This window comes from Vulpes vulpes, chromosome 1 (assembly GCF_048418805.1).
Source record: "Vulpes vulpes isolate BD-2025 chromosome 1, VulVul3, whole genome shotgun sequence".
In the NCBI taxonomy this organism is placed as follows: Eukaryota; Metazoa; Chordata; class Mammalia; order Carnivora; family Canidae; genus Vulpes; species Vulpes vulpes.
Genome location: NC_132780.1, coordinates 18,556,055 through 18,628,143, shown reverse-complemented (window position 1 = coordinate 18,628,143; position 72,089 = coordinate 18,556,055). Strand labels below are relative to the sequence as shown.

The 72,089-nt window shown below is 41.7% G+C and overlaps 2 protein-coding genes and 2 pseudogenes across 4 annotated transcripts in view; 3 read left to right on the top strand and 1 right to left on the bottom strand.

Annotated features, from left to right (window-relative positions):
- Positions 1-12,270: 12,270 nt before the first annotated feature.
- On the top strand, positions 12,271-35,605 carry LOC112912593 (uncharacterized). 3 transcript variants are annotated; one of them, XM_072757303.1, is made up of 4 exons: positions 12,271-12,377; positions 16,829-16,955; positions 17,451-17,546; positions 31,955-35,605. In XM_072757303.1, exons 1-4 carry the CDS (start codon positions 12,363-12,365, stop codon positions 34,780-34,782), a joined length of 3,066 nt encoding a protein of 1,021 aa, XP_072613404.1. In that variant the 5' UTR covers positions 12,271-12,362; the 3' UTR covers positions 34,783-35,605. The 3 variants fall into 3 exon arrangements, with proteins under 3 accessions (XP_072613404.1, XP_072613411.1, XP_072613421.1); XM_072757310.1 differs by lacking the exons at positions 12,271-12,377; positions 16,829-16,955; positions 17,451-17,546 and adding an exon at positions 28,798-28,911; XM_072757320.1 differs by lacking the exons at positions 12,271-12,377; positions 16,829-16,955; positions 17,451-17,546 and adding an exon at positions 28,804-28,925.
- On the bottom strand, positions 27,679-28,693 carry LOC112912650 (thioredoxin reductase-like selenoprotein T pseudogene; annotated as a pseudogene).
- A 5,331-nt stretch (positions 35,606-40,936) lies between the features above and the next one.
- Positions 40,937-44,564, top strand: LOC140597768 (non-histone chromosomal protein HMG-14 pseudogene; annotated as a pseudogene).
- Positions 44,565-65,114: 20,550 nt separating this feature from the next.
- LOC140599066 (uncharacterized) overlaps positions 65,115-72,089 on the top strand; it is an 11,802-nt gene continuing 4,827 nt past the window's right edge. Inside the window, exons 1-2 of the mRNA XM_072759242.1 lie at positions 65,115-65,244; positions 66,143-66,238. Coding sequence (XP_072615343.1) covers positions 65,211-65,244; positions 66,143-66,238 — 130 coding nt within the window. The 5' untranslated portion in view covers positions 65,115-65,210. The remainder of the gene's footprint in view (positions 65,245-66,142; positions 66,239-72,089) is intronic.

Sequence of the window (72,089 nt, the reverse complement as noted above, 5' to 3'; positions counted from 1 at the left end):
TCAGCGGTTGAGCCTCTGCCTTTAGCTCAGAGTGTGATCCCGGGTCCAGGAATCGAGTCCCACATCGGGCTCCCTGCAAGGAGCCTGGAGCCTGCTTCCTCCTCTATCAATGTCTCTGCCTCTCTCTCTGGGTCTCTCATGAATAAATAAATAAAATATTTAAAAAAAACAATGCCAGATATAGTACAGAAAACATACTAAGAATGGGATATTGACTGTTCCTGTTCTGGAAGGCTTCTTGTCAACAATAGGCTATTTCCATGGATAAACAGGTATGGTTTAATGTATGGGGGGGGTCAAAAGTGACGAGCAGATTTTCAACGGTGAAAGAGATGACACCCCTAATACCTGCATTGTCCCAAGCTAAAATGTAATTAAGTGTTTGAACATTGGATTTTACTCCATAATAAATACCCTAATTTAGAATCATGTGTGAAATAGACTGATCTTTTGCTTTCTACAGTGAATTCTTTGATTGATTGATTGAAAGATTTTATTTATTTATTCATGAGACACACACAGAGAGAGAGAGAGAGACAGAGACAGAGACACAGGCAGAGGGAGAGGCAGGCTCCATACAAGGAGTTCCACATGGGACTGGATCCCGAGACTCTAGGATCATGCCCCTGGGCCCAAAGCAGGCGCCAAACCGCTGCGCCATCCAGGTATCCCCTCTTATTTATTTTAGAATTCACATTCCCATTACATAGTTTGACAATTATTTACATCTTCAATATTCCATCCTTCAGGAAGGCTTCCTTCTTCTGAAGTGTGTATTAAAAACAAAGGTTTTTCATCATTCATTACATTTCTAGGGTTTCTATCCAGTATGCTTTCTCCTGTATTAAGCAAGAGTTTGTTCCCTGTGAAGACTTTGTCAACAAAAAAAAAAAAAAAAAAAAAAGACTTTGCCAACATTCTTGACATTTGTACAGTATCTCCACAGGATGTATTATCTCATGTCGAATAGTTTTCATTATGAATTAAGTGTTTTGCCACATTCTTTACACTTGTAGGGTTCCTGTCATGAGACACTGATGTTCAGATGTTCAGAAAGTTGTAGCTTCAGAACAAAGCTTAAAGGCTTTGCACATTTTTTTTACATTGGTCAGCCTTCTCACCAGCATGTATTATCATATGACGGAAAGTTTTGAGTGTTGCTTATTTTTTTTTTAAGATTTTATTTATTTATTCAGAGAGACACAGAGAGAGAATGAGAGGCAGAGACACAGGCAGAGGGAGAAGCAGGCTCCATGCAGAGAGCCCGACGTGGGACTCGATCCAGGGTCTCCAGGATCACACCCTGGGCTGCAGGCGGCACCAAACTGCTGCGCCACCGGGGCTGCCCTTGAGTAGTCCTTAAAGGTTTTGCCACAATGTTTACATTTGTAAGATTTCTTCCCATTATGAAATCTCTGCTGTTGACTGAGTTTTGAAGACCAGTTTAAAGGTTTGCCAGAGTTACTACATTTGTAGGTCTTCTCTCCTTGAGGACACAATGATGTAAAATAAGATTTGAGCTTTCATAAAAGACTTTCCCACATGTATTACTGTAGACTAGTTATCTGGAAACTGAGTTTCCTGACCCTTGATTAATGTTTCTCCCCAATATATTCCACTGATAACGTTCTGTCTCGAGTATAAACACGTCAGTGATTATGGAAGATAGAAAGGCTTTAGTGAGACTCTAAGTGTATAACACATAAAGATAAAAAACGTGGGACACCTGGATGGCTCAGCGGTTGAGCACCTGCTTCTGCCCAGGGCGTGATCCTGGGGTCCCGGGATCAAGTACCACATCAGGCTCCCTACATGGAACCTGCTTCTTTCTCTGCCTGTGTCTCTGCCTCTCTCTCTCTCTCTCTGTCTCATGAATAAATGAAATCTTAAAAAAGAAGATAAATAACTTGCTCTAAATTATGTATTATGTGATAACTATTAAACATTCATGTCTGAATAAAGACCACCCCCCCCCCCGCATTTATCTAAATTAAAGACATTGAAAAAGGATTGATTATGTATTGGTGGGAGAATAATGAACCCTCTGAAAAAGACTTCCCAAATCAGTCACATTTAGAATTTTTAAAAAGATCTTACCTATTCATGAGAGACAGACAGAGAGAGGCAGAGACACAGGCAGAGAGAGAAGCAGGCTCCTCACAGGGAGCCCGATGCGGCCCAGGGCCCCGGACCCTGGGATCATGCCCTGAGCCAAAGGAGACGCTCAACCGCTGAGCCACCCAGGCGTCCCACACTTAGAACTTTTAGCTTTCTTTCTCCATGTCTAACTTTCGACATGTCTCAGTGAATGACTGATCCAATCTTATATTTCAAATGGTTTGAATGATTATTTTCAGGATAGACTAGGGGGAGTTTCCAGAATTTGCAAATGTCCTTTCAGAGAACAGGTATGCATGAAAATGGAATTTGGCCCTCGGGTTCAAAGATACCCTTCTGCCAATGTGACTCACGTAAGGTGGGGTTTCCCCCCTAATGTTTTATATCCTTGACCTCTTCTGGTAGTTGAGATTTCATTAAGGGTGATTTTCCTAGTTTGGTTAAATCCATGGAAACATCCTTCCTGCTTTTCCCTCCCCCATCCCTGTTCCAGACATTCATTAATTATAAATACTCAAGGCCACAGCTTTTGGATCTTCCTATATAACAATCTTCTTTGCCTATCTTTGCTAACAAGCCTAGGGTGTTATGGAAAGACACAACTAAAAGATACAAAATAAGTTTTTCCACTTAGTAAGCTCACATCCATGTACATTAAAATGCTAATTTGCAAAATTAATACCTATCATAGGACATCAGCAACTGAGGAATTGGAAGCACTTAGGGCTTTGCTCTTCCATGGAGACAAAAAAGGACCAAATTACCTTTTAGAATGCTCCAGAAGCCAATGAGGATAGCACAGCATCCCCAGGCAAGTACAAATGAAGAAACGCCGTATCAGAGAGACAAAGGAAGTTTTTGACACTTGCTCCTTGCAGCTAGCTGCTCAACCTGTCACTCCATGGCAACATCGTGAGAAAACTCTTACAAAAGAGTGGCCTGTATGTTCAATGATCTGGCTCCATTATAGCTGCCTGAGGAACTTGTTTCTGTCATGCATGACATGGAAAAAAGAGAGAGTGAGAACACCCTCTGGAAGCAGTGTGGTAGCTGCTCGGACAGAAGGCGGGCACTTGTTCAAACAATGGAGAGATAATAGGACTGAAGGGAAAGAGCCAGGAAGATACCATGAGCTATAAAGCAGTAACTGCCCTTTTGTAACGTGTAAATAACAAAAACTCAGACATGACAAATGCCCAGCAGATGTGTGACAGCTGCCAGGATTACTATTATGTGTGTTCTCTACAAAGAAAGTACATAATCCTGGGTCCAGAAGCTGCTTCTCTATTTCTTTTTTTCTTTTTCTTTTTTCTGTTTTCGTAATTCACAAATGTCAACAGAAGATCACATGACACAAAGAAATAGAAAAATGTCAGGCAGCCCGGGTGGCTCAGTGGTTTAGTGCCACCTTCAGCTCTGTGGCCTGATCCTGGAGACCCAGGATCGAGTCCCACGTTGGGCTCCCTGTGTGGAGCCTGCTTCTCCCTTGGCCTGTGTCTCTGCCTCTCTCATGAATAAATACATAAAATCTTTAAAAAAAAAAAAGAAAAAAGAAAAAAGACAAATGTGTTCCAGTCACAGGAACAAAATATATACCCCAAACTGACCCTAGAATAATGAGGAACTATTAATTGGATAACAGAGAATTAACTATCATAAAGATGTACATGGAGAAATGAAGAGAAAACAGATACGTGACTAAATGATCCAGAAAACTGTGTGACCGAAATGTAAACAAAAGAGACAAAGTATAACTATCAACCAACCAGGAATTGGGAGCCGAAGAGTACAATCACTGAACTGAAAAATACACTAAGGAGGGATGCCTGGGTGGCTCCCCGGTTGAGCTTCTGCCTTTCGCTCAGGTCATGATCCTGAGGTCCAGGATCGAGTGGCACATCGGGCTCCCTACAGGGAGCTTGCTTCTACCTCTGCCTGTGTCTCTGCCTCTCTCTGTGTCTCTCATGCATAAATAAATAAATACAATCTTAAAAAAAAATACACTGGGCACCCCAGGTGGCTCAGCGGTTTAGGCCGTCTTCCACCCAGGGCATAATCCTGGGGACCCCGGATCCAGTCCCATGTCTGCCTTCCTGCATGGAGCCTGCTTCTCCCTCTGCCTGTGTCTCTGCCTCTCTCTCTCTCTCGACAAAAAAAAAAAAATAAATCAAATAAATCAAATAAATAAATAAATAAATAAATGCACTAAGGAGTGAGCAACACAGTTGCTCAAGGAGAAGAATGAATCAGGCTCCCAAAGACCCTGTTTTGTTCTCAAGATTTTATTCACTTATACATGAGAGACACAGAGAAAGAGAGAGAGGCAGAGACACAGGCAGGGGGAAAAGCAGGATCCATGCAGGGAGCATGACATGGGACTCGATCCGGGGACTCCAGGATCACACCCCTGGCCACAGGCAGGCGCTAAATCACTGAGCACCCAGGGATCCCCAAGACCCTTTGTTTTAAATCACCAACTAAGAACACCAAAGAAAAATGTGGAAAAGGACATGGTCTGGGTTCCATGGCACCCCAACAAGTGGGATGATATGTACATTAAGGGGACCCCAAAAGGAGAGGAGTGAAAGGGGGCAGAGAGTTTACATGAAGAGCTAAAGGCTTCTACTTCACACATATGTGGAAAGAGGCAAATTCAATAAGCTCAGTAAACTCAAAGTAGGATAAATGTCAAGACAGAAACACAGTGACACATTACAATTAATCGATCAGAGGATGCCTGGGGGGCTTAGCGGTTGAGCGTCTGCCTTTGGCTCAGGACATGATCCCAGGTCCGGGGAAGGAGTCCCACTCTGGGCTCACTGCGAGGAGCCGGCTTCTCCCTCTGCTTATGTCTCTGCTTCTCTCTGTGTGTCTCTCATGAATATATAAATAGAATCTTTAATATATATACATATTCATGTGTATGATCAACTACATGAAGCTGAGTTTTCATTTGTCCAGTGGAAACTGCTTGGTGTGGGTTGGGACTAAAAGGTCAAGAAACTATCCATGAGACATTTTTGGTGAAAAAAATCTTTTTTTAAATGAATGCTCAGGGATATGACCCATGGGCAGAAAAAGCTGCAGTGTGATTTTGAGGAAGCATGGATTATATGCTTTTAAGCTGGGGGGGTGCGCAGTATAGATAAAATAAGTTTCTAAAGGGATTTACATCTGTTCAAGAGGACTTCTAGGATCCTGGGAGTCTGGCTACCATCAAGCTAAGGTTGCTCTTTGCCTCAAGCAAAGCATTAACACTAAGGCAGCTGTGAATTCCCTGAGAAAAGTCAGACTCTGCGTGTCTCAAGTCTTATCAGTGAGCTGCAAATCTCACTATGGACGTTTCATTTTACCTACGTTTCTTTTGCTTTGTTCTCCTAAGAAACTACAAGCAAAGAGAAACTCAGAAGAAAGAAGTTTCCAGGTGAAAAGGGATGGTTTCTGCACATTGCTCAGCAAATCTAAGATCCTTACAAAGAGAAAAGGAAAATAGGATCATTGCAGCAGAGACATCTAGCAGAGCATCAAACCAAAAGAAGTTAACACCAGCTGTAATGAAACGTTCATATCCGTCCCTAAGGAACACTGAAGGACCCATTACTACTGGTGTTGAGGAAGGGACAGGCAGGGCTCACCAAAAATCCCAGAAATGGGGAGCCGTAAGAAAACCACAGATAAGGGAACATAAACAGACCAACTCGTTTGTTTTAAACCACAGAGATGAGATAGCGAAAGGAGAAGTAATCGTGGTGCTATCAGTGGTGATGTCAAGATTCAAGTCCCCGGGTCAGGTGTCTATAAAAGATCAAACATAAAAGCCTTCATTGGCAACCAGTTCGAAACCCCTCTCACTCTAGACAGCTTTCTTTCTGTTCTCACCCTCACTTGGTAAACTATCACTTCACCCTTTTGTGTCCACGAGAGTCATTCTTCCACTCGAGAGTCATTCTTCCACTCGGCAGACAAGAACCCTGCAACAGTGTGTTCTTCATAGTCGCTGCTTTGAGGCAAACAGGCTTGAGCAATGGAATGCAGAAAGAGCCAGTGACCACCTGGCTGAATGCAGACAGGCCCATCAGACAACCCACCCTGAAGTGTCCAGAGGCCTGAACTAGCCAATGGGCTTCTTACAACCAGGTACACTTCCCCAAAAAAGGGAATATTCCATTTGTTGCCATATCTCCTCATCTTCCCCCTTTAACTACAGCCCCCACGCTCTATACCTCTTTGCAGACAGCCTCTCCTCTGTGGTCCTACCTGCAGCTCCCTCCAGCTCCCTCGCTGTCTATTCAATGTGAACTTCTAGCTCCTTTGTTCTGCCTCAGGTGAATTCTCTCACTTCCTGGGCTACCAGCTTCTATCTGATGGTAGCCCTATATTTGGGGGCCCGCATCCAATCAAGAGACACCCCATTTAGGCACCACATTCTTGTGGCCCCTAAAGAGTAAATCAGACTGTAAACTTAATGAATACTCTTCATTTATACAAACTTCAGTTGAGGAGGCCGACAAAAATTAAGGCCATTCCACCTCAAGTTTAGCATTAGCACAAGTACAGCCATCTTAGGCCCCTAGGAAAGAGAGCTGAACTTTACAGGAAAAACCGCAGAATGCCCTCGGCAGAGAATCCCATATCAGATCTTAAGAAACTCCCCCACCCTTTCCCCATATTGGAAAGGAAAACAAAAATTCCTCCACCCCTTCTGAAAATCCCCTAGACCAGCCCATAAAAAACCCAGCTGTAACCCACTTCGGGGTCCAAGCCCCTACTCTGCTGTGTGGAGTATACTTGGATAAGGTCAAGCTTGTAAATAAACCCTCGTGTACTTGCATCCGTGTCGGCTTCTTGGTGGTTTCTCAGATTCGCAGTCTTGGGCCCAACAAAGTCACAGATGGTTTCCATTTCCTGTAATATCTAGTATATTTTAAATATAGTACCTTCTCCATGTTCTAAACAGTAAGACTGGGCCCACGTTTGTTCTCAGAGAATACTCCTTTTTTTTTTTTTTTTTTTTGTATCTTATATCCACTGTGTTTATTCTTTAACTTGGGGGATTCCTGGGTGGCTCAGGAGTTTAGCGCCTGCCTTCAGCACAGGGCGAGATCCTGGTATCCCGGGATCCAGTCCCAAGTCAGGCTCCCTGCATGGAGCCTGCGTCTCCCTCTGCCTGTGTCTCTGCCTCTCTCTCTCTGTGTCTCTCATGAATAAATTCATAAAGTCTAAAGGAAAAAAAAAAGGATTCTTTAACTCAACACCGTCCCCGTGGATCTCTCACAAAGGAATTATTTTCAATACTTGCACGCAGGTCTGTAATTCAAAGTGACAACTGTTGATGGCCTACTGAGAGCCAGATTGGGGAGAAGGGATAAAAGGCTCTGGTTAATAGGGAGAAGTGGTCTAAAGACCTGATCTTGAGTGTCATTTCTGAAAAGGTTTAAAAATTAGGTGCAAACATAAAGCAGAAACATCAGAACTAGAAAAACCAATGTTTGCAATATCTAAATCTGAGGAATTTGGGGAGAAAAGGAGGACATGGCCTCTGACCTGGGATGCAAGGCTCACCTGACAACTGGCCATTTCTTCTGTCACCTCCTCTAGAGCTCTTACTCAGAAGGGATTCCGGGAGGAATCATAGCTGCACCCAGAAAAAAATGCCTTTAAAGCCACCAGCAGAGCCTCTGGTAAGCTGCTCGCCTGGAGGTAGGACTTTAAAATGCAAAGGCCCAACTTCCTCATCCTTTGTGTCAGGAGCTATTCAGAACTGATTTTCTCCCTGGAGACCAATCTTTGAGTTTTTCCTTCTCTGCTTTTCAGGGGGCCTACTCTTCAACAGATGGAGACAGATTCCACTGGAGGCTAGGAAAAGTGTGTTGCATGGAACTGACCCTCCCAGGCTCATGTGCATTTAATTAAAACAACACTGTTGTTTCCACCCTCACTGAGTGACAGAATGGGGGGGTGGGGTGAGGGGGGGGCACTAGATATGATTCTTTTTGAAACTCCACACATGATCCTATTTGGAAGCATTTGGAGAGGCGACCAGGCCCAAAGGAATGACCGTTCCTTTTGGTTGTTATCCAGATTTAAATCCATGTCTTCTCCAGTGATCAGTTTCTGGAATTTACACTTTTTCCCTCTTGCAGCTACGTGGAGGAAAACACCCTTACAAGTGGAGCTTTCCCTTATAAATACAAATGTGTGTTGCAAAAGGCACCTTCTACTGGGTTTCAGAGCTTTTCCTTTGTTTCTTTAAAATAATCCTTAGGGGGAAAAAAAAAAAATAATCCTTAGGTGGGACCCCTGGATGGCTCAAGGGTTAAGCGTCTGCCTTCCCCTCAGGGTGTGATCCTGGAGTCCAGGAAACCAGGCCCGCAGCCCGCATCTCCTGCATTGGGCTCCCTGCATGGAGTCTGCTCCTCCTCCCTCTGCCTTAGTCTCTGTCTCTGTGTGTCTCTTGTGGATAAATTAAATCTTAAAATAAAATAAAATAAAATAAAATAAAATAAAATAAAATAGAATAATCCTTAGGCCAAAGAGACATGTTTTGTGGTGACAAAATGCTCCCCTTCCATAGGAAAGTTTATTTTCATAAGTCCCTGCCAAATAATGGTACAAATTAAATGTACTTTTTAAATTCCCATTGATGGGACAACTGCGTGGCTCACTGGTTGAGCTTCTGCCTTCCACTCAGGGTGTGATCCCTGGGTTCTGGGATCAAGTCCTGCATCAAGCTCCCCATAAGGAGTCTGCTTCTCCCTCTGCCTTTGTCTCTGCCTCTTTCTGTGTCTCTCATGCGTGAATGAAAAAAAGAAAAATCTTTAAAAAATAAGTAAATAAAAAGAAATTCCCATTGATGTAAAGTGTTGGGGTTTGGAGCCAGTAGCCAAGAAAGAATTCTTGAGACGTCTTTAGTGCAGAAAGGTGGTTTTGTTAAAGTACAGGGACAGGACCCATGGGCAGGAAGAGCTGCACTGGGGTTGCAACAGGTGACTGATTATATAGTTTGAAGTTGGGAGAGAAGAAATGGCCCGTTGTCAGGAAAGCCTGGTGTCCTGGGTCAGAGGCCATGTCCTCTTTTTCTCCAGAAATTCCTCACATTTAAAAATTGCAAACACTGATTTTTCTAGTTTTGATGTTTCTGCTTTATGTTCGGGACAGCATGAGCCTCCAAAGCATTTTGGAAAGAAGGCTTCCAGGATGTCGACAGGGCTAGCTTTTTTTTTTAAGATTTTATTTATTCATGAGAGACACAGAGAGAGGGAGACATACAGACAGAGGGAGAAGCAGGCTCCCCACAGGTAGCCCGGTGTGGGACTCAAACCTGGGACTCCAGGATCATGCCCCCAGTCTAAGTCAGAGCCTCAACCGCTGAGCCACCCAGGCGTTCCAGGGGCTAGCTCCTTTGAAGGAAAGGACACTTAGTACTCTTCAATAAATCCTGTCACGAGATACCTCAGATGTATATTGGTGGGCTATATGTCGGAGGAAAATTGCTAACATGTATCTTGGGAGGTAGAGATAAAGGTAGTTTCCAAAGGAATTTGTTTTTTTAATTATTTATTTATTTATTTATTTATGATAGTCACACAGAGAGAGAGAGAGGCAGAGACACAGGCAGAGGGAGAAGCAGGCTCCATGCACCGGGAGCCTGATGTAGGATTCGATCCCGGGTCTCCAGGATCGCGCCCTGGGCCAAAGGCAGGCGCCAAACCGCTGGGCCACCCAGGGATCCCTCCAAAGGAATTTTTATATGTTAAAGTAAACACAAAGGAGACATTTGGGTGGCTCAGTCTGTTAAATGTCTGCCTTGGGCTCACATCATAATCTGAGGGTCCTGAGATCTAGTCTTGGATGGGGGCTTCCTGCTCAGTGGGAAATCTGCTTCTCCCTCTCCCTCTGCTTCTACCCCCAGGTCACTCTCTCTCTCTCTCTCTCTTTCATTATTTATAAATAAAGTCTTTACAAAAATAAAAAATAGACTCATTGGATGGGGGTGGGGAGAAAGGGACAGGAGGAGGGGGTGGTGTTAGAATGATGTTATTGTAGGATTATCTCTTGCCCTAAGCAAAGTGTCAACATCCAGATAGTTGAGCTCCCAGAGGAAGGTCACTCTATTTAGTTCAAAGACTTGTCAACAGGCTGCAGGCAGTAAGGAAATTTAATTTTTTCTTTTGCCTTTGTTTCCCACATCACCATCAGTAGTAAATGAGAATTCTAATTCCTCAATATTTTTATTAAAATTGGGTATTATCTGGGGCAGCCAGGGTGGCTCAGTGGCTTAGCACCGCCTTAAACCCGAGGCATGATCCTGGGGACGCGGGATGGAGTCCCACATCAGGCTCCGGGCATGGAGCCTGCTTCTCCTTCTGCCTGTGTCTCTGCGTCTCTCTTCCCGTCTCTCATGAATAAATAAAAAAATATCTTTTTGTTTAAGATTTTATTTATTTATTCATGAGAGACACACAGAGAGGCAGAGACACAGGCAGAAGGAGAAGCAGGCTCCATGCAAGGATCCCGAGGTGGGTCTCCATCCCAGAACTCCGAGATCACGCCCTGAGCCAAAGACAGAACCTCAACTGCTGAGCCACCCAGGCGTCCCCTGTAAGTCTACTTTAATGTATAAAAATTATTTTATAAGTTTCCTTTATCTCTACACCCCCCAGGATACCTGTTGCAAATCATCCCCCAAGCACATGACCCACTGATAGCCATCTAAAGGGTCTCATGACTCAGGTTTTTTTAGAAGGTAATAAGTGGCCTTTTCCCAACAATTGCCAGCCCCTTCAAGGTCCTGGAAACCTTGCTTCCAAAATGCCTTAGAGAGTATGCTATCCTCAAACCCCTCCCAACTCCAGCTATATAATCAGCCAACCCTCGCAAGATCGGGCCACCAGCTCTTCCTGCCCATGGGTCCTGTCCCAGGGCTTTAATAAAACCACCATTTAGCACCAAAGGATGTCTCAAGAATTCTTTCTTGGTTGTTGGCTCTGGACCTCACCTATATTCTAAAACTTCATCAGCAGGTAGTTTTGAAAATCAACATTTACCTGCTAAAGGAGAGCAATTTGTTACCCCAAAATATGTCTTTTGGCATAAGGATTATTTTAGGCTGGGTATTTTAATGCACAGACAGGGGTGATTGGATGGCTCAATGGATTAAGCCTCTGCCTTCAACTCATGTCAGGAGCCCAGGGTCCTGGGATTGAGTCCTGGGTCAGGCTTCCTGCTCAGCAAGGAGCCTGGTTTCCCCTCTCTGCCATTCCCTTTGCTTGTGCTCTTTCTCACTCTCTCTTTCTCAAATAAATATCCAAAATCTTTTAAAAAAGAAAAAAAAAGCAGAAACAGGAAAAGCTGTGAAACCCAGTACTTACTGTCTTAAGAGACATTTTGCATAGGGAAAGGTCCATTCCTGAGTCTCTCACTTTGTGTAGCAGGAAGAAGGAAAAGGTAAATCTCCAGAAACTCTGATCCATGGAGAAGGCCTGGATTTAAAACCAGTAATAGCAGAGACTTTGTTACCAGTCACCTCCCCAGGTATTTCCTGGACTATCAAAAAGATCATCATTTCCCTCCGATTCTGTAACTTGGTGTGGGTGGAAACAACAGGGTTAAGTGGAAACAACAGGGTTAAGTCGGTCCTCCAGGTGATTCTCAGTGAGGCCACAGTTAAGGAGAAAGGCTTCCTTTTTTTTTTTTTAATCTTTTTTTCTTAATTTTTTATTTATTTATGATAGGCACACAGTGAGGGAGAAGCAGGCTTCATGCACCGGGAGCCCGACGTGGGATTCGATCCCGGGTCTCCAGGATCGCGCCCTGGGCCAAAGGCAGGCGCCAAACCGCTGCGCCACCCAGGGATCCCAAGGCTTCCTTTTAATTTCTAAGAATTGAGAGCAGGCTGCGCCTTAGGAGAGGTAATGGTCTCCACGACAGAGTCAGGGAGGATTAGGGCCACAGCACACGGGACCTATGCTGTAGCTGAATCTGTGAGCATCTGGGGGAGGGGAGGGCCCCTGGAAGCAGAGAAGGAAAATCAGTTCCTGAGTTCCAGCTGGGAGGTCACAGCTTCTCAACAGCTCCAGGCCCAAAGGACTAGGAAGTTGGGCTTTTTGTGCATTTCAAAGTCCTGCCTGCAGGGGAGCAGTTTATAGGTGGAGAGACTGTGGCTGGCTCTAAAGGTGTATTCTCCTGATCTCCAGGAAGATCTTGTGCGAGAGCAGCCAGAGGACCAGGTGAAGGGAGCAGAAATGGCGCGGTCTCAGGTAAGCCTTGTGTCCCAGGTGAGAGGCCGCTTTGCCTTTTTTGCCTGAAATTCCCTGCATTTGGAGATTGCAAATGTTGATTCCTCTAGCTCTGATATTTCTGCCTCGTGGTTTCACTTATTTTAAAAACCTTTTCAAATACAATACTCAAGGTTCGATCTTAGAACACTTCTCCCCATCACCTTCTTTCCCTTCTCTCCAACGGGGCTTCCAATAAGCCACCAAAACTGTATTTATTTCTTATTTATGAAGATTGTATTTGGGGAATCCCTGGGTGGCTCAGCGGTTTAGCGCCTGCCTTCGGCCCAGGGCGTGATCCTGGAGACCCGGGATCGAGCCCCACATAGGGATCCCTCCATGGAGCCTGCTTCTCCGTCTCTGTGTCTCTGTAACTCTCTCGCTAGCTCTCTCTGTGTATTCTCATGAGTAAATAAATAACATTTTTTAAAAAGATTTATTTATTTATTTATTCAGAGAGAGCGAAAGAGAGTCAGAGACACAGGCAGAGGGAGAAGCAGGCTCCATGCAGGGAGCCCGACTTGGGACTCGATCCCGAGTCGCCAGGATCACACCCCGGGCTGCAGGCGGCGCTGAACCGCTGCGCCACCGGGGCTGCCCGCCCCTTTTCTTTTTTTAATAAATAAAATATGAAAGATTGTTTTTATTTCTTCATGAGAGCCACAGAGAGAAAGGCAGAGAAATAGGCAGAAGGAGAAGAAGGCTCCCTAGGGGGAGCCTGATGCGGCAGGATGGCAGAAGGGGGTTCCATCCCAGGACCACCACCTGAAGGAAAGGCAGATACTCAAGAACTGAGCCAGCCCGGTGCCCCAGCGGTTGTACTTTATTTTTTTAAATTTTATGTACATATTCATGAAAGACAGAGAGAGAGACAGAGGCAGAGGGAGAAGCAGGCTCCATGTGGGGAGCCCGATGTGGGACTTGATCCTGGCATCAGGACCTCAGCTGAAGGCAGACATCCAACCGCTGATCCACTCAGGCATCCCAACAGTTGAGGTTTAAATTACAGTTCTGCAAGCTTTGAAAGTGTACCCTTGCTGACAGATCCCTAGAGAAGACATTGAGTCCAACATTCCTGGTGGTGAGGGGATCCTGGGACAGCAGCCGAGGAAAGCACTTGCCCTTTAGTGGCCACCTGGATGCTTTTTCAGCTCTGTGTAGGCCAGGAGTAGGAAAACGCACCAATAAATGCTATAGATATATAAGGGCCAGGATAACTCAGAATACTCTTTAAAAAGAGGAGACTTACAGTTTAGAATGTGAAAAAGATAGTGTATTTAGGGACGCCCGGGTGGCTCAGCGGTTTAGTGCTTCCCTTCAGCCCAGGGCGAGATCCTGGAGCCCCGGATTGGATTGGAGTTGCACATCCAGCTCCCTGCGTGGAGCCTGCTTCTCCTCTGTGTCTCTGCCTCCGTGTGGGTCTCATGAATAAATAAATAAAAATCTTTTTTTTTTTAAAGATACTCCCTTAAAAAATATATTAGGGAGGGATACCTGGGTGGCTCAGTGGTTGAGCATCTGTCTCCTGCTGCGGACATGGTCCCCGAGTCCCAGGATCAAGTCCCACAAAGGCTCGCCTCCAGGAGCCAGATTCTCCCTCTGCCTGTTTCTCTGCCTCTCTCTCTGTCTCTCATGAATAAATAATAAAATCCTTAAAAATATGTAAATATATACTAGGTATATTACAAAACAGTGAAAGTATATGTGACCGAAATTTGTATAAATCCACTGTATTCTCATAATTCAATTACTATTCTAAACACATCAGTAACAACAATCCCCTTGATGACGTTTTGGAATATAGGTGAGGTCCAGAGCCAACAACCAGGAAAGAATTCTTGAGACGTCCTTTGGTGCTAAATGGTGGTTTTATTGAAGCGCAAGGACAGAGCCTGCATGCAGGAAGAGTCCCCAACCTGGGCCTGTGAGGGGTGGCTGATTATACACCTGGGAGTTGGGAGGGCTTTGAGGATAGCATACTCTCTAAGGAATTTTGGAAGCAAGGTTTCCAGGACCTTGAAGGGGCTGGCAAATGTTGGGAAAAGGCCACATATACCATCTAATAAAACCTGAGTCATGAGCCCCTTCAGATGGGTCATATGCTGGGGGGATGATCACCAACACCTACTTTGGGGGTGTAGAAATAAAGGAAATTTCTAAGAGAATTTTCAAAGGTTAAAGTAGACTTACTGGCTCCTGGGGGTCAGGCAAAGATTGCCTTTTACCCTACGCAAAGTATGACCATCAAGACAGTTGAGTCCAGAGAGGAATGTCCCTCTGCCTGTTTCAAGGACTTGTCAATGTGCTGGCCCTGGCTCATCATTTGTCCTCAGCTAGCCCTCTGTTCCCCCATCTCTTTAGGCACTGATACTAGTTTGTTTCCTACAGCTAATGTTACCTTCCTTTCCTTGGCTTGCTCCTCTCTGCCAGACTTCTCCCTATAAAATTCATACTTTCCTTCTTATCTTTCCTAAGGATCTTAGACAGGTTTACTGAAGGATGTGCAGAAACTATCACATTTAAAGAGGAAACTTCTGAATTTCTCTGGCTTGTAGTTTCTAATGAGAACAAAAGCAAAGGAATGTCCCCTGATAAACACTTGAGATGGGCAGAGTCTGAGAGGACTGAAGGAATTCACAACTGCCTTAACCTTAATGCTTTGTTAGAGGCCAAAAGCAACCTTTGTTTGGCAATAGCCAGACCTCCAGGATCCTGTAAGTCTTCGTTAATATATGAAAGTCTCTTTAGAAACTCACCTTATCTTTGCCCCCATCTTAAAAGTATATGATGATTGGCTTTTCAAACGGATACCTCAGTTCTTTTTGCCCTTGTGTGGTCCTGTCCCTATGTGTTAATAGAAACAGCTTTTTGCAACAAACATTTATCCGCATACCTTTTTGATCCTTAGCTCCAGGCCCACATCACATTAACTTCCAATGGACAGTGAAGGCTCTCACCTTCCTGTAGTGAGATATTTACTTCTGGGAGCAGAGGATCTCAGTCAGACCTCCATCTGGTGGGTTTCAATATTACTCCACACTTAATGTCATAGATAGCCTTCTTTTTTTAAAATTTTATTTTATATATTTATTCCTCAGAGGCACAGAGAGAGAGGCAGATACCTAGGGAGAGGGAGAAGCAGGCTGCCTATGGGTAGCCCGATGCTGGACTCCCCTTGGGATCAGGACCTGAGCCAAAGGCTGATGCCCGCTCACCTATCCACTTGAGCACCCCTCCAGTTACTTTCTATTTATTTCTTTGTAATAAAGCACACACACACACACACACACACAAGAATCACATAATTTACCTATTTCACTGTCTTAAAATCCTGAAAGATTATAGAACTACAGACAGAAACTATACCCGTGTGTGGATGTCACAGAAAGGAAACTTGATTTGCTGCCTCACACAGATCACTGAGAATAACTTCCTAAGCAGAGACTCACAGAGCAAGGGGGAAAGGTTTCCTGTTGTTTAGGGTCAGGCTGGATATTTAGAAAGAGGGGCCTTGTCATCGTCTGTAGAACTGGGCAGAAACCCCACATGCACCTGAAGACAGCATTTCTACACATACTTGGGTTATATAACTGCGGTTTGTGCTCCTCCTTGCTGGAGACTTTGGTAATAAAATGAGGTAAGAGACTTTTTTGGTTACTCCAGGTTACTGTTTGTTTCAAGTGTAGAGGGTGAGTCAGGGGTTTAGCTCAAATTGGGCTGGTCCAGGCTGTTCCTCAGGGGGATGTAGTTTTGGAATGGTGCTGAGGTCAAGAATTCTTGAGAGGTCTTTGGTGCAAAAACGTGTATGTATTAAAGATGAGGCCAGGACCTATCAGTAGAAAGAGCTGCAGCTGCTGCTGCAGGCTCCTTCTGACTGGCTTCAGTTGCCCAGGGATTGTGAGGAGCAACTGCTTACACCTTCTGGTGTTGGGGCAAGTGCAGAGGAAGGGAGTTCCAAATGGCTTTTCATATGCTAAGAAACACTCAACAGGATACAATGGCCCTGTTGTGACACTAAGGTTGTTTTTCCCTCTAGGAAGGTATTCACCTTAAGAAAGTTGAGGACTTCCTCCAGGAGCTTTACACTCTAACTGACTCAAGTATTTGTCAAGGGACTGCATTTTACAGGGCCATTTAATGTCATATACCTTTCTTTCTGCCTTCTTTTCCCACGTGGAGATCGGTCCTTACCTTTTGGTGGATAGTTTCTGTTTCCATCACAGGAGACTCTGCCCATGGGGTTTTTTGCCTCAAGTAAAAGATGTGGTGGAAAAGAGAGGTTAGTAAATGTGGGGCCAAGGTTGGAGGGTACAAGCTGTAAACACCTGACGGTCAGGTCTTGGGGTCTAGCTGGTGACACTAACTCCCTCCTTCATCAGTTGGGCCGTGATGACCTCTGCCTATGACCACTTGGTAATTGGTATTTATTGCAGAGACTGCTGACATTCAGGGATGTGGCCATAGAATTCTCTCAGGAGGAGTGGACATGCCTGGACCACACTCAGCGGAAACTCTACAGGGATGTGATGTTAGAGAACTACGGACACCTCCTCTTCTTGGGTGAGTACCACTCCTTCCAGATTTTCCATACCACACTCAGGTTTCCTTTCTTCCTTTGAAGACTGTCTGTCTCTTGGAAGATTCCTCTTTGAATGACTGGAATGTGGATCTGGGCAGTAAAGGGAAAAAGTAGTGCTTTATAGGCAGAGACAAAAGTCTTCAATTGCTTACTTTCAGCTTTAATTTCCTCTTCCTTAAGGTAACATCATCACTTCTGTAGATGCGTGGGAATTTTGTACAGTGAGTGGCAGAAAATAGTACACTCCATAAGTTAAACTCCATCTTACACCTCTTATTCTTGTGTCTAGTACTTGGCTGTAGAGGACAATTCTGAACACTGGACATCTCTCCTGTGTGTTCTAGAGGGGCAGCTGGGCAACAGCCTTCAGGAAATCATTTTCTTGAATCTACAGTGTCTTTTTCTCTTCTCTACTGAGCACAAGAGTGGATTGAAAGAATCACCAACAATACTCATCCCTTTTTTCTAATAAACAGGTCTCATTGTGTCAAAGCCAGACCTGGTCTCCTTTTTGGAGCAAAAGAAGGAGCCTTGGAGTGTGAAGAGAAAGAAGAGAGTAACCATCCATCCAAGTAAGTGGAAATGAATGAGGCAGATGACAGAGGTGCGGTCCACATGTGAAGGGGGAAGAGAGACCTTAAATTGTGGTGGGAGTAGTTCTCCTTGGATGGATACAGTCTTGAGAAACCTAGTTTATTTTTTTCTCCCTGTCACAGAGGGACATGTGCTATCCACTATTATCAAGCTCTTAGCTTCTCTAAGGATTCTCCTTCAGCTCCACTGATGGTCCATCACTTCCACAGGGAGGGCCAGGAGACTCCCCTGGGAGTGGGAGGGTCTCCATCATCTGAGAGGTTCTCCATTGCTGTCAGGGTCCTGGGGAAGTCTCCCTGTTTCTCAGGATTCATAGCCTTAGCCCTTTGTAAGTTTTGTTTTGCCTCATGTGAGAAGCATGTGAGGGTAGTGGTGGGCATACTTGGGGTTGGTGCAGAAATCCTGGGAACACTGGAGACAGATAACACGTTTTCTGGCTCATGCATTCCAATGTTATGGAGGCTTTAATCTTGATTGTACAAAATTGACACTCAGTAATTTCATCAGATAACGAAGCACCTCCCTAAAATAATAAAATCTAATCCTTTATTTCACTTTGAAAGTTAATTTTTTCTTTGTATGAACTGAAATCAGGATATAACAGTGTGTTCCATTCCTCAGTGGTGAAATAATATAACGTATCTGTTTGTATCCTAGAATTCCTACCTAAAATAATGCCATGGGGGAGCTAGAACATTTAGACCTTAGAACTTGAAGGCTATAATAAATTCTCAATTTTTACCTTCTTTCTTAATACTTGCATCATTGTATGAATTTGTCTTGTATGACGGGAATTTCTTTTTATTTTGTCAAGTGTGTTTTCACTTTCTTATTAGTTATGTATGAGATTCATCTGTTATTTATTAGATCAAAAGTTCTGATATGACATGGGCATGTGAGGTAGAGGGATGTCTGGTTGGCCAGTCAGGTAGTTGGTCCCAGGTCATGATCATGGAGTCCTGGGGCTCAGCGGGGTCCATTGGGCTCCCTGCTCAGTGGGGAGTCTGCTTCTTCCTGTGCCTTCCCCTGCTGTGCTCTCTCCCTCTTTCTCTCTCCAATACATGGATAAAGTCTTAAAAAAAAAAAGGCAATAAAGTATAATTCGTATAATTCCTCTATATTAAAGAAAGCTTTTGTTCATAAATATAATTTTACTTCAGTGACAATTAGTCATTGGGTTTTTCTTCTCCTTTCCTTGGAATGTATCTGAATTTAATCCCAAATATGTATTTCATGTATAGTGGCCTTTAGCATATTTTCAACTTTCTTGGTGTTTATTTAGAAATGAAGATGTTGTTTATTTCCTTGGTTCTAAGGAGTGGGATGTAGCCTTAAATCCTCTGTTCAAGGAGGGATATATTAATGAAATAATATATTTGTATAATGCCTTTTTAAGTGGTTGTTCATATGATTTTCACTTACAGCCTTTAATGATTGATTTTATTTTATTTTGTTTTATTTTTTTAAAAGATTTTATATATTTATTCATAGAGATGCAGAGAGAGAGAGAGAGAGAGGCAGAGACAGAGGCAGAGGGAGAAGCAGGCTCCATGCAGGGAGCCTGACGTGGGACTGGATCCTGGGACTCCAGGATCATGCCCTGGGCTGCAGGTGGCGCTAAACCGCTGGGCCACCGGGGCTGCCCTAATGATTGATTTTAATGAATATTCTTTATAATATTGTGGTCTATGAAAACCAGCCAATAATTCCTGCTTGTTTTTTTGATACATAGATTCAGTTTAAAATTAGTTTTATAGAATGTTTTTTTGAGAAGAATTCATCTGTTTGTTGTTGTTGTTTTTTGAAAGATTTTATTTATTTTTTCATGAGCTATGGAGAGAGAGGCAGAGACACAGGCAGATGGAGATGCAGGCTCCATGCAGGGAGCCCAATGTGGGGATGGGACTGGATTCCAGGACTCCGGGATTATGCCTTGGCCTGAAGACAGACACTAATCCACTGAGCCACCCAGGGATCCTGTAATTAATGCATGTATTTTAATGTAGCTTTCCTAGGGCTAAATTTTGTCTTATTCTGGCTTTGTAATTCCATTACAATGTGCTTCCTTTTGTCTGGGATTTTCCACTACATTAGTTAGTTGTGGTTTTGGTTTTACTTGTGTATTTAGTTACACCATGACCATTTTCTTTTTCTTTTAATTTTTGCATAAGATTTTTTATCTATTCATTTGAGAGAGACAGAAAGAGCAAATGAGAGCATAGCACAGGGGAGGACCCGAGGGAAAGGGAGAAGGAGAGTCCTTGCTGAGCAGGGAGCCTGACCTGGGCTCAATCCCAGGCCCCTGGGATCAGGATGTGAGCTGAAAGCAGATGCAGAACCGACTGAGCCATCCAGGTGCCCCACGGATGACAGTTTTCAAGTTCAGAGTTCAGAGACAGACTGAAGGATCGTGACCGTGACCTGAACCGAAATTAAGTCTGATGCCTAACATGATTCCTTCCTCTGCTTCACCTCTGTAGTCTATTCTTGTTTGAACACTCACCCTCTGTCTGAGCAGCCACCACAATGCATCCAGAGGGTGCTGTCGTTCTCTCTGCCTCCATGTCATGCGTGACAGAAACAAGTCCCTCAGGCAGCAGCCAAGAAGCCAGATCGCTGAACCTACAGGTCACTTGTTTCTTTCTTTCCTGAGGAGAGGTACAAGTTTTTTCACAGGGTGGCCTTCGAGTGTCAGGGAGGGTGAGCTGCTTCTGTCGGGGGCAAGTGTCACAAACTTTCTTAGTGTCTTTGATGTGGCTCTTCTTCATCTGTACCTGCCTGGGGGTGTTGTGTTTTCCTCACTGGCTTCTGGTGCACCAAAAAAAAGTAATTTGGTCCATTTTTGTTTTCATGGTAGAGAAAATCCTGGTGGTTCCGATGTCTCCAGATTCCTCTGCAGTGCTATACTGGGTATTAATTTACACATTAGCATTTTAACATATATGCATGTGAGTTCACTAAGTGGGATGTCCTATTTTAAATCTTTGAGTTGTGGAGATGCCTGGGTGTCTGAGGGGTTGAGCGCCTACCTTCAGCCCAGGGCATGATCCTGAGTCCCAGGATCGAGGCCCACATTTTGCTCCCTGAATGGAGCTTGCTTCTCTCTCTGCCTGTGTCTCTACCTCTCTCTCTGTGTGTGTGTCTTTCATGAATAAATAAGTAAATCTTAAGAAAATAAATAATAAATATTTTAATTGTGTCTTTCCATAACACCGTAGGCTTGTTGGCCAAGACAGGCAAAGAAGATTCATTCTATAGTGTGATAGGGGATGATGTGGAATGTGTAGACCTAAGTATTTATGCTTAATGAATGACTGGGAAGGATGGGGTCGTGGAGGGCAGGAGGGATGTGATGATGGATATAAGCATACTGGGACAGTAGCCCGTAATGGAGTCTTCACTGCCAGAAGAGATCAGAGATATAAAACAATTGTTGGAGAATCCCACTTTAATTCCGTTATATTTGCAGAATCATGTGTTTGAGTGCAAGGACCCACATCCACTTTTAAACCTACAGATTTTCTGAAAGGACATTTGGAAGTTTTGGAAAGTGACCTAGTCCAAAGTAAAGAAATTACTTTGAATGAAAATAATCATTCAAACCATTTCAAATATAAAGTTGAATAAATCATGCTCTGAAATATTTCTGAAAGTCAAACATTTAAAAATTAAGAAAAATTTCTAAATGTGATTGATTTGAGAAGTCCTTTTCACTGGATTCATTGTTCTCCCACCAGCATGTAATCCTTCCTTGTTCCAAAGTCTCTAGTTTTGATTAACACAGGATGGTCTTTATCCAAATATCAGTGTACAGTAGTTGCCACATAATACCTAATTTGATACAAGTATTCATGTGTTCAGAACATTGGAAGATCTTCAGTGAGGTCTTTATCTTCCATAATTAGAGGTTTTTTTTTTTTTTTTTTTAAGATGCTATTTAGTTTAGACAGAGAGCACAGGCAGGTATAGCGGGTGGGAGGGGATGCTGACAGAGAGGGAGGAGGAGACTCCCTGCAGAGCAGGGAGCCTGGTGGCAGGGCTTGATTTCAGGACCCCGGGATCATGACCCTAGCTGAAGGCAGATGCTTAACCAACGGAGCCACCCCGATGGCAATTCAGAGAACCAGTATAAAAGTAATAAAGGTGGGAAAGTCTAATAAAGCTCAAATCTCATTGTATATCCTGTACCCTCGCTGGAGAAAGGACTTCCAAATGTAGCAACTAGAGCAACGCTTTTAAGTTGTGTTCAGCACTCAATAGCAGAGATTTTACAATAAGAAGAAACCTTCCTAATGTCTAAAATGCGGCAAAATCTTTAACTAATACCCAAAACTTAACAGCCTAATGTAGACAAATGTACAATAAAATTTGACAAAAACTTTATGCAAAACTACAAACTTTGTGAACAGAGAGGTACATAGTGGAGAGATGTGCATAGTGGAGCAGAGGGTGCATAGTGAGGGGAAGCCCTTAAATGTAAAGAATGTTCAAGGCATTTAATTCATAACCAGAACTATTCAACATGAGATAATGCATCCTGTGGAATAACTTAGAGTTGTTAAGAATAGTGTCCACATCTATGCCTGGAACTGCACTCTTCTTGAACATCAGTAAGATAACAAAGCATACTGGGCAGAAACCATAGAAAAATGGGATCCCTGGGTGGCTGAGCAGTTTAGGGCCTGCCTTTGACCCAGGACATGATCCTGGAGTCCTGGGAACGAGTTCCACGTCAGGCTCCCTGAACGGAGCCTGCTTTTCCCTCTGCCTGTGCATCTACCTCTCTCTCTGTGTGTCTCTCATGAATAAATAAATAAAATCTTTAAAAAAAATGTAAAATTGATGCAAGACCTTTGGTTTTACTGCATACTTGAGAAAAGAAACATCTTTATAAAGGATAAAAACATTAAGGACATAAATAATTGGTAAGTTGTGAGATGGAAAGGAAATCTAAATAACATCAGAGTTCACCGAAGAAAGCAATAAGTCAATATCACTTTTCAGTCATGATCTGTAATCAAAGTATTTATTATAGAGAAAAATCCAAAGTTAAAACACACAGATCGCTCACATCTCAGCCTTGGACAATGCAAGTGTTAGGGGCACCACCTCTTTACCATTGAAAACCTGTGTGGGTCGGCCCCAGTGGGGCAGCAGTTTAAGCTCTGCCTGCGGCCCAGGGCGTGATCCTGGAGACCCTGGATGGAGTCCCATGTCAGGCTCTCTGCATGGAGCCTGCTTCTCCCTCGCCTGTGTCTCTGCATCTCTATAAATAAATAAATAAATAAATAAATAAATAAATAAATAAATCTTTAAAAAAGGAAAAGAAAACCTGTGTGTATTGTTTGAGTGCCCCAAATTGAAAACCATCCCTGTTTTCTCATGGAAATAACCTGCTGTTGACCTCAGAAGCCTCACCTAGAACAACAGTCAATCATCGCAATTTTGGGTATGTTACCTGTATTATGTATGGTATTTCTTATAATGTTAGTTTGAGAATAGAAAATCTTCAGGTGAAGAGAAAACACATTTATAGTAGTGTCCTGTATTCATATATTGTTAGATATATATGGACCTCCGCTGTTGAAACCCATGATATTCAGCGGTCATCTGTATCTGTTAATATCCCTGTCCGTATGGAGAAGGAGATGGTTGTCTGAAGAGATTATTTTCGGTGTGTCTCTCATTTTCTTTTGACCATATTTGACATTTTTTGCATGGCAGATGTTATTTTACTCTGAAATCATCTCATCCCAAGGCTTTATTGTTTGTACATGTAAGATGATTTGGTTGCTGCTGTCTCACAGACATGCAGGGCTCTTGTATGAGGGGGACTTCATTCCTACCTACTTTAACATGGGAGATTAAGGACATTATAATGTACAATTAATGAAGAAAGTCCACATGGAGATGCTGCTTGTGGCTGACTTGTAAGCGTGATAGAAGTCCCGGGGAAGTAAGTGTCCAGAGCACCTTTCCTTGCATTAAAGTACGACAGAGAAACACTCTGAATTTAAAATAGTTTTCCCATTTGCATTTAAAAAAATTTTTTTTTTAAATTTATGATAGTCACAGAGACAGAGACATAGGCAGAGGGATAAGCAGGCTCCATGCACCGGGAGCCCAAAGTGGGACTGGATCCTGGCTCTCCAGGATGGTGCCCTGGGCCAAAGGCAGTCGTTAAGCCTCTGGGCCCCCAGGGATCCCTCCATTTGCATTTTAAGGAGAATACAGTGGCAGTTTATTAAAAGCTGGATGTATCTTCATGATAGCAATTGATCCAAGTCAAGAATATTAGTTATGCAGTGGAAATAATGAGATTTTCACAGATACCTGAGGGACGTATAACCAACTCTTCCATAAGCTGTATTTTTTTAAGATTTTATTTACTTATTCATGAATGACACACAGAGAGAGGCAGAGACACAGGCAGAGGGAGAAGGAGGCTGCAGGCAGGGATCGTGTCCTGAGCCAGAGGCAAACGCACAATCAATGAGCCACCCAGGTGCCTCCCATTACCTGTATTAATGTCTTGTATGAATTTCATAATTAACTTGAAAAAATATTTAAGTTCCAATTCACTTTCATCTGGATTCATTTCATTGTACAATGTGAACAGACTGTATTTGGGGAGATCTCTGGAAGCTCAAGGAGAGTATTGAGAGAAGGCAGAGACAGAACTGCGGGAAGCTGAGGAAGACTGTTGGAGTCCAATTTATTTATGAATAAAGAAGATTTGTGTTATGCACATTGTGTGCTTGTGTGTGTGTGTCTGTCACAATATTGACATGACTGTAAGCATAGAGCTTTTTTTTAAAAAATTTTTTTAAATTAATTGATTAATTTGAGAGAGCAACAGAGAGGGAGCATGAACAGGGAGGACAGGGAGAAGCAGACTCCCCACTGAGCAGAGAGCCCAAGGTGAGGCTCCATCCTAGGATTCTGGGACCATGACCTGAGCCCAAGGCAGACCCTTAACTGACTTAGCCACCCAGGAACCCCAAATAGAGCATTTCTAGGAATGACTTACCTGTGGATAACTCAGGGATGAGCTGTGACTTCGTTCCTGCAGAGGTTGTCCAATTTAGCCCATATCAGACTCACCAGGAGCACTTGTAAATCTTAGATTGCTGTGTCTATCTCCACATTGCCATGTTAGTACTTCTGGGGTGCACTCCCCAAATTTCCTTTCTTACACTTTTTGAGGTCCAGGGAACCCACTCTGAGAACCAATGACTAGAAGCAGATGTCTATAAGATCCCAGATTCCTCCAGGAATCCCCTTGAGACCAGACCATATGGACACCCACGAATCGGCTTGACATTTGGGGAATGCTGGGTGCCCACCATGGGCTCTCTCATGGTGGAACAATTGTAGTTCCAGCTGGCCCCTCCTGGTGGAGCACTGTGCTGGCCCCAGGGAAGGTGCATTGTGGTCAGACTGAAATTGTTCCTCTTGCCCTTCCAATGTCCCCCTTGTCTCTGTGGTCCAAGGAGTGCTTCAGTCTCACTCTTGAGTACTGAGAGTTGCCTAGTGATGTCTATCTCAGAAGTACTGAGGTGGAACTACCTGCTTCACCATGTTCATGATGTCATCCCTCTGTGATAAGTTTTGTTTTTTTTAATGTTTCCCTATATACATGTATGTATATCTGTGTATGTTTATATGTGTGTATAAATACGCACACAAATATAGATTATGCTTATTCTCCATGAAATAGATTATTGAAATCCTGTACATCTAGATCTTGAAAAATAAAACTAATAGTGACCAAGTCCTTTGCCTTAAAGGTTATTCAATAGGATTTTTATTTTGCCATGCCACTTGTTTGGTTGGTTATCACTACACACGTTTTGTTCTGTTTTCTTTTTTTCAATTTCACCCTCATGTTTTAGTTCTATCTCCAGAAAATTCCACTGGAATATAATCGAGCAAAGTTTAGTGTCACCAGGAACATTTGGTTTATTTGTGTTTAATATCTTTTTTTTTTTTCTAATATTTTATTTATTTATTCATGAGAGACACACAGAGAGAGACATAGGCAGAGGGAGAAGCAGGCTCCACGCAAGGAGCCCGATGTGGGACTCGATCCTGGATCTCCAAGATCACACCCTGGGCCACAGGCGGCGCCAAACGGCTGCGCCACAGGGGCTGCCCTGTGTTTAATATCTTAATGAAGATATTGGGGTTTGGCTATACTACATTTTTTGTCTTTCCTAATACCCTCCCTGTTTTTTTATTCCTTTCTTGTGTTCCTATATGCATTTTCAGAAAATAATTCTACATTTTCTTCTTTTTTTTTTCTGTGAACAATGTATATCAGTACCATATTGCTTGAGCTAGAAACTAAAGCATTCTTTGAAAATCTCGTCCTTCCTACATTTTATTTCACCTTGTCAATATATCTATTTTACGACACTTCTCTTTTTAATCTATCTTTTTTGCTTCTTAGAATTTTTAAGTTTTTAACTTCATTTTTATTTATTTTTAATATTAGCAGGTTAACATTTTTTAGGACCCCATTTCTGAGCAATTTCTGCCCCTAACACAAGGCTCAAACTCCCAAATCAAGAGTTGCATGTTCCACAAACTGAGCCAGAGTTTCCCCATGTCGAATATTTTTTTGAAGTAAAGTCACATATATAGAACATATGTTAACAGCTCAATTGAACTTCACAAACTAAGCACGTCTCTATAAACTGTTGAGGTCAAGAAACAATATTATTTGACCTAAAAAATATATTACTTGACCTCTGCTATTCCTTCTATTTCCTTAGTACCTTTCCAGAAGGCTCAGCACTCTTTTAACGTGGAAAGCCATAGGTCGCTGTCCTCATTTTTGTACTTTATATAAATGTCATCAGGCAGTGGGAACGCTTGTATTTGGCTTTTTTCTATCTATACTTGTGAATTGATCTGTATTCCTTCGTGTTATTGTGCATTATTCTTTAGAATGGATCCATCCGATTCCATTGTGTGAATATCAATTGATGCATCATTTTATGGCTAATGGAGGGGAATGATTTTCAGTGCAGGACTGTCATGATAGTACTGGCATGTAAATCTATAATTTATCTTTTAGTGGATCGTGCACACATATCTGCTGTTTATATATGTGAGATCATATTGTTGGTAAATATGTTTAATCATGCTCAGCTTTAATACCAAATACTACTAAATACTTCAGATTTTATTTATTTATTCATGGAGACATTAAGAGAGGGGCAGAGACACAGGAAGAGGGAGAAGCAGGGTCCCCCCAGGGAGCCTGATGGAGGACTTGATGCCAGGACCCCGGAATCACAACCTGAGCCAAAGGCAGAACCTCAACCACTGATCCACCCAGGTGTCCCCATCCACACACTCTCTAAAACTTAGTAGTTTATGTCATTTTCTCTATCTCTATTTTTGAAATATTTTATTTATTTATTCATGAGAGACAGAGAGAGAGAGAGAGGCAGAGACACTGGCAGAGGGAGATGCAGGCTCCATGCAGGGACCCCAATGCAGGAGTCTATCCCCAGACCCTGGGATCATGCCAGGAGCCAAAGGCAGGCACTCAACCGCTGAGCCACCCAGGAGTCCCCCAAGTGGTGATTTTATTTGCTTTTTTGTTGTTGTTACTATGGAGTTGGGCATTAACCTTTTGATAATCTCTTTTTAAAAGTATCTGCTGGGTTATTGTGCCTATTTTTTCTGTTTTGGAACTGCTGCTTTCTTTTCTTTTTTTTTTTTTTTTTTTTTTTTTACATCTGCTTAGTTTTTTATTGAGTTAAGTATAAAGGCACAGTTAATCAACTCATTAGATTGGTCAAGGCAAGACACTTGAACTACATAACAGTATTTAAAAAGCAGTTGGTCTTTTAGTAATTCTCTGGTAATCACACACGCACACACGCACATACACACAAATTGGTAGAGTACTCTGGATATAGGATTTCCCCCCATAATCTCATATAATGCACTGTTCACAATCTGCAGTATTTTGAAAACTATAGAAATTGGACATGACCAAATTAAAGATGCCTGATAAACTCTTAGAGTATGTGGGAACTTCAGCTGTGTTCCCAAAAAGATCGATTTTAAACTATAAAAAAAGGAAAATTCATATAAAATCACAACAGATTTAACAGGCATCTTTGAAAAGAAAGTCAAATTATAACTCAATTTTCTACTTTTCCAAATATGACTAAGGAAAAAAAAAGGTACGAGTAGTAATGTCTACATTTTTCTTAAAAACTGTTCACTGAGTGGATGTGGGGAAGAAAAAAAAAGCTATACAGTATTATTGCACTCCACGAATGTGCAGAATTCCAAAATGTGCCAGCACTGAAAAACTGTCTTGCATTGAGGTTTTCCAAGAGGTACAACGAGCCTGCCAAGAAAGCATCTGGTCTGTACTAACAGCTTGCTCTCCTCAGTACAGGCCTTCATAATGTCAGTCACGCTGCTCTTGCAAAAAATCCCTTAATGTAAAAGAGTTTTCAGTGCTGATAGGTGGGGCTATGATCGATGATGTGGGATTGAATCCATATGCACATTGAGCTTCATTTCATTGTCAAGAATTTGAACGAGCTGTTGCATGGATGGGAGGTGACCAGATTCCAGCTTAGACCACACAGGCACATCATTCAAAGTCATCTCAAATGCACCTGTTGACATACACTGGTTCTCAATCATGTTGCTCAAGAAGAAAACCATCATACATGCATAGACCTTATTTTCTTGGCCCCACTGCCAGATGCTAGCAGCTTGCATGCCAAAGAAAGCAAAAGGATCGTTGGCAACAATTATTAAGCCTATTAATACTAGTTCGGAGACTGACAGGAACGATGCGATGTGTCTATATATGGGTTGAGGGAGGTAATTTTCTCCTTCAATGCGGATGTCTGGGTACCGCTGGCTTATAACCCGCATGTGCTCCTCAAACACCCGGTATAACCTCCGGAAACACAAATCTGGAACTTGAGCAGCGGCCCCGTGGCGTACTGCATCTTTATCTTTTGCTAGGCACGCCGCCCAGGTTGGCCGACGCATCGCTCCGGATCACCGCCGACGCCGCCAGCAGGAGAACGAGCAGATCCCTCATCGTCCCCGAGCCCGCCGCGTCGGCCGCCCTCAGGACCCAGACTCGCCGCAGCCAGCGCGAGGCTGAGCGGGAGCACCGCTCCCCCCAGCGCGCAGGCGCGAGCCGCTCCCCCCAGCGCGCAGGCGCGAGCCGCTCCCCCCAGCGCGCAGGCGCGACCCGCCCAGGTCCGGGAAGGGAGCGCGGAATGGGAACTGCTGCTTTCTGGAGTGGAATGGAGAGGGACGATGGGCCACCTGGGTAAAGGGGAATGGAAGGTATAGGCTTTCAGGTATAGAATAGATAAATCATGAGGCTAAAGGATAGAGCAGAGGGGATATGGTCAGTGGTATTGTAAATTGGTGCTATGGTGCTCGGTACTCGCTACACTTGCATGGAAAATATTTATGTGCAAATGGATGTCAAAAGAAAGCCAGAGGAGCAACACGTATATCAAACAAGCTAGACTATTTTGTTCTTGTACGATGTTTATCCTGCTTTGGTACCAGGGTAATGCTGGGCCTCATAGGATGATGTTGAATATGATCTGTCCATTCCACTATTTGTAAGATTTTGATGGATTGTCATTAATTATTATAATTATTTTAATGTTCGGTAGAACTGACCAGCGAAGGTATGTGGTCCTGGGCTTTTCTGTGCCTCGAATTTTTTTATTCTACATTCAACTTTCATTCTTGTTATTGGTCTGTGAAGATCTACTTGTTGGGTTTAAGATTTCTATTTCAATCTTGTTTGTTATATATATAGAGAGAGAGGAATTCTCTGGGATTTTTCTAAGTTATCTGATTTGTTAGTATATAATTGTTCATAGCAATCTGTTTTCACAGTGTGTATTTCTGTAGTTTTCTGTCCGATTTCTTGTTCTAATTTTTGAGGCTTCTCTCCTTTTTTCTTAGTTAATATAGTTAAAACTTTGATTATTTTTTGGAAAATCTGGGCATTGATGTCAATGTAATGTTACTGTTTATTATGCTCTATCTCTGATTTTTCTTTTTAGTTCCTTTCTCTACTTGATCACTGCTAGGTTTCTTCTTTTTCTGGTTCCTTGTCTTGTAATGTTCAGAAGAAATGTTGGGGGTGTCTAGGTGGCTCACTCGGTTGCGCATCTGACTCTTAATCTCAGCTTAGCTCTGAATCTCAGGGTCTTGGGTTCAGGACCCAGTTAGCCAGTTAGGCTTCATGTTAGGTATGGACCGTACTATAATAAAGAAATGAATAAATAAAAGAAAAGAAAAAAGTTGAAACTGCAACTTAATTCAGGCATGTATAGCATTAAAAAAATTGAAAATGGAGTGTGTCATAGAAAAAATTACTAGAAATAAACAATACCAGTGATAACCAACAAAACAACAAAAAAATAAGGATTCTTTAGGGTTTTTTATGGATGTCATCTGTAAAGAGATAAACTTGCATTTTCTTTTCCCATTTGGATTCATTTTTGTTTTTTTTTTTCCCATTCAGACTAGAATATCCAGTACTGTGTTGAATAGAAGTGAGATCCCTTTGTTATGATCATACTGAAGAAGCTTACAGCTTTTTTTTTACTATTGAATATATTAGATTTCAGGTTTTCATAGCTATACGGCCTTTATTAAGTTAAGGTGGTTTGCTTCTATTCCTACTTTATTGAGTATTTTTAATAATGAAACATTGTCCAGTATGCTCATATTCTTGTGCTGCAGCAATATGATTGCCATTTTTGATCTTCATTCTGTTCATGTGGAGCCTTTAATTCTAGTTTTCCATATGTCGAAACACCCTTGAATTCCTGGAAGAATTGCCTTTAATTGTGTTGTAAAACGTGCTTTTGATTCAGTGTGCTAGTTTGCTTTTTTTATTGTGGACTTTGTATAACTGCGCCTCACAGGTAGTAGTTTGTAATCTTCTTTACTTGTACAGTCTTCCTTTGCCTTTGACAACCTGGTAACACTGGAGTCCAAGAGACTATTTTGATTATTTCCCTTCTCTTCACTCCCTGAAAATGTTGGAAGAGATTTGAAATAAGTTTCCATGGGGCTCCTGGGTGGCTCAGCAGTTGCATGTCTGCCTTCGGCTCAGGGCATGATCCCAGAGTCTCTGGATTGAGTCCCACATCAGGCTTTGTGCATGGAGCCTGCTTCTCCCTCTGCCTGTGTCTCTGCCTCTCTCTGTGTGTGTCTCTCATGAATAAATGAATACAATCTTTAAAGAAAGAAAAAAGTACTTTTCCATTAAATCTCTGAATTAGGGCAGCCCCGGTGGCTCAGTGGTTTAGCGCCGCCTTCAGCCCAGGGTGTGATCCTGGAGACCCGGGATTGAGTCCCTCGTTGGGCTCCCTGCAAGGAGCCTGCTTCTCCCTCTACCTGTGTCCCTGTGTATCTCATGAATAAATAAATAAAATCTTTAGAAAAAAGAAATAAATGAATCTCTGAAATATCCAGTGAATTCATCTGGAATAAGACTTTTCTTTGTTGGGAAGTTTTAAATTACTTTTTCCATCTACTTAGTATTTGTATACCAATTGTGACTTTTTAAATATTTCGTCTATTGTGAAATTTATACACATTTTTGGTATCTCTTTCTTGGCAAATACTTATCACTTGTCACTTCTTATTTGTGTTTTTATGGTATCAGTTAATACATTCTGGTGTCATTTCCCTTCTGATTTTAGTTGGCCTTTTTTTCGTTCTTACTTGATTTTGTTAAAAGTCTGTCAATTTTGTTTATCTTTCCTGAAAACCAACTCTTCCTGTTGTTGTTGATAATTTCCTTTCTTTTTTTTTTTTTTTTTTACTATTTATTTATTTATTCATGAGAGACAGGGTTGGGGGGAGAGAGATGCAGAGACACAGGGAGAGGGAGAAGCAGGCTCCATTCCGTGCCAGGATCCGGACATGGGACTTGATCTGGGTCCAGGACCACACCCTGGGCTGAAGGTGACACCAAACCACTGAGCCACTCGGGCTGCCCGATATTTTCCTATTTTTCCTGTTTCCTCTTTTGTCCTTTTCTGTTAATCTTTAAATTTCGTCCCTCTTCCAAACTTTGGACTCGCGGTACTTTCCTGATTTTTCTTGAGATATAAAAAAGTGATTTGTACTATAGCATGAAAGTACTACAGCTATCTATTTGGCTATGTGATCAGTACATTCTGTGTAAGTTTTTGTGTCCATTGAGGAACAAAATCCTGATGATTCCTCTGTGCCATCTTGCTGATTTTCATTGACTGGTTTTTAGGTTATCTATTAGTGGTTGTCAGTATATTCATCTGAGAGTAATGAGTGGAATAATTTTATATTTCTCTTTCTTGATATCTTTCAGCCATATCTTCTCATGACACCCAAAGCTTGCTGTCAAAGCCAAGCATCGAAGCTTCTTTCCAAAGAGTGTCAATGGCTAGATTAAGAAATAATGCCATTGAGAATTTACACTTCATGACAGACTGGGACAATGATGGAGAGAGTGAAGGGCATCAAAGACATCAAGAAGGCCACAACCAAACTGAGACATCTGCAAATAATAACAATCACCCTGCCCAAAATGCTGAAGGATATAAAACATTTTCAGTAACCTCCCTTTTTAAGTCTGCTACTTCCACAAAGCAGTGTGTTTTTGAAAACAAAAACTCAAATCAAATATTCAAACTTACATGTTTAGGGAACGACGACAGTTTGGAAAATCTGGGAAGTTACCTAGTCCGTGCTGAAAATAATTATTTGAACCCTTGTGAAAAAAGAATTGGATTGACTATTCAGTCAAATATTTCTAAACATCAGAGATTTGAAAATGAAGAACAAAGTGCTAAACAGGATCCATTTGAGAGGTGCTTCACTAAGGAGTCGATCCTACAAAATTACCAGAGCGTGTTCAGTGGATACAGAGTTGCTCAATGCAGTGAATCTGAGAAAACATTTAACCAGGGGTCCAATGTTGGTCGATGTGTGAGGACTCAGCTTCTAGCGAACTATCATGAGGGTAGTAAATGTGGGGAAGTCTTTTATCAAAAGTCTAACCTTAGTACACAAAGTAGTATGAATACAGGAGAGAATCCTAAAAATGAATGTGAGAGTGCTCTTTACCAGGCCTCCAGTGTTGATGATCAACAGAGAATTCATGTGGGAAAAAACCCATTCAGGTGTAATCAACCTGGGTACATGTTTTGTCAAGCATCAAGGCTAAGTATACATAACACAGTCCATAGTGGGGAGAAAAGTGACATTTGTAAGGAATGTGGCAAAGATTTTGACTTGGACTCAGTAGTCCCTCAACGTCACGGAACATGTACCGGAGAGAAACCGTACAAATGTGAAGAATGTGGTAAAACCTTTAAAGTCTGCTTAACCCTAAATAGACTTAGGCGAATCCATACTGGAGACAAACTTTACAAATGTGAAGAATGTGGCAAGGCCTTTACACAGCACTCAACGCTTAATCAACATCACACAATTCATACTGGTGAGAAACCTCACAAATGTGAGGAATGTGGCAAGACCTTTACAAGGCGTTCATATCTTACTCAACATCACAGAATTCACACTGGAGAGAAACCTTACAAATGTAAAGAATGTGGCAGGGCCTTTAATGCCCGTTCACCTCTTATTCTACATCATAAAATTCATACTGGAGAGAAACGTTACAAATGTAAAGCATGTGGCAAAGCCTTTAACCAGCGCTCACTCCTTTCTAAACATCTGAGAATTCATATTACAGGAGAACGTTACAAATGTAAAGAATGTGGCACGGCCTTTACACAGCACTGGAGCCTTATTACACATCACAGAATGCATACTGGCGGAAAACCTCACAAATGTGAGGAATGTGGCAAGACCTTTACGAGGCATTCATATCTTACTCAACATCACAGAATTCACACTGGAGAGAAACCTTACAAATGTAAAGAATGTGGCAAAGCCTTTTACACTCATTCATGTCTTATTCAACATCACAAAATTCATACTGAAGAGAAACCTTACAAATGTAAGGAATGTGGCAAGGCGTTTCATCATCATTCAAGCCTTACTAAACATCACAGAATTCATTCTGAAGAGAAACCTTACAAATGTAAAGAATGTGGCAGGGCCTTTACACAGTGCTCGACCCTTACTCAACATCACAGAATTCATACTGGTGAGAAACCTCACAAATGTGAGGAATGTGGCAAGACCTTTACTAAGCATTCATCTCTTACTCAACATCACAGAATTCATACTGGTGAGAAACCTCACAAATGTGAAGAGTGTGGCAAGACCTTTACACAGCACTCATCCCTTACTCAACATCACATAATTCATACTGGCGAGAAACCTCACAAATGTGAGGAATGTGGCAAGACGTTTGCTAGGCATTCACATCTTACTCAACATCACAGAATTCATACTGGCGAGAAACCTCACAAATGTGAGGAATGTGGCAAAACCTTTACACAGCACTCATCCCTTACTGAACATCACAGAATTCATACTGGCGAGAAACCTCACAAATGTGAGGAGTGTGGCAAGACCTTTGCTACGCATTTATATCTTATTCAACATCATAGAATTCATACTGGTGAGAAACCTCACAAATGTGAGATGTGTGGCAAGACCTTTACTTGTCGTTCATATCTTACCCGTCATCATAGAATTCATACTAAAGAGAAACCTTACAAATGTAAAGAATGTGGGAAGGTCTTTAGCCACCACTCAAGCCTTAGTCATCACCACAGAATTCATACTGGAGAGAAACCTCACAAATGTGAGGAATGTGGCAAGACCTTTGCTAGGCATTCACATCTTACTCAACATCACAGAATTCATACTGGCGAGAAACCTCACAAATGTGAGGAATGTGGCAAGACCTTTGCTAGGCATTCACATCTTACTCAACATCACAGAATTCATACTGGCGAGAAACCTCACAAATGTGAGGAGTGTGGCAAGACCTTTGCTACGCATTTATATCTTACTCAACACCACAGAATTCATACTGGTGAGAAACCTCACAAATGTGAGATATGTGGCAAGACCTTTACTTGTCGTTCATATCTTACCCATCATCATAGAATTCATACTAAAGAGAAACCTTACCAATGTAAAGAATGTGGGAAGGTCTTTAGCCACCACTCAAGCCTTAGTCATCATCACAGAATTCATACTGGAGAGATACTATAAATGTAAAGAATGTGGCACGGCCTTTAACCACCACTCAAGTCCTACTTGACATCATAGAATTCATACTGGAGAGAAACCTTACTAATAAAAAGAATGTGCTCAAGCCTTTACCCAGCACTCACACCTTACTAGTCATCACAGAATTCACACTAGAGAAAAACCTTAACAAATGTAAAGAATGTGGTGAGGCCGTTTAATCACTGTTCAACCTTTACTCATTATCAAAGAAGTCCTACTAGAGCAAGGCTGCAAGATTTTTGGATTGTGAGAGACTTTAAGTTCTTTTAAGCAACAAGAAACGTGAGTTCAACGGAAGATGATCAATATTCTTTTCTTTTAGAGTAATTTATCCCTACTGTAAGACAGATTGTCCTATATCTAAAACTGTATACAACGAAATTATATAAAATATTCCTTGATTTTACAATGATTAGTGAAAAACTTAAAAATTCTCCAACTGTGAAGGCCGAGAAAATTAAGGCCATTCCACCTTAAGTTCAACGTTAGCACAAGTACAGCCATCCCAGGCCCCTGTGAATAAGAGCTTAATTTTTCCTTACTTCAGTTACAGTTAAAAACAGCTTACAGCTTAACGCCCTAGAAAGTCCCATATCAGAATGAGAACAGAGCTTAATGCCTTTGAAAGGCACATATCAGAATGTAAACAGAACTTGAGAAATTCCTCCACCCCTTCTGGAGGTTGCCTAGACCAGTCCATAAAAATAAGCTGGAACCCACCTCAGGGTCCAAGTCCCAGCTCTGCTGTTGAGTACACTTGAACCCAAGCCCAACCTTGTAAATAAACCCTCGTGTGTTTAATTCAGTGTTGGCTCCTTGGTGGTTTCTTGGATATGTAATCTTGGGCACAATATTAACAAGGTATGCACGGATTTTTATGTTCTTTTATTGTTGTCAAACTGTGAGAGCAAAATAAGTCATGGAATGTAACAATAAGAGCTGAATAATCACAGCATTAATGGAAAAGAGTAGTTTCACAGAACTACTTCTTCCCCTCATCCTATCTCCTCTTGATGTTGATCAAACTGTACCATTGGCCATTTCTTTTTGTTTCTTTTTTTTTTTAAACCATATGCTTGTGCAGAGACACAGTTATCTTATGTCCAATAGAGGAATGGGGAAGGAAAAAATGAAAGAACAGAGGAAACCCCTTCTTGGTCTGGAGGAGCAGAGTTGTAAAGTAGCAGGTTTCCTTTCTAGTAGACACCTCCTGTCTAGTGCTGGAACCCATCACTTGTATCTACCTCCTCCATTTCCAGCTGTGCAGGTGTGTCTTTCTCCTTTATTGGATGCCCATCAAATGATGTGACCTATTGCATTGACAAACCTTATTCACAATAGATTTTCATTAGTTTATTACATGCGGTATACACTTCTTCTTTAACTGCACTACAAAGCAAACCTGCCCCATCACCTTCAAATTAATATGATCATTGTTCTCAGTCTTCTTTGGGTTTTTCTTCGGCCATTGAGAGTGCCAGAATCTACTCGGCTGCCTCTTCTCACAAGTACCAGGCCCCCAACGACAGCACACAAATAACACCGGAGTGTCAGAAAAAGCAATTATGAGAGGATTTGTAAGTACTGCTCAACTCTTACTCCACATTAGGTAATTCATAACAGAGAGTAATGAAATATGTTTAAAGAATGTGGCAAGGCCTTTCAACAACAGAAAACTGTGATTCCTGATCAGAAAATGTATAGTGGACAGGATTTTACAAATACCGCAGATTTGGCAAGCACACTAACCAGTACTCAAGCCTTACCATCTGAGGAAAATCATTACAACATCATTACATCTAGATAAACCTCTAGGTAGAACTCTGGACTTACTCAACATCATAGCTATCATACAGGATAGAAACCATAAAGTGTAAAAGTTGGAGTTCGTTTAACTGGAATTCACTCCGAATCAATATCCCAAAATGCGTACTAGATTCAAAACCTACAAACAGATGAATGAGGAAAGACCTTGTTTTTATATATAGACTTTAGAAAACATCAGAGATTACAGAAAGGAAAGTAAGTTGAAAGACAAATATTTAGAAGTGTCCTTATTGAACATCAAATGTCAATAAATGTCACAAATCAATAGAAAGCAGTATATCAGTTACCGTTTTGAGACAGTACTCTACATCAAATATTTAAAGGAATAGTACATAATTAAATGTGAGGATAATGTATTATGCTTCGAAAGATACAAGGGATGGATTTTTGGAAAGGTATAATTTTGATGTGCTTGTTTTACACTGACCCTGTGTGAGATTGGTGACTAGTACATATTAATGCATTTTGTACTTTAGAAAATTCATGGATGCCTAGTTGGTATATGAAATTATATGGCTGACTGTTGCTGCATCAAAGATGAGATGCCCTTCTTCCTTAGGTGGGTCTCATGCCGACCTCATTTCCCGTTGAAGATGAACAACAACATGAATTAGAAAATATGAAGAAGATCTAAATGGAGATGCTGTTCATGGTTATAACATTAATGTAAGTTACCATGAAATAAGTTTTCAGAATATCATTCTCCATTCATTAAAACTAAAAAACTTTGTGGATAGTTTAAATAAAATGGTTTGCTAGTTGTTCTTTAAGGACAAATAGGTGGCAGTCCTGTAAAATACTGATGAATCTTGATAATCGCCATGGTTATAAGTTGAATTCTCAACATCAGGTGGTGTGGTTCCAATGAGGAAATCAGCACAGATACCACAAAGGGAATAGATAAGTCTTCCCTACGATGGCATACAAATGGAAATTCATATTTCTTAAGAGTACTCTCAAGCCTGGAAAAGTTTTTTATGGAAATTAAGCGGTTAACAAGTTAAAATCAACTGTTAAATGAGGTCTTTCTTTAAGCCTCTTGGTAACCAGAAAGTAAAAACCTGTAGTCAATACATAATAGATAGGGAGGGAATAATGGAAGTATACACCCACAGAAAATCACCAAATCACAAAGATAAATAGCAAATGAAGAAGAGAGCAAATATTTCTAAAACAGACAGGAAACGAAAGAGTGACAACAGTAACTCCATACTTTAATCTCTACTTACTTTAAATATAAAGGGACTAAATTCTCCAATTAAAAGTTATATCTCAATGGAAAGAAATAGAAGACCCAAGTATATTTTCCTTCAGCCTTAAGAACACACTCAGACAGAAAGTGCAGGTGTGAAAAAAGATATACCATGCAAATAGAAACCAGATGAAATGAGGATGGGTATGCTTACATCAATCAAAGTAGACTTTAAGTCAAAGACTAGTCAGACACTGCACGGGTCATTATAAAATAAAGGGGTTACATTGTGCAGTGTTTTTAATTATGGTGTATTTGGGAAAAAAAGATTTCCCCCATTCTAGTTTTGGTAGGACTCTAACAGTGTGTTTATAACTCATGTAATGCCCCTATGAAAAACAATGTACTTTCCCGTAAAATTTGGTGGTGTTTTTCCAGGTACATCAATTATAGCTTATGTAATGTTTATGAACATCTATGTCTCCTGTGTCCCCTAAATGCTAGTCAATATTCAAAAACCTACTCCTGTGCTTCGAGGTTGGGAAAAAGAGAGCACTAAATGACAATTTGAGAAGGAGTTACTGCTTCCCGATTTTTGTGTGTGTGGAAAAATATTGTTGCAATGATAATTTTGGTAATTACTGGAAGAAGTAGCCAATGATTCATTGAAACCAACTAGTATGGGCTAATCAATCTTTTCCCCACAGTATTCAGTGTTCTATCTCTGGCTATTATACATTGCAGATTTGTTCACATGTAATTTAATCTACATTGTTCTCTGCTATTTAAAGTCTCCAAATAATTTATTTGTCCTTTCAGGTACATTATCTTAATACCCCTTCGTAAGATTCCTGATATTATTCCTGGGCAGCTATTCTTTGTATACAATGCAAATGACAGGCTTTGTATGAGTCACCTTTCCAGTGCTTCTGATTGTGACTTTAGTTCAAGTTGGATTCTTTCTGAAATGTATGTCTTCACTTAAGAAAACCTTACATTATGCTTTTGATTTTTAGACTAACTACATTATATGTGACTAAAGGTTTTATACACTTTGTGCATTTATTGAATATAAAACATTTGCTCATTTATTGTTGGCACAAGCTGGCTAAGCACATGTACCTACGAGTCTATATTAAAGCTGTAGGTTTGTGTATTTATTTAGTGTCTGTATTAAGAGGACATTTACTTCTGATTATTGCTTTTTTGCTTCTTGAGCTACATAATGCTTTTGTGCATACATTGTGGTGTCTATTTGGTCAAAGGTTGGATACATAGGAGTCACCTACTTTTAAAAACGAATTTTATTTGATACATAATAATCTTTCACAGTTTTTCAAATCAATATAACCTACTTCCCCTGAATAAAATAAAATGAAGGATTTAATTCGACAAAAGGATGTAATCTTTAGAATAGTTATGTACCTAACATAAAAGTACCCAAATATATAAGCAACAATGAACAGACAAGAACAGAACAAGAGACAGCAATACAATAGCAGGGGACTTGAATTGTGCACCTTCAATATGGGACAAGATAATCAATAAGGAATTACCAGACTTCAATGATATTTCACAGATTGACTTACAACGTTCCACCAACAGCAAAAAACACGTTGTTCTCACATGCAAAAGGAACATTCTCCAATATAGATTTCATATTGGGCCAGAAAACAAGACTTAATCAATTTGATTGAAATCGTATCAGGCATCTTTTCCTACGACAGTGCCAGGAAAGTGGAAGTCAGGTACAAGTACAAAACTGGAAAAATTATAAACATGTGAAAATTAGAGATCATGCAATAGCATTACTCCTAATAGCCAGGACCTGGAAATAACTTGTGTCTCTTGTCAGATGAGTAGATAATCTGGTGTATATATTTAATATATGTTGGGTATAATTAACAATATATAATAGTTAAATTGTACACTTTTAAACTTATATAATGTCATGTCAATAGTCGGTGAATAAAATTGGAAAAAGTAAGCAGATTACTAATTAGATATGAGGAAAAGAAGATGAGAGTGGTGACAGCTAAAGAGTGTGAAGTTTCTTATGAGGTAATGAGATGTTCGAGGATTGACAATGGTTTGCTTGTACCTACATGTGACTTGATTAAAAAGCTATCAAGTGTATACATTAGGTGGATAAATTATGTGGCATGTCAATTTTTTTGGTTTTTATCTTTAGAGATTTATTTATTTATTTATTTATTTATTTATTTATTTATTTATTTTTGATAGACAGAGGGATAGAGAGAGAGAGAGAGAGAGGCAGAGACACAGGAGGAGGGAGAAGCAGGCCCCATGCCGGGAGCCCGACGTGGAATTCGATCCCAGGACTCCAGGATAGTGCCCTGGGTCAAAGGCAGCTGCTAAACCGCTGAGCCACCCAGCGTTCCCTGTGTCTTGTAAGTTATAACAAATAAAGCTGTTTAAAAGGAACCCCAAATACGAAATTCTTACAAAAGATCTCCTATTAATGGCAAATATGAAAAACTGCAGACTTGAGGTATTAATTAAACACACAGATATGTGCATACATGCACACAGAAGATTTCAACTGGAATTTGGCATTTGGCTTTCTCTTTTAAGTTTTGTGATAATACAGAAAAACAATTTTTCAAAGAAGCACATGGAAAGGATTTCTGTCAAATTAGACATAACATATAGTGGGACACCTGGGTGGTTGAGTGGTTGAGTGTCTGCCTTCGGCTCCCTTGTGATCTGGAGTCCCAGGACAAAGTCCCATGCCTGGCTCCTCTTGAGCCTGCTTTTCCCCCTGCTTGTGTCTCTCACTCTCTGTGTTTCTCATGAATAAGTAAAGAAAATATTTTTTAAATAAAATATCGGAAGATAAAACATATAGTAATTAACATCTATTAAGTTCAGGAGGTTGACTTTGACTGGAAAAAATGTATGGACACTAAAATCTATGGTAGGATTCTCCAAGGAGTCAATGGAATGGATATGCACACATCTATGCATGTTTTTAATCTATATTTGTATAGAACCAGAGATAAGATATAGGCTTACTACATATAGAAATAGATATGTATCTATCTATATGTCTCTACATAGAGAGTGAGATAAATTTCCTGTAATGAATTGGCTAATATGATTGTGAGAGCTGGCAAGTCTGGAGTCTGCAAAGAAGGCCAGCAGGCTAGAGACCCAAGGTAGTGCAGATGGTGAAGCTTGAGAATCTGAAGACAGTCATAGGTGAATAGGAAAAAGCACCTCTGAAATATATAGGTAATCGCTTCTTGGCTTTTTGGCTAATGTCAAGTGTGAAATATACAGGTAATTATTATCTTCTCTAGAATGGACTGTCTAGTAAATGGTATGGTCTTTTGGGGTAAAACTTTAATATAAGCTAAATGGAACAATGCAAATAGCTTCTAGAAAGAGTTACACAACATCTTTGAAGTTAGAATATGTGACTACATGTATGAGAATATACAACATTTTCAAGCATGCACTAGTACAGAAGATAGAAAATAAGAATTCTGGTAGGATGTTTAACAATGTTGCTTCATAATGTCATCAAGAACCATATTCACAATATATGCCACTGAGAGAGTAATGAGAGTGCCACTTTAGGTTGAGGTACATGGCATGAAGACAAGTAGTGATATGGGACAGAGGAGGCGGTAACAATGAGCGCACAGGGATAAATGAAATGCACAGAGTCTGGGAGCTTGGAGTAACACAGCCACAAGGGAAGAGAAGACAGGACCCATGTTAGTTTCTTAGGGCTGCTGTAACAAATTATTACAACTGGGTGCTAAAGCGTATAAAAATTGACAAACATACTCTCTCAAGGACAAAAATCCTCGGGGTAGCTGTCATCTCAGAGACGATCTAGGTGAGATATTGTTCCTATGAAGGTGTTGGCCTTTAGGCTTGTGAGCGCACAGAATGACAACCAGAATGAGTCCTACACATGAAATATCTGAGGACCATCTGAATGCTGCATGGAGTTAGTCTATGTGTTCCATACAGTGTATAGCAGAACAAGATCCAAAGCCTATAATGTTTGCGATGTATTTGTTGTGCTTCTTGCCCAATAGACCTATGGGAACTGTGGTATTTATCTGCTCATGTAAAATCTGGCACAGGATATTGGAGCAACCAATGGAAACTATGGCCGTGACTTAAAGCTTCACCCACCTGGAATCTGGGGACTGAGGTGATGGCCTAGAAGACATCCAAGGGGCCAGAGATGCCGATGGACACACCTTTGGACACAGTGAAACTAGAAAAGAGGGATGCCTCTTTGGTTCAGTGGTTGAGCATCTGCCTTTGGGTCAGGTTGTGATCCCAAGGTCCTAGGATCAAGTTTCACATCCGGCTTCCTGCAAGGAGCCTGCTTCTCCCTCTGCCTGTGTCTCTGCCTCTGTGTGTGTCTCGAGTGAATAAATAAATGAAATCTTTCAAACAAAAAGAGGAACTAGAAAAGAAGTCTCTATCCCAAACCATAGAGAAAATATTTCAAAGGCTCCCAAGATGTGTCAGGTTCCACTTGAAAGTTATGACCAGGGAATTCCTGGGTGGCTTGGCCATTAGCGGCTGCCTTCCGCCCAGGGTGGGATCCTGGAGTCCCTGGATCAAAGAAATCAAAGGGATCCAGTTCCACGTCAGGCTCCCTGCATGGAGCCTGCTTCTCCCTCTGCCTGTGTCTCTGCCTCTCTTTCTCTCTCTCTCTCTCTCTCTCTCTCTCTCTCTCTCTCTTTCTCTCTCTGTGGGTGTGTGTCTAAAGATTAAATATATAATTTTTTTAAACAAGAAACAAAGTATGAGCGACAGGTAGGTACACTCCTATGACTGAGAAAAACCTCCTAAACTTGCCCTGGTTCTATCGCAGTACAGGAAAAGAAAGGATGACATAAAAGACGTAGAATCCTACAAGTTTGCAGTGAAAAGCTGGACCAGATTAATCTCTTCAAAGTGCTATAGGCTTAGTACATTCTGCTGTGAATCTGATAATGGGATTTTTTTTTCATTACATAGATTATCATCTTATGCCATCTGTAATGTTTTGAACATCTTTAATGTTTTTAAGGTGTATAAACCTGTTTTTTTCTAATATGTATATATATATTATTTAAAGATTTTCATTTATTCATGAGAGAGACACACAGACACACACACAGAGGCAGAAACACAGGCAGAGGGAGAAGCAGGCTTCATATCGGGAGCCCGATGTGGGACTCGATCCCGGGTCTCCAAGATCAGGCCGTGGCGTGAAGGGGGCACTAAACTGCTGAGCCACCCGTGCTGCCCCAAAAACATATATTTAAAAGAAAGATCTTTCCCTCTTCATTTCTAGGGTTTCTCTCTAGTCAGCACTCTCTGATGTTGAATCAGTGTCAGTTTCAGGGTGAAGACGTTACCACATTCTCTACGTTTGTTCCAAGTCTCTCCAGGCTGAATTCTCTAATTTATAGTAGGTGGTGGCTCTAGTTAATGATTTGGCTATATTCTCTACATTTGTAGGGCTTCTCCCCTGCATGTATTGTCCTCCATCGAGGGAGACTTGAAATCCAGACAAACATTTTGCCACATTTTTTTAGATTTTTAGGATTTCTCCCAGTATGAATGTACAAGTGTTCAAGTGTTTGCTTAGGTTGTAGTTCTGTTTAAAGGCTTTGCTTGGCGCGCGGGCGCCTCGGCTGGCGGGCTGCGCCCCACTCGCGCGTGTGCTTGCTCCCGCAGGTCAGCTCGGCCGAGGGCGCGGCCAAGGAGGAGCCCAAGAGGAGGTCGGCGAGGTTGTCCGCTAAACCTGCTCCCACAAAAGTGGAAACGAAGCCAAAAAAGGCGGCCGGAAAGGATAAATCTTCAGACAAAAAAGTGCAAACAAAGGGGAAAAGGGGAGCAAAGGGAAAACAGGCTGAAGTGGCTAACCAAGAAACGAAAGAAGACTTACCTGCAGAAAACGGAGAAACCAAGAACGAGGAGAGTCCAGCCTCCGATGAAGCAGGAGAGAAAGAAGCCAAGTCTGATTAATACCATATACCATGTCTTATCAGTGGTCCCTGTCTCCCTTCTTGTACAATCCAGAGGAATATTTTTATCAACTATTTTGTAAATGCAAGTTTTTTAGTAGCTCTAGAAACATTTTTAAGAAGGAGGGAATCCCACCTCATCCCATTTTTTAAGTGTAAATGCTTTTTTTTAAGAGGTGAAATCATTTGCTGGTTGTTTATTTTTTGGTACAACCAGAAAATAGTGGGATATTGAATGTGGGAGGCTTTGATTGTCTTGGGTGTCAGCTCAACATTCCATAGACGGGGTAGTTTTTATATCCTATAATACCAAGCATACTAAATGGCAATTTGGAGTCAGTCGTGCATTTAATATGTCTTGAACATTTTAAATTTCTTCTATTCCCATGTTGTTTTTGGTAGAATTGTTTCCTAAAGAAAACCACTCCTAGATCTTGGCTCTCCTTGTCAGAATTCTTGTGCACTCTGTAACATCTTGGTTGTGGTAGTCCAGTTTTTCTAGTAACTGTTAATGTGCTGTGCAAGATTGAAAATTTGAATATGTAGTGTATATGATATTAAATTGTGAATTAATGGGACTTAACAAAGTAACAGTGTATCAGCATTTGAAGATATTGGTACTTGATATACTGTTCAGGAAAATTTGCCTCCAAATTTTAAGCTGGAAGGTCACTGGAATAACTTTTAGCAAAGGATCACAACTACATGATTTTTTAGATGTTCGGTACGTACGTTAAGAATTGTGTACAAATTGAAATGTCTGTACTGATCCTCAGAACAACCAATAAAAAATTATGAAAGAAAAAAAAATAAATAAAGGCTTTGCTTATATTCTCTGCATTTGGGGTTTCTCCCCAGGTATTTATACTGTGATATCAAGGAAAGTCTCTGTAATAATTAAAGGCTTGAGCAAACTCCTTATGCTGTAAGGTTTCTTCCCAGTTTGTATTCTCTGATGCAAGAAAGGTTTGAGTGCTTATGAAAGGTTTTGCCATATGATTTAGCTTTTTGAGGTTTCTCCCCAGTACCCCGGATAGAGACTTTGCACATTCCTTTCATCTATAAGGTTTTCTCCCTATACATTTTTGGATGTCAAAATATTTGAATACAGGTTAAGGGCCTTGCCACATTCCTTATATATGTAAAGTTTCTTCACAATATAAAGTCTTTTTGTTGACTGAGTTTTGAAGACTGTTTAAAAACTTTGCCACATTTGCTACATTTGTAAGTCTTCTCTTTGGGAGAGAATCAATGATATTTAATAAAGTTTGAGCTTTGATAGTAGACTTCCCCACATTTATTTCTTTATACTGGTTCTGTAAAAAGTAAATTCTCGGGATCCCTGGGTGGCGCAGCGGTTTGGCGCCTGCCTTTGGCCCAGGGCGCGATCCTGGAGACCTGGGATCGAATCCCACGTCGGGCTCCCGGTGCATGGAGCCTGCTTCTCCCTCTGCCTGTGTCTCTGCCTCTCTCTCTCTCTCTCTCTCTGTGACTATCATAAATAAATAAAAATTAAAAAAAAAAAAAGTAAATTCTCTGCTATTTATTAGGAATTGACCGATGGTTAATATTTTCCCCAGATTCATTGCATTGCTAAATGCCATCTCCATGGTAAATACCTTGGTAATTGTTGAAGTTAGAGTCCTCACTAAAGATCTTCCTAAGTTCACGATGCATGATCACTGGCTCCAAATTACCTAGTATGTGATACTGCTGAATAGGGATGGGTGGATCAAGACCTTCCCATGAATATCAAAGTTGGAGACTTTGGAACAAAGAGGAATCATTTGTGGGTGAAAGGATAATTAATAAACCCTCAAAACAGGACTTCTCGAATTGATATTTAGAAATTTTATCTTCAGGGACGCCTGGGTGCCTCAGCTGTGGAGCACCTGCCTTACACCCGGGGCATGATCCTAGAGTCCCGTGATCGAGTTCCACGTCAGGCTCCCTGCATGGACCCTGCTTCTCTCTCTGCCTATGTCTCTGCCTCTGTTTTTGTCTGTCATGAATAAATAAATGAAATATTTAAAAAAAAAAGAGAGAGATTTTATCTCCATTTGTAAATTTCTAGTAATCAGAAATATTTGAATAATTAATCCAATTCTATTTTTGAAATGATTTGAACGATTATTTTCAGCATTGACTATGTGACTATCCAGGTTTTCCAAATTTTGTTTTGGAGCATATGTATGTTTAAAACGTGGTTTGGGTCCTGGCATTCATAAAGACATTGTTCTGCAAACATAGCTGTCATAAAGTAAGATTTTCCCCGAAATGTTTTAGATCCTTGATCTCTCCTGGCAGTAAGGATTTCATTATGGGTAAGTACTCCAGTTTCGTTCTATCCATCATAATATTCCTTCTGCTCTTCCCTCTCCCCCCTCATCTTCGCAGTCTTTCACTAATTGAATTCTCATGGCCACAGTTTCCATATCTTCCCAATATAACCCACCCCATGGAAAGAATCTTTGTCTTCTTTGTCCATAAGCCCAAAGTGTGATGAAAAGGCATAACTGAAAGAGATTAGATTATTCCTCTTACTATACTTATGTGCAAATACTATAAGGTGCTAATGTAAAAAATTGATGCCCATCACAGGACATGAGCAGATTAGAGGAATAAGAAGCACCAAGACTTTGCTCCCCAATGGAGAAACAAACTGATCAGATTGCCTTTTGGAGTGCTCCAGAATCCAGCTGGGAGAACACAGTACCCCCAAGGAAACACAAAATTAAGAAGAACCATATGAAAGAGGGACAAAAAGTTTTTTATGCTTGCTCACCACTCACCTGGCACTGCATGGCAAGATTGTGAGAAAACTCTCAACTCTGCTCAGGAAAGAAGACATGAGTGACCTGTGTGGGCCATGATCTACTTCATTGCAGCTGCCTGAGGGGACTTGATTCTGTCACACATGACAGCAAGGGCAGAACGAATGGCAGCATATCATGTTGGTAACTGCTTGGAAAGGAAGCTAAGTATTTCTGCAAACACCAGAGAGACGGCAGAGCTAAAATCAAACATCAGGGAGAGAAATGTATCATATTCTAAATAGGAACCAACAAACATTTCCTTAATTGGGAAATTACAAAATCTCAGACTTTACACGTCCTCGGAATATGTTGAATAGGATTGAGAATTTACTAGCACAACTGACTTTGTCTTCTTCTATACAAAGCAAATTCAGAAACCCTGGGACCTGGGGCTGGTTTTTATATTCCCAAATATGAGTGGCTCAGTTGGTGGGCAACCCACTCCTGGTTTCACTCTGCTCATGATCTGGGGCTCATGGGACTCAGCCCCACCTCAGGCTCCATGCTCAGTGAGGAGTCTGCTTGAGATTCTCTCCCTCTCCCTTTGCCCCTACCCTGCCTCTATCCCTGCTCCTCTCTCTCTCTCTCTCTCTCTCTCTCTGGGTGGCTCAGTTGGTTAAGTGTTGGACTCTGATTTTGGCTCAAGTCATAATCTGAGGGGTGTGAGATCAAGCCCCAATCAAGCTCTGTGCTCAGCAGGGAGTCTACTGAGGTTTCTCTCTCTCCCTTGCCTTTGTCCTTCTCCCCATGCTCACTCTCTCTGAAGTAAATAGATGGGTTTTTAAAATAAATACACAAATACGTACAAAATATTTTTAATAAAATAAATAAATCTTAAAAAAATAAATTCTCAAAACAGTGCAACACCCTAAAGGCATACAGACAAACAGAAAAACATGTTCCAGTTGAAGGAACAAGATAAAACTCCAAAACTGACCATAAGTTTATATATAACTAGTCATCACCTGACAAAGAATTCAAAATAAACATCATGACAATGCTCATTCTCAGAAAAAGAGAATACCAATAGTTTTCCTGATATCCTATAGTTACCTATGCATGACCTAAATAAAAATTCAAACTGACAGTAAGTATGCAAATAGTAAAACAAAAATTGGGAGCAAAAGTGTCCAGTAAGTGTATTTTAAAAACCTGCAAGAGATGGGTGCCTGGCTGACTCAGTCAGGAGAGCATGTGGCTCTTGATGTCATATACTCATATATTCTTTACCTTTGAGGCAACAAGATGGCATCTGGTCCATAGAACCACTATCAATACTGTGTGTTTCTCCAAAATAAATTGTAAACTGAAGTTGTCAACAGGATACATACATGTTTAAGGACTGAATTCATATCATACTACATAAGTTGTGTATATTTGTTACCTGGAATGTTTGTGTGGGTTAGAAATGCACCTTCATATTCTTTTTTTTTCTTTTTTTCTTTCTTTTTTTTTCCACCTTCATATTCTAATGTGAATTAGAATTTCAGAACAGTGATTGGAGTTCTTTTTAAAATGCAGGCTCCGATTCAGGAGTCAGGATGGGCACTGAGTCTACATTTCTAACAAGGAATTAGCCTATACATAAAGGAATACACTTTTAAATAACAAAGAAGTAGAATAACAAGGAAAGATTTATCCCAGAACATGAAATGAATGGGTTTTATTACAATTATAGGTTTTACAGGTTAAAGTGAGAAAGGCAACAACAATACTTCTGAGCATTACTAATTACTAGATTCTAGAAGTTCCATAGATCAACACACACACACACACACACACACACACACACACACACACACAAATAGTCTAGGAGATCAAACATATTCGTCCTCTTTTGTTCAAAAAATTGTTTTTTATGTATTTATTTGACAGAGAGAGAGCACAGCAAGGGGAGCAGCAGACAGAGGGAGAGGGAAAAGCAGGCTCCCTACTGAGCACAAAGCTTGATGCAGAGCTTGATCTCAGGACCCTGAGATCATGACCTGAGCCCAGGTTAGATGCTTAACCGACTGAGCCACCCAACTACCTCTCTTCCTCTTATGGGACTATTTTGTCACACATCCAGGAAATGTAAAAAAAAAAAACAGATTTTAACCTAGGATCTCTGACCTAGAATTTATCTACCAGAGATCCAAGCAATATAGAGACTGCTGTAAAATTATGTTCATGACAGTTTTCATACCTGAGAACAGTGATGAAAACAAGAAGATATGCACAGAAAACTGATCTACCTTTTACATTTTATGCACACAAATAAACTTTTATTTATTTATTTTAAGATTTTATTTATTTATTTTGGAAGTTGAAAGCACAGGGGGAGGAGCAGAGGGAGAGGGACATGCAGACTCCATGAGCACAGAGCCCAATATGAGGCTCTATCCCATAACCCTGAGATCACAATCTGAGCTGAAATCAAAAGTTGGATGCTTAACCAACAGAGCCACCAGGTGCCGCACACAGCTAAACTTTTCAAAACACTACACACATTAAAATTGATAGAGTAGACTATTGTCTTGATGACTTAAGACCTATTCTCAATGGCACAAAATTTATAAATCTATTTTTGGATGATTATGTCTCTGTCATTTATTCACACTCTGAACATATATTCAGAATGCTATAAAGAAAATAGCTAGGGGATCCCTGGGTGGCGCAGCGGTTTGGCACCTGCCTTTGGCCCAGGGCGCGATCCTGGAGACCCGGGATCGAATCCCACATCGGGCTCCCGGTGCATGGAGCCTGCTTCTCCCTCTGTCTATGTCTCTGCCTCTCTCTCTCTCTCTCTCTGTGACTATCATAAATAAATAAAAAAAAGAAAAAAAAGAAAAAGAAAATAGCTAATATTTCTGAGTCTTTCATTTCATTAAATTTTTTTTTGTTTCTATCATCATTTGTGTTATATCTTAGGATTCTTTTTAAAGATTGATTGATTGATTGATTGATTCATGAGAGGCACAGAGAGAGAGAGAGGCAGGGACACAGGAAGAGGGGGAGGCAGACTCCATGCAGGGAGCCTGACGTGGGACTCGATGCCAGGTCTCCAGGTTCACACCTTGGGCCAAAGGCAGGTGCTAAGCCGCTGAAACACCTGGGCTGCCCATATCTTAGGATTTTAAGACACTCCAGCATGTTAACTCTGTGATTCATGTTTTCTTTTTCTAAAAATACAAAAAAGTAAAGTATGTGTCTCTAACATGAGTGTGAAATACAAAGAAAACTTAGAAGTTGGGGACCTCACTGAGAACCGCCACTCCCAAAAGTGAGTATCTCAACTACACAGAAGAGAGTGCCTTCATTTTTAGTGGAAACTCCATGCAAAGACAAACTCAAAAGAAAAGTTTCCAGTTTGAGTGTGAAGGCTTCTGCATATCTTTCAGTAAATCCAACCAACCCTTATGAATGACTAAGAGACATATTCATATTATACAGGAGGAATGTGGCAGAGTGCTCCAAGCCAAGTAAAAAAAGTTAATATCACCTGTAATAAAGCAAATAGGTATCAGAGGCACACTGGAGGATACATTATCATGCCTATGTTCTTGTGGGCACCCCAAAGGAAATCAGAATAGGAACCAAAGTAAAAGAAAACAGTGGATTCATACAAACTTCAAGTCCTAGGGTGCCTGGGTAGCTTAGTAGGTTAAGCATCTAACTCTTGGTTTCAGCTCAGGTCATGTTTTCAGGGGTTGTGGTATCAAGACCTGCATTGGGCTCTGCATTCACCACGGCGTCTACTTGAGATTCTCTCTCTCCCTCTGTCTGCCTCTCCCCTCACTCCAGGGCACATGCAGGCCTTCTTTCTCTCTCTCTCTCTCTCTCTCTCAAATAAAATAAATAAATAAATAAATAAATAAATAAATAAATAAATAGATCTTTTTTAAAAATTCAAACCCCAAATAGCTCCCATATTCCCCTAATGTTTAGCGTTTCTATTTTTCTTTCTTTTTTTTCGTATGTAGAACGTTTTTATTTTTTTCATCTGGAGAGCAAGGCTCTGTTTCCTTATCACAACTTTTGGAGTCACTCTGGGCTACATAGCCAACTTGTTTGTTTCTGCATTTTAATTTATTTTTATTTTTAAAGGTTTTATGTATTCATGAGAGACAGAGAGAGAGGCAGAGACCCAAGCACAGGGAGAAGCAGGCTCCATGCAGGGAGCCTGACGTGGTACTCAATCCCGGGTGTCCAGGATCACACCCTGGGCTGAAGGTGGCACTAAATCGTTGAGCCACCTGGGCTGCCCGTTTCTGCATTTTTTTTAAAAAACATTTATTTCTTAGGGAGAGTATGAGAAGGAGGACAGTTGGTGGGACAATCCCATGTGCACTCCATGGTCAATGCAGAGCCTGACACAGGGCTTGATCTCATGACCATGAATCACACCTGAGCCAAAACCAAGAGTTGGATGCTTAACTGACTGTGTCACCCAGGTGCCCCTTTTTTTGCATTGTCCTAATCCTGGTCTCCAGAGAGCTGATAAAAAATACATATGGAAACTAAATGTGATCTGTTGTCCTTGACTGGTATCCCAGAACCTGAGCTGATCCACAATAGGAATCCTGAATTCAGCACCTTCTCCTGCATATCTGTAGTGAAGAGAACATTTTTTAAAGTTCCAAGACAGGTATCCTGGGTGGCTCGGCAGTTTAGCACCTGCCTTCAGTCCAGGGCGTGATCCTGGGAGTCCTGAGATCAAGCCCCACGTCGGGATCCCTGCATGGAGCCTGTTTCTCCTCCTTTCTGTGTCTCTCCCTCTCTCTCCCTCTTTTGTGTGTCTCTCATGAATAAATAAAATCTTTAAATAAATAATTAAAATCTTATAAATAAAATTCCAGGACAGGAGGCACCGGAGTGGCTCAGTGGCTGAGGGTCTGCCTTTGGCTCAAGTCATGATCCCGAGGTCCTGGGATTGAGTCCCACATCAGGCTCCCTGTATGGCGTCTGCTTCTCCCTCTGCCTGTGTCTCTGCCTCTCTCTCTCTCTCTCTGTATCTCATGAATAAATAAATAAAATCTTTAAAAAAAGAAGATATTCAAAAGTAGGGGCACCAGGGTGGCCCAAGTGGTTCAGCATCTAACTATGGCTCAGGTCATGTTCTCACAGACCTGGGATCGAGCCCCCATTGGGCTCGCTGCTTGGTGAAAAGCCTGCTTCTCCTCCCTCCACCACTCTGACTCCTCCCCACTGTCTCTTCCTCGAATATAATTTAAAAAAAAGAAAAGATTTTCAAAAGCAGGTGAAAAGACACATGAGACAGTAAAATCAGAAGTAGATAAATAAACCTTTGCAATTTCTAATGCCTGGAATTTCAGGAGGAAAAGATGACAGAGCCTCTAACCAGGGATCAAGGTTTACCTGAGAACCAGACATTTCATTCTCTTCTTTCTTGTGCTCTAGCTTTCCTTCTCAGGAGATATTTGACTTCCAATGAAGTCACAGCCAGATCATAAGCATTTGGTTTTAAATTTATTTATTTATTTATTTAGAAACCTAGTGCAAGCAGAGGGAGGGAGAGAAGGAGAAGGAGAGAGAGAATCCCAAGCAGACTCTGCCTTCAGCATGGAGCCTAATTTGGGCTATCTATCCCATAACCCCAGGATCATAACCTGAGCCAAAACCAAGAGTCAGACACTGAAGTGACCTAGCCCCCCATGCTCCCCAAGCATTTGCCTTTAAAGCAGAATCTCTTCACCTATTACCTACTTGTGTATAGGCAGGACATTAAAATATATAACAAGGCCCTACTCCCTACTCTTTTGTGTGTTGGAGCTTTTCAAAGACCCTGAGCTCCTACTTGGAAACCAACTCTCCAGTTTCTCCGTCCCTATTATCAAGGTGCCTCCCCTCCAACAGACATCACACATTCTACTGCAGTATAGGAACTCTGTGCTGCATGGACTGACCCTTCCAGACTTATGTAGAGGAGACACTGTTAACTCCCCTTGGACCTAAGCCAGCACCCAACTCTAATAAGTTACTGAAGAGCCCTCATGCTTCACCATGGCCTCACTTAAAATCACCTGGAGCATTTAATTAAAAGAACACTGTGGTTCCCACCAAGACTCTTTGACAGAATCTGTGGGGGAGAGCACCAGTGATGATCACACCTGAAACTCCACGTGCTCTTCTAATGGAAAACCTGGGCCCAGAACCGCTTAACTAAACTTCTCTCGCTCCAATGTGAATAAAAAGTTTACATGTTCTCTCATCCTCCCTAAGACATTGTGGTGCTGCGGGTTTGGACTGGAGCCCATGAACTGGCATCATAAAAGTGCTGTGCTAGTCCTGATGTTGCACCACATAAATCCAGAATCAGTAGTACTAAGCTAGAGAAAACAGACACAGCACACCTGGGCCACATATACCCACCATCTTGTCATAACACAAGTAGCCTTGGTTTCCAGTGAAGACCACGAGTCACAGTCCTGAAGCATTAAATGCTTTGCTGAGACTTTGAAGTTTACAGAATGCTTGAGAAGGCACTGATGTCTTGTTATTCAAACCCAAGTTCAGCTGCTCCATAATTAAAAGCCAACACTTGAGAGACTGGTGTTGGTATTGGTGACCTTAAACATAGACACTGCCACTTATTTTACAACCAAAAGATGGGTTTATTCAAAAGCAAAGGAAAATATCCTGAGCTGGGACAAAAAGCAGCTGCAAAACCAAAGGCATGCATATAGGAAAAAGAAGAGGCACAAAATTTTTAAAGATTTATTTATTTATTTGAGATAGAGTAAGAGACAGAGGGAGAGGAAGAAGCAGACTCCCTGACAAGCAGGGAACCCAATCCCTGGACTCTGAGGTCATGACCAGAGCCAAAGGCAGACTACTCAACCTATGGAGCCATCCAGGCATGGTGATGTACAATTTTTTAAGAATAAAATAATAGAACGAGTATGTAGGGAAGGTTGTGATGAACTTAAAGTCCTTTGAAGTAACCTGGGAATTTACAATGTGATTGCTTCTCATTGTTGGATCTCTTGCCCAGGATGATGAGAAAAGGGGCTCTTTTGGGCTGGGGTCGAAGAGCAATATCCAGGTCCTAGGTTTAGCCCATGTAAACCCAAATCTATGTTTTTATTCATGACAGAGAGAGAGAAAGAGAGACAGAGACAGAGAGGCAGAGAGCCAGGCAGATGGAGAAGCAGGCCCCATGCAGGGAGCCCGATGCGGGACTCGATCCCAGGACTCCAGGACCACACCCTGGGCTGAAAGCAGGTGCTAAACTGCTGAGCCACACAGGGATCCCCCCAACATTCCCTTTTTAATCAGGATCTTTTTAAAAGCATCACTGATGCTTTCAGTCAGGTTCTTTATATTTAGAGGTTTTGTCTCTCAGTGCCAGGAGGGACCTTTCCTGGTTGTGATGTCTCATGTCAGAGGGAAAGTACATAGGAGTTGGAAAGAACGTAAGGCACATTTGAGTGACAGGGAGGGTTACAAGGGAAAAACTCTCAGGTACTTCTCTTTTTTTTAAATTTTTTTAAAAATTTTTACTTATTTATGATAGTCACAGAGAGAGAGAGAGGCAAAGAAACAGGCAGAGGGAGAAGCAGGCTCCATGCACTGGGAGCCCGACGTGGGATTCGATCCCGGGTCTCCAGGATCGCACCCTGGGCCAAAGGCAGGCGCCAAACCGCTGCGCCACCCAGGGATCCCACTCTCAGGTACTTCGTATCTGAAGTTTGTATCTTCTCAAGATTGTGACCGTTAAGCCAGCATCCCCTCATTGGACAAATATTTTCTGCAAAAGATTGATAGACAACAAGTACAAATCAAAAGTAAATGACGATTTAACTATGTATTTGTTCTAAACCAGGACCCTGGCTCTGATAGTAGCCAACTGAAAATATTTGTTGGCACTTATCTGGACTTCGGAAAGAATTGTTTCTCTCCATGTCACCTGGAAGTCACCTGTTACAACGGCTGTGACGCAAACTGGTGTAATACTATATGAGGGCACTGAATGCCATAACATGGCATATTTGTGAACATAAAACCATGTATAAACATGGACCATGAACAAATGAACTTTTTTGTAGGAATAGCAAAACTTCAAAGATATTTTAAAAGAGTAGTGTTATCTCAGAAAAGCTGTTTAGAACCACATGTGTTATCCATGATACTCTTAAAAGTTTTGAATTCAGAAACCATGCACTTGGATTAAAATCCAGAGTTGTTGGGACACCTGGGTGGCTCAGTGATTGAGCGTCTGCCTTTGGCTCAGGTCGTGACCCCGGGGTGCTGGGATCGAGTACCACATCTGGCTCCCAGTGAGGAGCCTGCTTCTGCCTCTGTCTATGTCTCTGCCTCTCTCTGTGTGTCTCTCTTGAATTAATAAATGCAATCTTTAAAGAGATAAAAATTAATGAAATCAAATCAAATCCAGAGTTGAGGGCTGTCTGGGTGGCTTAGGTTCAGCACCTGCTTTAGGCCCAGGCCTGATGCCGCGATCCTGGGATCAAATCCCCCGTCTAGCTCCCCTTGGGGAACCCGCTTCTCCTTCTGCCTCTCTCTCTCTCTCTGTGTCTCGCCTGAATAAATAAATAAAATCTTTAACAACAGCAACAAAAATCCAGAGTTGGTTAGTAGCTCATTAGAGAGAAACTTTGAGAAATCTGCACCTTCTTAACCTTCAGAAATGTGCACCGAATCATAATGAGGCTTTTTCCAAAAAGGTCATAAATAAAAGAGGTTCCTGCCTCCTGCAAGACATTGGGAAGTATATGTCGAGGGCACTTTCTTTCCACAATACAGTTAGAAGAAGCCCCGGTGAGAAAATGATGTGCCAGTACATCCAGGGAAATCTGTCTCCAGATCTTGTCTGCTTCAATTCAGGGAAACCTTTACCCTCAGATCCCCAGATGGTTTGCAGGTCCAGCCAGTCAGGGTTTGGTTCTTCCCTTCTTCCTCTCTTTCTTCCTCTTCTTTTTTTTTAGATTTTATGTATAAATTTGCAACAGAGAAAGAGAGAACATGAGCAGGGGGAGAAGCAGATGGAGAGGGAGAAGCAGACTCCCCACTGAGCAGGGAGCAGGTTGAGGATCTTGATCCGAGGACCCTGGTATCGTGACATGAGCCTGAAGGCAGGCATGTACCCATCTGTGCCACCAAGGCACCCTGATGGTTTCTTTAGACATGTCACTTGGATACAAGAGTTTATTCCCTACCGTTTGGGAGCACTACAGGTTGTTCAAGGGGACCCTGTGACTATTTCTTCAGTGGTCTTACCTAAAAGACAGTAGCAGAAATGGCTCTGAGGCCAGGGGGATATCCCCAAGCCACATGGTCCAGTTGATGGCTATAATACCCTGTGGGCAATATTTTTGTCGCTATGTTTCTGAGTGAGCACTCAGGAGATTTCCTTCCCTCTTATAACCAAAGAAGAAAAAGGGAAGTTGATAATTAGGATATCTGAAGGTAGGGACTCTTAGACTTTTAATTTTTTTTTTTTTTTTTTTTTTTTTTTTTTTTTTTTTTACTCTCTCAAAGGCTATGTCTTCCTCTCCTTTTAAATCATAGGGTTAGGTTAGTATTTTTGTTTTTTAAGTAAAAAAATATACAGACTGAGACCTGAAAGAGAACTTTGAAATCCAACTTTGACAATAACTAGCAAACTCCAAGAAATCCTCAAAGTTGCTGCTTAATTTTTCAGTTTGGGGAAATTCAGGATGCCTTGAAGTCTGTCCAAATCCATATCTAGTCCCTATTCTGAGAGCAGGTACCTTAAATATCTAAGCTAAGGGTGAGCAACCTGTAGGGTATTTTGGGGGACTGAGGGGTACTTTAAGTCTCCTTCGGGCAAAAGTTTTAAGGAATAGATAATGTCTTCATATAAGTAGCTTGAGAAGGGAGCAAAGAACCAAATCACCTACACATCATAACAAAGAAGAGCTTGCAGAAAAGTTTCTCATTCTTATAAGCCTTTAAGATTTGTGACAAACAGGAAGGACCTACTATGTAACCTGGAGGCATTATTGACCAGGTGTATTGCCACCCCTCCGAAGTGAAGGCAAAAAGAAACTGGCTTCCCTTATCAACTGGAATACTTAGAGATGAACTGCATAGGGCAGCCCCCGTGGCGCAGCGGTTTGGCGCCGCCTACAGCCCAGGGCGTGATCCTGGAGGCCCTGCATGGAGTCGCATGTCAGGCTCTCTGTATGATGCCTGCTTCTTTCTCTGCTTGTGTCTCTGCCTCTCTCTCTGTGTCTCTCTGTGTCTCTCATGAATGAATGAAGAAAATATTCAAAAAAAAAAAAAAAAAAAGGAAAGAAAGAAATGAACTGCATAGATGTGTTTCAGTGAAAAATTTGCTTTCAATGGGAATGGATGTCACTAGTACATGAGGGTTAGGAACAACCGGATGCAGACAGATAACAATGTTATTTGTTTCTCAGAAATACTGGGAAAACCTCCATCCTCAGACTTTGGGTATTCTCACAGGTAAAATAGGGACGTTATAGGAAGTGACTTATGACAGAAGGAGGCCCTGACCCTTGTAATCCTGGTATGTGCTTGATGCCCTGAAGGGCTGCTTTAGGTGTAGGGTATTGATTAATTCTAGACAGGTATTTTGAGGATCTATTTGAATCTTGATGGGAGGGGCACTATGGATTGGGCCAATATCGGTTGAACATTTTCCTCATAAAAAAGGATGGTAGTGGGGACTCCTGGGTGGCTCAGCGGTTGAGCATCTGCTTTTGGCTCAGGGCATGATCCTAGGATCTGATTTAAGTCCCACATTGAGCTCCCTGCAAAGAGCCTACTTCTCCCTCTGTCTATGTCTCTGCCTCTCTTTTTGTGTCTCTCATGAATAAATAATTCTTTTAAAAAAAGAGGATGGTGGTGGGCACCCGGGTGGCTCAGTGGTTGAGCATCTGCCCTAGGCCCAGGTCATAATCCGGGGGTCCTGGGATCAAATCCCACCTCAGAATCTCCTCAGGGAGCCTGCCTCTCCCTCTGCCTATGTCTATGCCTCTATGTGTGTGTCTCTCATGAATGAATAAACAAAATCTTTTTTAAAAAATGAGGATGGTAGTTGATCCAATAGAAGTGATCACTACCCCTAACCTCAGCTATAATTACTATCAGAGACAGAGCATACGAAACATATTAAAGTGTCATTTATTTACCCTAGTTCCCAGGTGTGGTTACTACTGTGAGATTTTAGAATCATGTTCCTCTTTTGGGAGGAAGAAATTCTAGTATGACATTTTTTAAAGAAATCTCAGGCCGGTAAATAAATATTTGGGGCAGATGAACTAAGGAGAAAAGACTGTCTAATGCTCAAAGGGTCTAGACACAGGAAGTGGGTTCAGACACAGGCACCCAGGGGGATTTGTTAGAGACCCATAATATTTTAACTGTTTTAGTATTCTGAGGCAGGGGCTGCTTGATAGCAGTGCGATTGAGCATTGAGAGGTGTAGCTCAGGGGTCAATAAGAACAGAGACAGATTTATTCCCAACGTGGAGAGTAGTTTCACCAAGCCAATTGATAGGGAGGGTTGGGAAAAGCCCGGAGAGTTCCTTGGAGCCCTGCCACTGAGAATCAGGAGGACATTGAAAAAGTTGGCTGAAGAGCTGAAGGTGCCTAAAGCTCTTAAATATGTAATACTGTTCTTCTCCAATGTCCTGGTTTCTTGAAGGAATTGCAGAAGCAAGGCTTCCCTTGTTGTTTAGGGGCATTCATTAGCTGGAGTTGAATAATGAAAATTTTTAGTGGTCTTTCCTCTAGATGAGTTCTCCAGGGTGTGAGCAATCTGGTTTGTCTAATTAATTAAATCTGAGGTGGACATGATGTCCCATTTCATCTTGATGCTTTTAATTAAAAGGGAAAGATCCTGGATCACTCCACTAACAAACATAGAGTTAAGGGGCACCTGGGGGGCTCAGTCAGTTAAGCATCTGACTTTGGCTCAGGTCATGATCCCAGCATCCTTGTATTCAACCTTCCCTTGGGCTCCCTGCTCAGCAGGGAGTCTGCTTGTCCTTCTCTCTCTCTGCCCCTCCCCCTACCCCTGCTTGCTCTCTCTCTCTCTCTCTGTCAAATATATAAATAGAAACTTTTTAAAAATTAAGAAAAAAATATAGAGTTAAAAGGTACACAAGTAGATTCAACATATAAAGGCTAGAAATTTCTTAAAGACAATTGAACTTGATCATAATCATCATAAAGGGAATAACTGGTCTTCTGTGTACAAGTCTGAATTTTGTTCCAATCCACAGGATTGGGAAACCCATCATAATTGATTAGTGGGGCCTTTAGCAAGTTTTGTAGCATCTTGCCAAAACTTACAGGTTTGTTGCTTTGGATTCTGTTCATGATGTTCCCATTGAGCTAGTTTCATGCAGTGTTTGACCTGGCCCTCACCAACAAGCATGTAGACCGATTGATATAAATCTGAGAAACCACTTTGGGGAGTTTGAATAACTATGTTTCATTCTTGAGCAAACCTATTGGGATCCTCAGTCACTATAGGGAACTTAAGGGAACTTCAGCTCAACGTTCAGCCTTACTCCAGGAAAAATAAGAGACATTGGGTCCACTGAGGTCCTCAAAAGACTCAAGGAAGGCAGATTCTTAACAGATTCAGGGGACGAGGTAGCAGAGGGAGCTTCAAAGGAAAAGGGAGGTGAAACTAAAGGATAGAATGAGAGTGGAGATTAGGATGGAAGAGAAGAAAGGAAGATTGCACTGGAGGCAGGGGCTGAGCATTAGCAACTGCCTAGAGGCAGTTGACAAGGTAGGAGAGAGGAAAAAGAGTTCCCAGAAGCCCCTTTTCATCTTTGTAATTATCTGCTTACCTCATTTATTTGAAAAAGTGAGATTGTCATGAGGCGATATTACATTCCTGATAGCGTTTGAAACCTTCAAAACACCAATTAAAATAGGAAACCCGTTTAATTTTGTCAATTTTAGAACCATGGTTGTCCAACTTATCTTTGATAAAAGTTCCTTTGGATGGGGCATCACGGGTGCCTCAGTGGTTTAGCGCCTTTTTTGTCCCAGAGTGTGATCCTGGAGACCCAGGATCGAGTTCCATGCCTGGCTCCCTGCATGGAGCCTGCTTCTCCCTCTGCCTGTGTCTCTGCCTCTCTGTCTCTCTCTGTCTCTCCCTGTCTCTCATGATTAGATAAATAAAATTTTTAAAAAATAAGTTCCTTTGGAAAGATCAAAGAAGGCAGTTGTGGCCATTGAAGTTCTTGATTACTTCCTGTTAAGTCAGTCCATTTCTGTTCAAATGCCCATGAGGAGGGAAAGTATTTTTCAAACATAAGTGTCTCTTCCTTCAGGTGGAATAGAGGAGTAGTATCTATAAGTAAGATCAAGGCCATATAAGATCAAGCCCATCTCTTCCTGCTGGGTTTGCAATGGACTACCTGTAGTAGGGCAGAAAAGCTCCTTGTCAACTCCATTTTAGTGAGGCATTCCATTACTCATTTTCACAGTTGGAAGGGAAAATTTGCTTTGATCAGGAGGTTGGCAGATGGAGACCATGGTGGATTTATGTCCAAAGACACTCTATTAATCAGACTAAGCAGAAAGTCTTTCAGGGGAAGGCACATAGGAGCAGTGAGCATTGACATGCAGGGAAGCAGTGCTGCAGTGCTTAATCGTTCTTGGTATGATCTCAAGGAGACCTGCTGGCATCAGGGAAGGCTACTTTCTAGTACCCTCAAACTTGATCTTCCAGGAACATCGGGTTCCTTGTTTCCCCCACATCAGAGGTCTGTTGAAATCTCAAGAAGCTACAATGAGTCAAGCCTTCAGCTAGAGAGCATAGCGGAGTGAGTTAGACTTATGTAGTCAGGAGTGCTCGGCAAAGCTAGAGTCTGAGAAAGTCTACATCTGGAAAATAACATAGATATTTTATTAATGCAGTATATATTGAGCTTTTACTCGGTGCACACTCATGATATTTTGCTGGGACCTTAGGAACATGTAAGTGAGTTAATCCTCATAATACTTTAGTCATTTCTCATAATACTCACAGTTGGTACTAAGTGTTTCATATTTTCCCTGAGAATGTAGATACCGGGCACCGCCTTTCTGTTTCTTTTTCTTCCTTAACATTGGTTGTATAAAATAGGAGCTAAATATTGATTGGAGAAATATTCAAAAGCATAAACCAGAACATCTGAAGAAGTTCTCATTATTGACTAAGAATCAAATTGGCATAAGATAAACAGGAAAATCAAATTTAAACCATACATATGGATACTCCCCACAGAACGGTTGTTGCAAAGACTGGAAAGTACAGGATATATGTCTTTGAGAAGAAGAAGGTTGAAGTCTGGGAACTCCAAGGGAAGAAATTCAACTCACAGGGAAGAAGAAAAGGAGGAAATATTTGATAAGCAAATATTATCGAGGCCACAAAAACAATAGGCCATTGAGAACTTTTCTCAAACAGGCCTAACTATGGTCCTCCCTGTTTCTCAAACTTAGTTTATATAATAATGTAGTTACATATGGTGATAGCTTTCAGCCTGGGATAGGTTCTCTCTCTAAATTTGTTTTAGTCAGTGAAGGGCGTGAAAAAGACATTTCCTGAATCTGCCCCATTTGATTGCTTTTTAAATCAAAATCATCTTTCTCCAAAGTGGTCCATCATGGAGCAGTCTGGGCTTGGCCCACACTAAATGGAGGATATTTTGTTGACATAAATAAACCACACACAGAAAAAAAAAAATTTGGTATGAAATCACATGGAATCTAAAAAAAGGTCAACATCATCAACGTGAGGATGAGAATGTTTGCTGCCCTCTACTGAGAGTGACGGAAATGTTGAGATATTGATCAAATGTTGATTGAAAGTTAGTAATTGGAACCCTCACTAAAATGGAGTCAGGAGGTTTTCACAGAGGGAGATCTTAAGCCCTATCGCTCATAGTCAATGGCAGTTCCAACAGGAAGGGAAGATCTTGACCTTACACAAGCTGACCTTGGAAGCGGTTTATACCTACTATTGCAACCAAAGGAAGAGATGCTTTTCTTATCCTTCCCAGGCAACAGCCTCACCAGTGAAAACCCACCGTCCTTCAAACCATTTTACCAGAAATAATTTTTATTCTGTAACAGACTTCTCAACTTAACCCTTGTCTCCTCAAACAAAGCCCGCCTCTCTTTGTTCCCTGGACTTGCCTATGGTTTTGCCACAGCTTGTATGTTCCTAATTGCAATTCTCTGTATTCCTGAATAAATCCACCTTTGAAGGGGATCCCCGGGTGGCTCAGCGGCTGAGCGCCTGCCTTGAGCCCAGAGCGAGAATCAGGATGCCCAGGATCGAGTCCTATAACAGGCCTCCCTGCATGGAGCCTGCTTCTCTCTTGGGCTGCATCTCTGCCTCTTGTGTGTGTGTGTGTGTGATAAATCAATAAAATATTTTAAAAAAAAAAACATTTTGTGGTGAAAAAATTATAGGCAGTTTTTATTTTGTAAGAAGAATTTATTTATTTATTTCCTCATGAGAGACAGAGAGAGAGAGAGAGAGAGAGAAAGGCAGAGACACAGGCAGAGGGAGAAGCACGGTCCTGGGATTCAGTCCCAGGTTGGGCTCCCTGGTAAAGGAGGAGCCTGCTTCTGACCCTCTGCCTCTCTGCCTGCTTGTGCTCTGCCTTTCCATTCTCTCTCTCTCTCTCTCTCAAATAAATAAATAAAATCTTGAAAAAGAAAAAGCAACAGAAGACACAGGAAAAGCTGTGACGCCCAACGTTTCTTTAAGTAAGAGATATTTGCATTTGTAAGAGAAAGGTCCTTTCCTAAGAGTATCTCCCTTTGTGTAGCAGGAAGAGGGAGAAGGTGTAAATCTTAAGAAACTCTTTTCAGTGAATAAGGTGTGGATTTAAATCTGGTAACCACACAGCTAGGGTTGAGGTGCTTTGCCCGGTCACCTCCCCTGGTGTTTCCTGGAGTATCAAAATAGATCATCCCCGGACGCCTGGGTGGCTCAGCAGTTGGGTGTCTGTCTGCCTTTGGTTCAGGACGTGATCTCAGCGTCCCAGTATCGAGTCCCACATGGGGGTCCCTGCAAGAAGCCTCCTTCTCCCTCTGCCTGTCTCTGCCTCTCTGTGTCTTTCATGAAGAAGTAAATAAAATCTTTAAAAAAAAAAAAAAAAGTTCTTCCCCCTCTGATTCTGTCAATTGATGGTGGAAACAACAGTGTTAAGTCGGTGCTCCAAGTGATTCTCAGGGAGGCCACAGTTAAGGAGAAAGGCTTCCTTTTAATTTCTGAGAATTGAGAGCAGGCTGCGCCTTAGGAGAGGTAATGGTCTCCACGACAGAGTCAGGGAGGATTAGGGCCACAGCACACGGGACCTATGCTGTAGCTGAATCTGTGAGCATCTGGGGGAGGGGAGGGCCCCTGGAAGCAGAGAAGGAAAATCAGTTCCTGAGTTCCAGCTGGGAGGTCACAGCTTCTCAACAGCTCCAGGCCCAAAGGACTAGGAAGTTGGGCTTTTTGTGCATTTCAAAGTCCTGCCTGCAGGGGAGCAGTTTATAGGTGGAGAGACTGTGGCTGGCTCTAAAGGTGTATTCTCCTGATCTCCAGGAAGATCTTGTGCGAGAGCAGCCAGAGGACCAGGTGAAGGGAGCAGAAATGGCGCGGTCTCAGGTAAGCCTTGTGTCCCAGGTGAGAGGCCGCTTTGCCTTTTTTGCCTGAAATTCCCTGCATTTGGAGATTGCAAATGTTGATTCCTCTAGCTCTGATATTTCTGCCTCGTGGTTTCACTTATTTTAAAAACCTTTTCAAATACAATACTCAAGGTTCGATCTTAGAACACTTCTCCCCATCACCGTCTTTCCCTTCTCTCCAACGGGGCTTCCAATAAGCCACCAAAACTATTTATTTTTTATATTTGAAGATTGTGTTTGGGGGATCCCTGGGTGGCTCGGCGGTTTAGCGCCTGCCTTCAGCCCAGAACGTGATCCTGGAGACCCGGGATGGAGTCCGGCATAGGGATCCCTCCAGGGAGCCTGCTTCTCCCTCTGCCTGTGTCTCTGCCTCTCTCGCTCTCTCTCTCGCTCTCTCTCTCTCTCTCTGTCCTCATGAATAAATAAGATATTTTAAAAAAAGAAAATAAAATTCTAATTCACATTGGACTTTGATAAGTACATTTGTAACACACCAAAATTTTCCACCTAAGAAGTAAACGCAACTCTGGGTGCCTGTGTGGTGAAGTCGTTAAACATCTGCCTTCAGCTCAGGTCATGATCTCAGGGTCTTGGGATCCAGCCCTACTTTGGGTTCCCTGCTTCACAAGGAATCTGCTTCTCCCTCTCCCAACCTGTTTGCACTCTCTCTCTCTCTCAAATAAATAAATAAAATCTTGAAAAAAAAATAGATACGACCTATAACGCATGATATAAATTACAGTACTCAGGAGTTTGTTATGCCTCTGTTGACACCTTTGTTTATTTATTTATTTATTTATTTATTTATTTATTTATTTTAAAGATTTTATCTATTTACTCATGAGAGACACAGAGAGAGAGAGGCAGAGACACAGGCAGAGGGAGAAGCAGGCTCCATGCAGGGAGCCCCATGTGGGACTTGATCCCGGGACCCTGGGATCATGCCCTGGGCCAAAGGCAGATGCTCAACTGCCCAGCCACCCAGGTGTCCCAACACCTTTATTTTATAAATTATCTTGGATAAACATACAGTATTCATAATGGTTTTCTGAATCATATGCCATCCTCTTATGTCAAAGTTGGACAATACATTAGAGCATATTACTGTGTTAAACATCATCTTAGTGCGTAAGCAGGAAGCTGACCTACCCAGAACCAGTTCTAATATAACTTTGCTAAAAGGAGTTCACTCCTTGGGGAATCACAGATAGAAACTACACCAGGTCGAGTTGTCACACAAAGGAAACTTGACTTGCAGCAAATACGGAGATCACAGAGAGTAACTTCCCAGCAAGAGACTCCCAGAGCCAGAGGGAATGATTTCCTTTTATTTAGGGTTAGGGTAAATACTTAGAAATTGGAGCCTTGTCATCTTATGTAGAGCTAAGTAGAAGGTGGCATGTGAAGCTGAGGATAACAGTTCTCTATGTACTTTGTTATATAAATGAGGTTTGTGCTTCTCCTTGAGTGGAGATTTTAGTATTATAATGAGTTCAAAGCAACTGTTGGTCATTCCATGGGTCACTCCTTGGTCCAACTGCATAATTGTGAGTCAGGGGTTAAGCTAAAATTGGCCCGGGCCAACCTTTTTCACAGGGGAGTTATCCTCTTTTGCTGGGTAGTTTCTGTTTCTATCACAGGAGTCTATGCCTGAAGTAAAAGATTAAGGTAGAAAGAAGAGGCTAAGAAAAATATGGGACAAAGAGGGTACAAGCCCATAAGCAGTAAGGGTCAGATCATGGGATCTAGCTGGTGACATTTAACTCCCTCTTTCGTCTTAGGTACCTTGTGAACTCTGCCTGTGGCCACTTGGTAACTGTGGTATTTATTGCAGGGACTGCTGACGTTCAGGGATGTGGCCATAGAATTCTCTCAGGAGGAGTGGGGATGCCTGAACCACACTCAGCGGGAACTGTACAGGGATGTGATGTTAGAGAACTATGGAAACCTTCTCTTCTTGGGTGAGGATGACTCCTTCCAGGTTTCGCAGACCACACTCTGGGTTTTCTTCCTTCCTTTGAAGACTGACTCTTAGAAGATTCCTCTGCATGACTGGAATTCGGATCCATGCAAAAAGGGAAATAAATGGGGATTTGTAGATGTGGAGAAAAATCTTCATATTTCCTTTTCAGCTCTAGCTTCAGCTTCCTTTTTTTAAAAAAAATTTAAAAACATGTTATTTATTTATTTATGAGAGACAATACAGAGAGAGGCAGAGACATAGGCAGAGGCAGAGAGAAGCAGGCTCCATGCTGGGAGCCCGATGTGGGACTTGATCCCTGGACTCCAGGATCATGCCCTGGGCTGAAGGCAGGCACTAAACTGCTGAGCCACCAGGGGTTCCCCCCTAATTCTCCTTCCTTAAGGAGCATCATCATTTCTATTGATGAATGTCACTACTAAACATTGACAGGCATTAAATGGTACTGCCGAATTTTAAACTCCAGTTTTTATGTATTATTATTGTATCTAGTCCGTGGAAGTAGAAGCCATGATTTGAATATTTGAAACTCCTTCTGCTTGTTCTTTTTCCCTTTTTTTTTAAAAGATTTTATTTATTGATGAGAGACACACACAGAGAGAGAGGCAGCGACACAGGAGGTGGTTAGAAGCAGGCTCCATGCAGGGAGCCCGATGTGGGACTGGATCCCAGGTCTCCCAAATCTCACCCTGGGCTGAAGGTGGCGCAAACCACTGAGTCACCCGGTGTGCCCTCCTACTGGTTCTAAAGGGGCTGTTGGTCAGTAGCATTTGGGAAGGTATTTTCTATAATTTTACACTGTCCTGTGGTCTCTACTGAGCATGATACTTGATTGAACATCTCCAGCAATACCCATTTTCCTTTTTCCTAATAACCAGGCCTCATTGTGTCAAAGCCAGACCTGGTCTCCTTTTTGGAGCAAAAGAAGGAGCCTTGGAGCGTGAAGAGAAAGAAGAGAGTAACCATCCATCCAGGTAAGTGGAAATGGATGAGGCAGATGACAGAGGTGCGGTCCACATGTGAAGGGGGAAGAGAGACCTTAAATTGTGGTGGGAGTAGTTCTCCTTGAAAGGATACACTCTTGAGAAACCTAGTTTATATTTTTCTCCCTGTCACAGAGGGACATGTGCTATCCACCATTATCAAGCTCTTAGCTTCTCTAAGGATTCTCCTTCAGCTCCACTGATGGTCCATCACTTCCACAGGAAGGGCCAGGAGACTCCCCTGGGAGTGGGAGGGTCTCCATCATCTGAGAGATTCTCCATTGCTGTCAGGGTCCTGGGGAAGTCTCCCTGTTTCTCAGGATCCATAGACTTAGCCCTTTGTAAGTTCTGTTTTGCGTCGTGAGAAGCCTGTCGGGGTAGCGGTGGGCATACTGGGGTTTGGTGCAGAAATCCTGGGAACACTGGAGACAGATACCACGTTTTCTGGCTCATGCATTCCAACGTTATGGAGGCTTTAATCTTGATTGTACAAAATTGACACACAGTAATTTCATCAGATAACAAAGCACCTCCCTAAAATAATAAAATCTAATCCTTTATTTCACTTTGAAAGTTAATTTTTTCTTTGTATGAACTCAAATTAGGATATAACAGTGTGTTCCATTCCTCAGTGGTGAAATAATATAATGTATCTGTTTGTATCCTAGAATTCCTACCTAAATTAATGCCATGGGGGACCTAGAACATTTAGACCTTAGAACTTGAAGGCTCTAATAAATTCTCAATTTTTACCTTCTTTCTTAATACTTGCATCATCGGATGAATTTGTCTTGTATGACAGAAATTTCTTTTTATTTTGTCAAGTGTGTTTTCACTTTCTTCGTTATATATGAGATTCATCTGTTATTTATTAGATCAAAAGTTCTGATATGACATGGGCATGTGAGGTAGAGGGATGTCTGGGTGGCCAGTCAGTTGGTCCCAGGTCATGATCCTGGAGTCCTGGGGCTCAGCCCCTCCCCATTGGGCTCCCTGCTCAGTGGGGAGTCTGCTTCTTCCTTGCCCTTCCCCTCCTGTGCTCTCTCTCTCTCTCTCCTTCTCTCTCAAATACATGATAAAGTCTTAAAAAAACAAAAAAAAGCAGTGAGATATAATTCGTATAATTCCTGTATTTTAAAGAAAGCTTTTGTTCATAAATATAATTTTGCTTCAGTGACAATTAGTCATTGGGTTTTTCTTCTACTTTCCTTGGAATGTATCTGAATTTAATCCCAAATATGTATTTTTTTTTCCAAATATGTATTTTATGTATAGTGGCCTTTAGCATATTTTGCAACTTTCTTGGTGTTTATTTAGAAATGAAGATGTTGTTTATTTCCTTCGTTCTAAGGAGTCAGTTGTAGCTTTAAATTCTCTGTTCAAGGAGGGATGTATTACTAAAATAATACATTTGTATAATGCCTTTTTAAGTGGTTGTTCGTATGATTTTCACTTACAGCTTTTAATGATTGATTTAATGAATATTCTTTTTTATACTGTGGTCAGTGAAAACCAGCCAATAATTCATGCTTGTTTTTTATGATACATAGAGTTTAAAATTCGTTTTATAGAAACTTTCCTTGAGAAAAATGCATCTGTTTGGTTTTTTTTTTTTTTTTGAAAGATTTTATTTATTTATTTATTTATTTATTTATTTATTCATGAGGGATGGAGAGAGAGGCAGAGACACAGGCAGAGGGAGAAGCAGGCTCCATGCAGGGAGCCCGATGTGGAACTCATTCAATTCTGGGACTCCAGGATCATGCCCTGGCCTGAAGGCTGTCACTAAACTGTTGAGCCACCCAGTGATCCCGTATTTTTAATATCCCGTATTTTTAAATCATCTATTTTATTTTATTTTGTTTTAAATTTTTATTTATGATAGTCACACAGAGAGAGAGAGAGAGGCAGAGACATAGGCAGCGGGAGAAGCAGGCTCCATGCACCGGGAGCCCAACGTGGGACTGGAACCCTGGTCTCCAGGATCGCACCCTGGACCATAGGCAGGCACCAAACCGCTGCGCCGCCCAGGGATCCCTAATGCATCTATTTTAATGTCGTTTTTCTAGGGTTAAATTTTGTCTTCTTCTGGCTTTGTCATTCCATAACAATGTGCTTCCTTTTGACTCGGACTTTCCACTACATTAGTTAGTTGTGGTTTTGGTTTTACTTGTGTATTTAGTTACACGATGACAATTTTCTTTTTCTTTTAATTTTTCCATCAGATTTTTAATCTATTCTTTTGAGAGAGACAGAAAGAGCCAATGAGAGCATAGCACAGGGGAGGACCAGAGGGAGAGGGAGAAGTAGAGTGCGCCCTGAGCAAGGAGCCTGACCTGGGCTCAATCCCAGGCCCCTGGGATCAGGATGTGAGCTGAAGGCAGACGCAGAACCGACTGAGCCATCCAGGTGCCCCAAGGATGACAGTTTTCAAGTCCAGAGTTCAGAGACCATCTGAAGGATCATGACCATGATCTGAACCGACATTAAGAGTCCGATGCCTAACATGATTCCTTCCTCTGCTTCACCTCTGTAGTCTCTTTCTTGTTTGAACACTCACCCTCTATCTGAGCAGCCACCACAATGCATCCAGAGGGTGCTGTCGTTCCCTCTGCCTCCATGTCATGCGTGACAGAAACAAGTCCCACAGGCAGCAGCCAAGAAGCCAGATTGCTGAACCTACAAGTCAGTCGTTTCTTTCTCTCCTGAGGAGAGGTACGAGTTTTTCCACAGGGTGGCCTTCGAGTGTCAGGGAGGGTGAGCTGCTGTTGTGGGCAAGTGTCACAAACTCTCTTAGTCTCTTTGATGTGGCTCTTCTTCATCTCTTGACAATCTCTTTTTCAAAGTGTCTGCTGGGTTATTGTGCCTATTTTTTCTGTTTTGGTATTTTTTTTCTTCAGGCTTTAGAGATCCATATATATATTATGAGAATGGGTCCTTTTTTCCTTCTCTCACTCTATTTCTGTCTCTTGAGCTTGTGATGCAGAGAAGTTCTTAATGTAATCCAATTTGTCATATCAAACTTTATGGTTGGTAGTTTTTATCATTTTAGAAATTTTCTCATATACTAAGACCACAGAGATAGAATCCTTTGTTTTTCTAAAAGCATCATAATGATCTATACTATATCAATCAGAGATGTATTAAGTGTCTTTGTTCTCTGTGTAGTGACTGAGGTTTTCAATTTTTCCTTTTTTTCTCAACAAGGATAACAAATTGAAGTATCCTCTGAAAGTGTTATATTATGGTTTCTTTTCATTTGCTTTCATTAGTCATTTCGGGCAGCCCCAGTGGCGCAGCGGTTTAGCGCCCTCTGCAGCCTGGGGTTTGAACCTGGGATCCAGGATTGAGTCCCACGCCGGGATCCCAGCTGGATCCTGCTTCTCCCTCTCCCTGTGTCTCTGCCTCTCTCTCTCTCTCTCTCTCTGTGTGTGTCTCTCATGAATAAAGAAATAAAATCGTAAAAAAGAAAAAAAGGGTTGTGATATCTTATCAAAATGATACATTTCCTTTATGGACCATTGTTGTTATTCCTTGATACCATGTTGTGAGTTGTGATCTGGATCAGCAATTCCATGATTTTCATCCACTCTAGGCACAAGCAGTAGGTCAGCTGTATTCATAATAAGATCAACATTTCCTCCCAATCTTCACCTCATTTCAGAGCCACCCAAAGAACGTTTGTCCTTGTGATCACCTGTTTCATTTACGTAGTCTCGTCATGTCTATATTGCTCCTTTTTTCTTTTAATTTAATGTTTTTTTATCAGACTTCTTTTTTTTAATTTTTATTTATTTATGATAGTCACAGAGAGAGAGAGAGAGAGAGAGAGAGAGGCAGAGACACAGGCAGAGGGAGAAGCAGGCTCCATGCACCGGGAGCCTGATGTGAGACTCGATCGCGGGTCTCCGGGATCGCGCACTGGGACAAAGGCAGACGCCAAACCACTGCGCCACCCAGGGATCCCCTAATTTAATGTTTTTATTTTTTAAATATTTTATTTATTTATTCATGACAGACACACACACAGGGAGAGAGAGAGGCAGAGTCAGAGTCAGAGGCAGAGTGAGAAGCAGGCTCCATGCGGGCACCCGACATGGGACTTGATCCCGTGTCTCCAGGTTCCAGCCCTCGGCTGTAGGCAGCGCTAAACCCGGGCTGCCCTGTTCTTTTTTTTTTTTTTTTTTAAGATTTAATATATTTATTTGACAGAGAGCACAAGCAAGAGGAACCTCAGAGGGACAGTTTGAAGCCGGCTCTCCACCAAGCAGGGAGTCTGACATGGGGCTCAGTCCCAAAACACTGGGATCACGACCTCAGCTAAGGCTTAACCGACTGAGCCACCCAAGCACCCTTATGTTGTTCTTTAGGATATTTCTTGTTGATGGGTGGGGAACATCTCTGCCCTAAATCCTATGTGTTTCCCAATTCTCAGCCATTTTCTTGTAATGACACATGATTGCACTGTTTCCAGGACCTGCTCTGCCTGGGTTAGAAGTTCAAGAACTGTCATCAACTACATGTAAATTAAGGTGCTTCTGCATAGTTTAGGTGTTTCTTCACACATGTCCCTTGCAATTTCACTACAAAAGTTTAAGGTAGACCTTCATGAGTACTGGGATTTTCTACATGGTTGAATGCAAGCCCACAGGAACAGTGCAGAAGTGAATGGTAAGAGTCACCCGATTCTTCTGCGTTGTATCCTGCCAATGACAGCCTTGAAAAATATTTCCTGATGTAAACTGCTTTTTTCAAGTTTGAAGACTTTATTTATTTTACAGAGTAGGTGTATGTGGATGGGGTGGGAGGGAGAGGGAGAGAATCTCAAGTAGACTTCATGCTGAGCACAGAGTCCACAGTCTGTTGAGGAACCTGAACCCACAACCCCTGAGATCATGACATGAGCCAAAATCAAGAGTCAGACACTGAACTGACTGAGCCACGCAGGCAACCCACATTGAACAGATTTATCCCAGATCCTGTGTCAGGCTAATGAGTGTTTGGTGAGGTGGTGCATACCTGGGAAAATTAGTCAGGAGACATGCTGGGGTCAGACTGAGTGGTGGATATTGTTGGGAAATGATTCTGTGGGTTTAAGTTACTCTGTATGTTAAGGGTAGAGGCACTGAAAGTGTTTATCCTTAATTGGCTTTCCGCTGAAGCGCGAATATTAAAATGTTTTGAAATATAGTTATAATATCTTACCCTTAGGTGGAGGACAGATTTGTTAACTGTAGAGGAACACGGGTATCGTCTTCTATGGCAAAGGTTCAGGAAGATATGCTCTCTGCTCCTTCAAGATATTGGGGTTCCCTGTGCTCAGGGTCTCATCGATGTGACACAAACCCACTGCATATGCAGCATCTACATGTGTGAAATGGGGATTTGGAGCTGGCAAGTGAAATTAGCGTGATCAAGAAATTTGTGCTGTTTCATGTGTCATGAACCCTAAGATCCTTGGACTTGAATCTGAGAGTCCTCTGTCTTCTGCTAGTATTGGAAAATTGTTATAGGCAAGCTTGTTCCACTATGGAATATGTGGAACATGAATTTTTATACTTCTTGGGATTATCCATGGGTTTATTTAAAAATGAAGTTGATGGGCACCTGGGTGGCTCAGTCACTGAGCCTCTGCCTTCGACTCAGGTTGTGATCCCAGGTTCTGGGATCAATGCCCAGCAGGGAGCCTGCTTCTCCCTCAGCCTTTCTCTTTGCCTCTCTCTGTGTGTCTCTCATGAATAAATGAACATAATCTTAAGAAATAAAAACATGAAATTGATATTTATGTGTCTGTTTCTGCTTTTTATTTATACGTTCACTTGTTTTTTAGTCTGCACTTATA

Coding starts and splice junctions, on each gene's coding strand:
- LOC112912593 (XM_072757303.1), top strand. Junction 16,956..17,450: donor CGGACACCTCCTCTTCTTGG/GTGAGTACCACT, acceptor TCTAATAAACAG/GTCTCATTGTGTCAAAGCCA. Junction 17,547..31,954: donor GAGAGTAACCATCCATCCAA/GTAAGTGGAAAT, acceptor GATATCTTTCAG/CCATATCTTCTCATGACACC.